The 69476-nt window shown below is 50.4% G+C and overlaps 2 protein-coding genes across 2 annotated transcripts; both read left to right on the top strand.

Moving 5' to 3' along the window:
- The first annotated feature begins 11864 nt into the window (after nucleotides 1-11864).
- On the top strand, nucleotides 11865-29377 carry ARL8B (ADP ribosylation factor like GTPase 8B). Its single transcript, XM_059479780.1, has 7 exons — nucleotides 11865-12165; nucleotides 21095-21175; nucleotides 21738-21811; nucleotides 22232-22325; nucleotides 22925-22992; nucleotides 23223-23293; nucleotides 24650-29377. The coding sequence occupies exons 1-7, from the start codon at nucleotides 12043-12045 to the stop codon at nucleotides 24697-24699; spliced, it is 561 nt and encodes a 186-aa protein (XP_059335763.1). The 5' UTR covers nucleotides 11865-12042; the 3' UTR covers nucleotides 24700-29377.
- A 1860-nt stretch (nucleotides 29378-31237) lies between these two features.
- On the top strand, nucleotides 31238-44435 carry EDEM1 (ER degradation enhancing alpha-mannosidase like protein 1). Its single transcript, XM_059480000.1, has 12 exons — nucleotides 31238-31617; nucleotides 32414-32486; nucleotides 33936-34039; nucleotides 34805-34976; nucleotides 36019-36202; nucleotides 36661-36835; nucleotides 37541-37661; nucleotides 38231-38401; nucleotides 38982-39055; nucleotides 39747-39843; nucleotides 40672-40854; nucleotides 41787-44435. Exons 1-12 carry the CDS (start codon nucleotides 31238-31240, stop codon nucleotides 41874-41876), a joined length of 1824 nt encoding a protein of 607 aa, XP_059335983.1. The 3' UTR covers nucleotides 41877-44435.
- Nucleotides 44436-69476: the final 25041 nt, after the last annotated feature.

Raw genomic sequence — 69476 nt, 5'->3', positions numbered from 1 at the left:
AGCCCCGGGGACCCCCAGCCCAGGTGTGCCCGGAGCTGCTCTGCGCCGGTGCTGGGGGCTCCGCGGTGGTGCCACCCCCAGCCCGGTGCCGGCTGCAGGGCAGCACCCGCTGCCATCCCGCCCGGCCATTCGCCCGTTTTCCCTGCCCTCTGGCTGCCCATCACCTTTTCCGTGGCTGAAATGAGTGTCCAAAGGTCACAGGGAATTCAGGCGCTGCCGGGTGAATAAGGAGTGAGTGAGTGAGTGAGTGAGTGAGTGAGTGAGTGAGTGAGTGAGTGAGTGAGTGAGTGAGTGATGCCTGACTCGCTCCGCTCCCCTCCCGAGGCTGCCTGGCCCCGCTGTGCCCGGCCATGCCAGCCCAGTGCCCGTGTGGTGCCCCCGTGCTGTGCCCGCAGCTCGGGCTGCCCAGGGATGCTCCGGGCAGCGGGCACGGCACAGCCACAGCTGTGTGTGAGCCCTGAGCTGGCAGATCCGGCCGAGATAGCCCCGGGATGTGTCACAAGGGCTGGGAGGGCACCGGGGCAGGGAGGGACGGCAGCTCGGGCACCCTGGTGATCCCAGTGCCACCCGCGGGGCGAAGCTGCTGATTTTTATACATTTATTCCTGTCGGCCCCGCGGTGCTTGTCCCCATAGTAACGGAGCAGGCTGGCACTGCAGCGCTCGGTGACATCCCTGTCCCCAGGGGGAAGCCAAGGACCTGCGTGCTCCGCGTCCCCAACTCCTCGGCGATGTGCAGGGGCTGGGCACAGCTTTGCTGAGCCTGTCACGCTTTCGCTGCATCCCTGCGGCCCTGGGAAAGCGGAGAATTGTCGGCTGGCAGGGCACGTGTGGGGCTGGGCCAGGACGTGGCAGCACCGTGCTGGACTAGGGGCTGGCTTGGTGGCAGGTCCCTGTCCCCGGGGCAGGTTTGGTGGCAGGTCCCTGTCCCTGGCTTGGTGGCAGGTCCCTGTTCCCGGGGCAGGTTTGGTGGCAGGTCCCTGTCCCTGGCTTGGTGGCAGGTCCCTGTTCCCGGGGCAGGTTTGGTGGCAGGTCCCTGTCCCTGGCTTGGTGGCAGGTCCCTGTCCCTGGTTTGGTGGCAGGTCCCTGTTCCCGGGGCAGGTTTGGTGGCAGGTCCCTGTCCCCGGGGCAGGTTTGGTGACTGGTCCCTGTCCCTGGTTTGGTGGCAGGTCCCTGTCCCCGGGGCAGGTTTGGTGGCAGGTCCCTGTCCCTGGTTTGGTGACTGGTCCCTGTCCCAGGTTTGGTGGCAGGTCCCTGTCCCTGGTTTGGTGGCAGGTCCCTGTCCCTGGTTTGATGGCAGGTCCCTGTCCCTGGTTCGGTGGCAGGTCCCTGTCCCCGGGGCAGGTTTGGTGACTGGTCCCTGTCCCTGGTTCGGTGGCAGGTCCCTGTCCCTGGTTCGGTGGCAGGTCCCTGTCCCCGGGGCAGGTTTGGTGACTGGTCCCTGTCCCTGGTTCGGTGGCAGGTCCCTGTCCCCAGTGCCGGCAGCAGTGCCCAGGATGTGCCGCACGTGTGACAAGCAGGGCCCGGCCGGGGTAGGAACCACAGAGGGGTTTCCGGGCTCCAGCGAGCACCTGAGGTCAGGAGACATCTGCAGCGCGAGCTGTTTGAACCCACAGCGAGGCAAAGGTGTTTTGAAGGAGACCGGCAAGACAGAGATCTCTGCTCAGATCCTGGAGGATGAGTCAAAGGATTCCTGAAACAATTAGAGCTGCGAGGTGCAGCAGCAACAGCACATTCACCGTCAGCAGCCCTGCCAGGCGCCCTCGGCCAGCTGTTCGTGCTTTCCCTTTAATAAGGCACATTAGGCAATTTCCCATTTAAAAATGTTTATGGGAATATATAAATATTCGCTAACACAGAGCCCGCCTGGCCCTTGGTGCGCAGAGCCGTGGCGAGAGTGACTTGAATTGTTATAAACCCATCCAGACAGCCTGGGATGGAGCTGTCAGCATGGGCACAGGGATGTCTCAGAGCCCCCTGGGCACTGAGTCCTGCAGGTGCCAGCGTGGGACACCCTGCTCCATGGGACACTGAGTCCCCGTGGGCAGGACAGGCCGCCCCAGGCTGTGCCGCATCCCCTGTGCCAGTCCCAGGCAGCCTGGACAGGGTTTTCCCTCTCTGATTTCCCGATGGCCACAGGAAGAGCTTGCACAGACCTGATCTGGATTTAATCAAAGGAATTTTTTTTCATTTGCTGCCTTATGCGCTGACCACCAAACCACATCCTTCGAGCCTGAGCCCAGCACAGTGAAACAAAAACTAGGCCAGGGCTTTTTGCTATGTTTTTTTTTCTTTTTATTTTTTCCCTTAGTGCATCAGTTGGGTGCAAAGCTGGCACACACCTCTCCTGCAGCCCCTCTGCTCCCACACAGCCCCTTCCCAGGGCAGCCTGGCATTTCCACCCCCTGAGCCAGCACTTGCAGCTCCACGTGAAACCTGGGAACTATCCAGATTATGTGCACTGAGCACAGTGCGGTGGGAAGGGAATACAGAGGAATAATGAGTAATGACGTGCTGGCAGACCACGTCGGGACCTAATAAGGCACAAGGTGGGGACTGTCCTTGGCTCTCACTTGCTTGGTGCAGCCTGGCTGTGGGGTCAGAGCGAGCCGGAGGGGCCCCTGGTGTGGTGGGAGCCATGGCTGTGCTGTGACTGTCCCTGGCAGCATCCCACAGCATCCAGGGGCGAGGTGCCTGCGCAGGGAAGTTCTCACGTTCACAGAACAGAGAGCAGCTTTATTGTTGTATTTTGCAAACCAAAACCAGCCGGGAGTTTCTGAAGCGTCTGCCATCCCCGCAGAGAGCTGTTTAGTCATGCCTGGTGTGTGTGCATGTGAGACAGCGAGGGGAGGGAGGCTCGAGGACTTTGCAAAGATTAAAGATTTATGCTGACCCTTGAATCTGATCCAAGGCTACTAATCTGCCCTGATCCTATCATCTGCTCAGGGTGGATCTATTTCACTTTCCTTTATGGTACTCCTGACTCATTCCACTCCCACTCCAGGCCAGTCCAGTGGGAATGGGAAGCGCTACCACATATTTGTTTGGGTTTGCATTTAAAGCTCTGGACCTGTAGTGGGTGCAGCTCATAAAGGAAACCAGTGTGGATAAGATATGGGCGAGCTGAATGCTTGGAAACCACTCCCAAACGCAAGCTGAAGTGGTTTGAAATCAAGGTGGAGTGATGTACTGAAGGCACAATACTTGGCAGCTACGCCCAGCGTGTGAGAAAGGCATTTAAATCCAAGGTGGTGAGGTAGGCAGGGCACCCCGTGTGCTTCCCACAGGACAGCCCGTGCCTCGCAGGGTGTGCAGTGCCAGGGCGCTGGTACCACCCCTGCCTGCCCCCTGCCCTCCCTGTGCTCTGCACCCCTGTGTGCCCCCCATGGCCTGCAGGAAGCTGTGCCAGGGTTCTGCTCTGCCCTGGCACTGCTCCACCTGGAAAGGGCTGCTCGTGCTCCATCACCCTGCACGGAAATGGCTGCTGGGGCTTCGGTGTGAGGAGCAAGGTGTGGAGGAGAATACAGACCCGATTGTTTGGAGGGCAGAATATATCTCCCCTGCCTTCACAATAAAAAATAGCGTGGCAGAAAGAGAAGTGGGAGCTTTCCACCCCTCAGCTCTGCTCTGCTGCAGCCACACGTGTCTGGAGGGAGGCTGGGGATGCCACAGCAGCCTGGCCTGCGTGCCAGCCGGGCTGGGTGGGTGACAGCACCGGACAGCCCTGGCAGACGGGCAAACAGCATCAGTCACAGGGCCTGGCCGCGGCTGGACCGCCGGGAGATGGAGTGTGCTGTATCCTATTTCAGATCCCCTGGGACATCCTGTTCTCCTGATAACTGATGATATGTAAATATAGCAAATGCAAAGCCAGGCACTTTGCTAGGGTGCCCGGCCCAGGCTGCTTATAGAGCAGGGCTGAGCCCAGCGGCGCTCGGGAGCGCCCATCTGCAACTGCCGCACGGGCAGCGCGCTTTATTTTTAGTTTAACACCAAGTTCCTGTTTGTAAGGCCAGAGGGGTTACAGGAAGAAAAATTATGAAGTGGGATCATTTACTGCTATTTTCTTTTCACGTGTCCTTCCTTCCTTCCTTCCTCCCTCCTGAGAAATGGGATGTAGCACATCGCTATTCCAGGCTGTGATGCTCGCCGGTTCCTGCTCCCTCTGAAGAGGCCCATTAAGCCTCGTGTGACAAAAGGCTCCATCCTCCCAGTCCCCGGTTAGCCCTGGTTTGTGCTGCTGCACTGAGCTCTTATCTCACGGCGCTGACTCGCACCCCCGTTCTCTCTGGGCAGAGCTTGGGCAGGGTGACAGCCAGGGCATGGGGATCCCTCCCGGCCCATCAATCCCTTCCTCCCCCGCCGCTGAGCAGCCCCAGCAGCCACGGGACCGAGGGAAACAATGGGAAGCATTCGGTGGGGTCAGCCAAAGGAGCCTCTTTAATGAGCAGAGCGCTAATTAGTCGGTGCGCAGCCCCTGCCCCACGGCCGTCCCTGCAGGCAGGGTCCCCGTGCCAGGGGAGCCGCAGGGATGAGCCTGGCAGGTGCCCACGTGTTTTTCTCCTTCCCTGCCCTGTTAGGGAAAGGTAATCCCGAGCTGACAGGAGGGAGACTGCGAGCTGCTGACGGGAATTCCCAGCTGAGAGCTTTTGAGAGCGGGGCGAGCTTTGGCGTATGGATTAGGTTGCTTATATACACTGCAGTGTGAAGGAAAGGGGCGGTTTTGCTAATTCCCTTGCACTTTGGTTTAATAAAGCAGGATTTGTCTGCTGGGAAAGCGTAACAGTGGGATTTGAGCTGTGTGAGTCTCATGACTGGTGGGAAGCAGGGAAGCATCCATTGCATTCTGTCTCTCCTGTGTTCTGGTGTTTTTAGACATGATTGGAGTGCCCACAGCTTGGGATGAGCTTTATTTGGGATGAGGTTTATTTAAAAAATCCATATGCAGATGCTTGCACTGAATTCTGTTTTCCAGAACTATGGTGCCCTTGTGAGAACCAGGATTGCTCAGTTTGTCAGTGCCTTGTGACAGAGACTCACCTAAAGTGAGAAAGAGTAAAAAGGGGGTGGCCAGGACACAGGGGGAGAAGGTGTGAGTTAGTATCTGGTACAGCCTCTGTAAGCAAACGAGATCCTTCTGCTTCTGGTTTTAGTGGGAAAGGCCCCAATGGAAATTTAAAATCTGGATCTGCATCAAATCCTCAAAGCTCAGGCAGTTTGGAGCGAGGACTTTGGTCCATTCCATCACTCATCAGAGCTGTCTGCAAAATTCACATCCCAATACTTTTTTCCAATCATAAATTCTGCCAAAGATGTGTGCTTGGATGTGAGATATTTTTCTTCTTTTTCATCCCTTTTGCTAATTTAATTCCCAGATCTAAATCAAGTTTTCCGTGTCAGACTCCCAGGAGCTGGGATGCCCTGTGGGCAGCTGGGGAGCTTTGCTGTGCCCTGTGTGGTGTGGGGGGGCTGGACAGGTTCACCTGCCTGCAGGTGACCAAGGGAAGGGAAGGGAGGCCTCAGGGTCAGGCTGCTTCATTGCCAGAGTTTTGGGATGTGCTAGGGAGCAAGTCATTACAGTGCTCCTGCCCTTCTCCCCCTTATTATCAAGAGGATAAAACCCAAGCCATTTTGGGATATGCACAAATATGCTCCTGATGAGGGCCCTGAGCAAGCAGGCAGATTTTCTGAGCAGCCTTGAAGCAGCAAGGCACAGCAGCCACATGCTGGGCTCTCCCTTATTCTTATTCTTTTCTGTTTTCTTGGGTGTACAATAAGAGCTAATCAAAGTGATGCTCTCCAGCAGGCTTTTGTGTATGGCATTACAGCAAAATCCTAAATTCCCCTTCCTGCTCATGCATACAAAGCAGGAAGAGCTAGGATGGCTGCAGTCTATTTTCAGATGATTTAGCCAAGGAGAAAATAACTGGATGGCTGGGAGAGGAGCATTTGATAGGAAATAACCTTGAAGCCCAGCTCTGGCATGATGGTGTGGGGTGCCTAGTTCCTTGTGATGGCCCCACTCCGTGAAATGCCAGCAGGGAAGGTGACTTGCAGAGGGGATGACAAAGGGCAATACAGACAAGCAGAGCGCCCAAAACCCAGTGCAAGAGGGACTGCAGAGTGGGCTGGGTGCTGCCTTCTGCTCCTGATTTCAGCACTGACATACACGAAGGTCCCCTGCTCACTTCAGGATTGTCACCAGGTGCTGAGGCAGCAGTTGTGTGTTTGGCTGGAGTAAATGAGTTCAGCTCAGCTGGCTGGGATCCTGGGAGCCCCTTTGTACCTGTGGATTGTTCCTTCTTCCCTCACTAAAGGCACCGGCTGGGATTTGCCCTTTCAGAATCTGACACAGGTCGGATGCTCCTTCAGCACAAGGTGAGAGTGTGGTGACACCTGTGACACCTCTGGGGACAGCTCCCCTGAGATGTCAGGGGAGGGTTCACACGGGATTGGCTTTGCTGTTCTGCTGTCCATCTCTCGGGAACGGCTGATGACATCCCTCACCTTGGATTTATCCCGAAAAATGGAGAGGAAGATTTGCTGTGGTGCCCGTGTGCCAGGGAGGGCTGGGTGAGGGTGCTGGCACTGCCAGCCAGGGGCTGTGCTGGGCAGGGAGCCCAGCCAGGGCAGGCAGAGGGTGAGGATGAAGGTGAGGACACAGCCAAACCCTTCGGGGAAGGAGGACGGCTTTGCTGAGGCTGCATCCCCCTCTGCTGGAAAATCCAAGCAAAGGCAGCAGAGCCGCTGGCCAAGGAGAAAACCTGAGAGGAAAAGGGGAAATTAGAGTGCAAGGAACACGAGTGGGACCCGCTGGGACATCGCAGCATCCCTGGGCTCTGCCGGGGTTCATCCCGTGCCCGTCGCAGTGAGAGGGCTCCTGCTGGGGACAGGCTGTTCAGAACTGGGACACATCACCTTTGTGCCAGGCACAACCCCGCTTCCCAGGGTGGGAAGGGATAAGTGAGGCAGGGGCAGCACCCAGGGCCATGGCTCAGGCTGGTCCTGGCGGTGTGGCAGAGTCTCAAACACAGAATCCTGGCCGGAATAAACAGAATTGCACAGGCGGGCTCAGTGCTGTGCTGCTGGGTTCAGGGCTGCTCCAGAGCCCAGGGGTGCCCAGGTGTGCCCAGGGGCCACGGCTGATGGGCATGAGCTGCACAACACCTGGAGGGACTGAAATACACAGGGCAGCCCGGACTGTGGGCACTGGGGTTTGTGGGGAAAGGGGCTGCAGCACTGTTTGGATATTGCCTGGCAGCTGGGAGGGAGCTCTGCCCCAAAGCAGGGGCTGCAGAAATGCCTCCCCTGGCCTGGCACATGTGCATGGTGCCTGGTGGGCAGCCCTTGGCTCAGTCTCACCAAGGAGTCCCTGCTGTGGCATTCCCAAGGCGCTGCTCCCCTGAATCTGCTCATACAGGTGTGTGTGCAGAGCTGGAGCCCAGGGCTCTGTGCCCGCCTTTCGGAGCCTCACTTGGAGGCTGTTTGTGCTCAGGCTGGAAGAATGGGTTTGTTTCCTTGTAGGTTTAAAATTAAATCACAGAAAGGGTGAGATGTGGTGACTGGGCTGGCCAAGGCCCTGAGTGTGCACTAAATCTGCAAGCGTGGGCCTGGTTTTTGTGCAGGGGGCTCTGCAAGTGGCAAGGTCACCGCTAATAAATCTGACTGGAGGACCAGGAGAATTTTATTTAACCTACTGCTAACAGCAGCCTCCTTTTTAACTATCTCTTTTTTTCCCCTGCTCCCTTCTGCTGCTCATGCTCCTGCTCCTTCAGCACTGGGAGATGCCAGCATTCCTAAAGGTCATCACTTGCATGCAGCAGCTCCTGCTGGGGAGTGTTTGCCAGCGCCTACGAAACCGAGATGCTGGAGCGAGTGCCATCATTTATATTGTCCCTGGCAGCGACAGACACTCGCACAGCCTGCCAGCCGCCGAGCCGCCACGTTTCCAGCCTTGCCGCAAGGTGAGGGAGGCGTGTGGAGAGTGAACTGACACCAGGTCACCTCGGCATGAGGATTCTCACCTGCAGACACTCCTGGAGACACCTCGGCGTCTGATCGTGCACCCCTGACTTACACCCCGAGCGTGCTGCAGGGCGGTGATCCCGTGGCTCTGGAAATGGGATCCTGCTGCTCACGTCAGGGCTCACGCCGCAGTCACGCTGCTGCCCTGGCTGCTGGGGAAGCAGGGCTGGGCTGCCCCCCCTGCCTCCTCCCTCCACACCTGGTGCTTTCCTGGGCTGCAGAAACAGGCAGGATTTTGTGGCATGCTGGCAGCGTGCAAACATCTCTGAGGGAAGAAGTTATGGTTTAATTTTCACCGTGTGTCTCGCTCTTCGTGGCAAAGGAATACTTCTGGTTTAACTCAAGCAGTAACAGCACAACTGACACATTTATTTTTCCAGGACAGAAGTGAGGAAGACACAGAGAAGTCCTTCCTTTGCCTCCTCGGGTTATTTAATGACTGTTTATGCTGTGGCAGTACTAAAATGCTGTATAGAATGACAGGAGGACCCTTACAGGCTGTGGCAGTTTTAGGAACCAGCCATTTAATGTCCATCTCTCTAGAGGTGACCACTAACCTTACCCTTTCCCTTAAGAGGCTGTAACATAAGAAGACACATATCTTGTATCTGCTATCATCAGCCTCCGTTTCTTTTGATATTATTTTGAGTGAGCCTTGAAAGAGCAGAGCTGGAAAGAGCCCCCAGCTGCCTGCTGGCACTGCAGAGCGAGGCTCCTGTTTGTCCTCACAGCCCTCAATTCCCCAGATCTGAGAGCTTCTCCCTCCCTCCCTCCCTCCACAGGGGAGGATCCTCACCTGGGAGGCACCCACAGTCTCTAAGACATTTTATAATATTTTCTATATTATTACATTTTGCATTATATAATAATACATAATATCATATATATAATTTATATTATTATTAATAATATAAATTAAGACATTATAATGTAATATAATATATTAAATAATTATAATTCTTAATCTATATTATTAATATTATAATTTTATATAACTACACTTTATAATATCTTTTATATTGTTACATTTTACATAATTTATATTATGAAATTAAAATATTATATATTTTATAATAATTTATATAATATAAATAATTTCTATAATATAGATGTATATAAATATTGATTTTATTAATCTATAAATTATTATATTCATGACATCATTATTGATGTATAAATTATTATAATAATAGGTAACATTTAAATAATATATAATTAATATAGTTTATATTATATAAATAATATAAGAGTATATAATTTAAATATAATTATATAATAAATATAAACATAAATATATAAATATATAAAAATATATAAATATAAATATAAATATAAATATAAATATAAATATAAATATAAATATATTATACATTTAAAATTTATATCATTTTCTATTATAACATTTTATAACCCAGCTGAATCCTGGAAGAAAATCAGCACCCAAACGAGCAGAGGGCACTGCCAGGGCGCGTGTGTTTGCCTCCTTAGAGCACGGAGTGTGAAGGAGCAGGAGAGCAGGAGCTCAGAGCAATATTGTCGCTGTGTTTTGGCTGCAGCTCCTTGCTGGGCAGCAGGGGAGGTGCCACGCAGCAGGCTCTGTAACTCATCAAATCAATTAGCTCCTTTGTCTGCAGGAGGAGGTGTCAGCCAGACACAAATTAAAGGAAGGGCCTGTAAGATATTCTGCTCTGAGAGGAGCTGTCCTATTTTCTCATACTAATGACAGGCTCCGAAATCTGTGCACAACTTAGCTTGTTATTAGAACTAATTGGTGCCAGGCATTCCATCCTCTCTGATAGGGCTAACCATGGGGATGAAATTTTCTGAGTTAATGAAGCAGAGAATGGATTAAGAACTTTCAAAGTGCAGTTCATATCTCAGCTTAATTGGAAGGAGTATATTAGTTGGCTTTTTTTATGGATACAAAGGAAAGCCGTGTTTTGGGGTGGAAAAGCACAGGCACAAATGCCTTCCCTGCCACTGGGAGCAGGGAATTTCTCATTTCAGTGTGGGAGGGCTCTGGCATTTGAAGGCAGTGCCTTCCCCAGCCCTGTGAGCCCAAGGAGGGATGGAAATGGGATTTATTCTCTGCGTGCAGCACTCGCTGCTCCTCCTGTGCAAGGCCCTGTGAGCAGAGACCAATTAGTCCCATCCTGTAGCTTCCTTGTGATTTTTTTCTGCCCCCTCTCCATTTGTTCCTGCCTGGCCTCACAGTGCACAAACCACTGTGTAACTCCCCAGAGAGCTGGGGCCACAACATTTGTGAATTTGGGCTTACTTTGACTGGGAATTGAAATAACCCCAGTTACAGTGACAAGAACCCTGGTAAATCATCCAAAAAGTCCATGCAATGCGTGCTGCTCCTTCAACTCCACTTGGAATTGCTTCCTGCTGGAAACTAAAGTGACCTCAATAAGTTGTGATAAATGCACCTCGTGGAGTGGTTTGGTCAGTGTTACCTATCTAGATACCACTTATCTGCTCATAGTTTATTTGGCTCAAGCAGAAAGTCAGTTTACCAAAGTCCATGCAAAAGGCGGGAACTTCTGGAGAACATCTGGTTATGTGAGGATAACTGGGGATAATGAGGTGAAGTGGGCTGTCCTTTTGGTTTTGGAAGTTCTGTGAGCACACAAAAGGTTTTGTATTTCACTTGATTAAAACATACTTGGGCTAACTGGGAATATTGCAGTTGAAGTTTTTTTAATCCTTATTCCTCTGCGAGCTGGGATTGGATTTGTGGGTGGCCCTGAGAGGCCCTCACAGCACTGCAGGGATGGTGTGTGAGCGGTGAGGGTTGGCACCTTCACCCCATCCCCACCGCGGCAGGCAAGGACGAGAAGACACGGATGGAATCCGTGCCAGGGGATGCTCAGGTTGGACATCAAGAGGAATTTCTTCATGGAAAGGGTGGTCAGGTGCTGGAAGGAGCTGCCCAGGGTGGTGGAGGAGTCTCCATCCCTGGAGGTGTCCAAAGAACCACTGGACATGGTGACAAGGTCTGGGTGACAAGGTGGTGTGGGACTCGATGACCTTGGGGGTCTTCCCCAGCCTAATGGAGCCTGTGATGGAGAAGGCAGGGCATAGCCTGCTCCATGGCAGGGTCAGGTGTTTCACACCCTCCTCACCACACCCAACATGGCGGCTCAGGGGGTGTCACACCCTCCTCACCACACCCAACATGGCGGCTCAGGGGGTGCCACACCCTCCTCACCACACCCAACATGGCGGCTCAGGGGTGTCACACCCTCCTCACCACACCCAACATGGCAGCTCAGGGGGTGTCACACCCTCCTCACCACACCCGACATGGCGGCTCAGGGGTGTCACACCCTCCTCACCACACCCAACATGGCAGCTCAGGTGTGTCACTCCTCACCACACCCAACATGGCGGCTCAGGGGTGTCACACCCTCCTCACCACACCCAACATGGCGGCTCAGGGGTGTCACACCCTCCTCACCACACCCAACATGGCGGCTCAGGGGGTGCCACACCCTCCTCACCACACCCAACATGGCGGCTCAGGGGGTGTCACACCCTCCTCACCACACCCACCATGGCGGGATCAGGGAGGTGTCACTCCTCACCACACCCAACATGGCGGCTCAGGGGTGTCACACCCTCCTCACCACACCCGACATGGCGGCTCAGGGGTGTCACACCCTCCTCACCACACCCACCGTGGCGGAATCAGGGAGGTGTCACTCCTCACCACACCCACCATGGCGGCCCCGCCCCGCCCTCTCCCGCCGCGGGTCTTCCGGCCGCCAGGGGGCGCTGCGGGCCGGGGCGGGGCCGGCGGGGCCGGGTGACCGCGGCGTCACGTGAGGGCGGCGGGGGGAGCCGGGCCCGGACGAGCGCGGCTGTCCCGGAGCGGCCGAGAGCAGCGCCCGGCACGGCCCAGCGCGGCTCGGCACGGCACAGCCCGGCACAGCCCGGCCCGCAGCGTCCCGGCCCGCCGGAGCCATCGCCCGGCCCGACCCGCAGCGCCCCCGGCCCGCCCGCCCGCCGCCACGATGCTGGCGCTGCTGTCCCGGCTGCTCGACTGGTTCCGCTCGCTCTTCTGGAAGGAGGAGATGGAGCTGACCCTGGTGGGGCTGCAGTACTCGGGCAAGACCACCTTCGTCAACGTCATCGCGGTGAGCGGGGCGGGCGGGGACCGAGCTGGGCCCGGGGCCGCGGGCATGGAGCGGGGCCGGGGCCGCGGGGATGGTGCGGGGCCGGGGCCGCGGGGATGGAGCCGGGCCGGGCCGAGCCGGGCCGAGCCGCGGGGATGGAGCCGGGCTGGGGCCGCGGGGATGGAGCGGGGCTGGGCCAGGCCCATCCGGGCCGCGGGGATGGAGCGGGACCGGACCGGGCCGGGCCGGGCCGCGGGGAGCAGGGTGTGAGCCCTCGCTGGGCGGATGGCCGAGCCTCGGGGGCTGCCGTGCCTCCGTAAACCTTTGGGAACCCGTGGAGCCACCGATCCCCCAGCAGGGTCGGCCCCACAGCGGGCTCGGAAGGCGCCTTTCAGTCAGGGTGTCGGTGTGGCGGGGCTCTCTTAGCAGATGTGGAGATAACATTGTGTGTCTTCAGCTGCCGCCTCCCTTTGACTGCTTTTCGGTAGTCCTAAATCACTTAAGTGTTGGCACCTACTCACGGTTCTCCTCTCAAATATTTGCTTATCGATTGCTGGAACCCATATCAAATAATCTTTCTCTTAAGGTGTAACTTACCTGAGAAGTACAGCTCACAAGCCCATCAGCAGCCCATCAGCACTGGGGCCTGCTGATCTGGTGATGTGCCTGGAGCAGGTAAAGGAAGGGTGTGGGAATACTCCTACACGAAGCTTTTCCATTGTTGAACGAGATAAAGAGTGGCTTTGCCTAAATTGCGGGCGTGTTCAGCTTCATCAGTGTCCTGCTCTGCTGATGTATGGGATGGAAAACATTCCAGGAGACAGGCTGGACTGTGGGAGCTCCTGAAATGGGCAGCCAGGGTGTCTTTTGGTTTTTCAGGGAGTGTGAGTGACCTGAGTGCAGTGCACCTGGAAGGAGAAAGCTGATGTCTCCAGCTTTAGAGTGAGCACACCTTCAGCTTGTCTCTTGGTTTTTGAGGCTGTGTCCTTAGCACCATGGAATTCTTGTAAGTTTGTTTTTATTTAAGTGCCACTTGAATGAGTTAGTGGCTGGGAAAAGGACTTTCATTCTCTTGCAGTTGTGCATCACCCTTGCACACTGACAAACATCCTGGCAAACCATAACCAAGCCCTCGTGTAGCTCAGGTGTGAGCACTCAGCGGGCTCCTGATGATCATGGAAAATGGGTTACTTCATGAAAGGTAACTTCTCTGGCTTGTTGTCAGCTAAAAGTTGCTGGAGTGACCCAGGAATGCCAGGAACCTTTTCTTTCACACTCTGCCAATACATCTTGACTCGGATTTGTAGAAATGGAGCTCTGAGAGTGTTGTACAGCCTCGATCTGTGGCTGCTGAGCTGGTACTGGTTGGAGTGTTTCTGCAGCTGGGGGCTCTGGGCAGGCTGTTAATCATCTGGAGTCCTGGTGATGGCCCATAACAAAAAGTGCTTTCCCTCTGTATAGTAGCAGCAGCACGAGTTTGGGGAGTAACCTGTGCAGCTCACTGCAGGTATGTGCAGCAGTCAGAGCTGTAGTAGCTGCACATCAGTTGAGTCCACCTAAGTTGTCTCCAGTGGGAGAAGTTTCCCCAAGTAAAGCTGGAGCTGTTTCCAGCCTCCTCTGCGGGGGTTGGATCTTGCACGGTTTCAGCCACATGTTAGGATCACACCCAGGCATTTATCTGAGTGAGTGCCATTCAGGGAGCCTTGCAAAACCCCGGGCAGGGAGGAAGCTGCTGAGCATGCTGACACAGCCTCCTTAGCTGGTTTAGTTTGGAAGCATCAGGTCACATTTCTGAAGTTTTTAATTAGGAAATCTGGTGAGCCTTTACACAAAAAAGCAGAGGGAAAGGGTTTGCCCAGGTCTGTATTATTGGTTTAAACAAAATAATGGCATAAGCTTCAGCTTCCAGTGCAAAATCACTTTTCAGAACAGTGCAGTTCATGGCATGCAGAGCTGTTTCCTTATTTGCTTCCTTGACTGACTTTAGTTCAGAGTCTGCATCTGGGGATGAGTGCAGGAAAAGAACAACTGCTCTCTGCAGGCCAGTTAGTGGTTTGGGTGGATGAGGCTGTTGGGATTCCTCAAAACTGAAATGAAAGGAATGACACAGCAAGATGTCCTGTAGGACAGCTCTGAAGGCTGGAGTGCTCACCAGGAGCTTGCTGTGGCTCAGGAGGTTGTGTGCTGCCTAACAAAGGGCTGCTGCCAGTCTGCCAACAGTGAGTTTAATCCAATATAAATGTCTAATGTAATCTCTGCCCATCCAATCAGGCATATGGAACTAGAGGGAAAACTCACCCAGTTACACAGGGAAGCTGGTACAGGGCCTGGCTGCTGCTGAAGTGGACAGGCCACAAGAGGCAGACAGTCCAGTTCTAGAATAATCCTCTTCTAGATTGGTGGTGGGTTTTGATCACGTTTATTCCTCCAGTGTAAACAAACACTTGATTTGTAATCAGGCTAAACAAGGGCCTGGAGAGAGGACAAGAGGGAATGGATTTGAACTGCGAGATGGAAAGGTTAGATTAGATATTAGGGATAAATCCTTCCCTGTGGGGGTGGGCAGGCCCTGGCACAGGTTCCCAGAGCAGCTGTGCCTGCCCCTGGACCCCAAGGGCAGCTTGGACAGGGCTTGGAGCAGCCTGGGACAGTGGGAGGTGTCCCTGCTATGGCAGGGGTGGCACTGGATGGGCTTGAATGTCCCTTCCAACCCCAACCCTCCTGTGTTCAGTTTGATTAGGAGGTTTAAAATCCAACGTTAGCAGTGAAATCTCGTTAGAGCTGGATCAGCTAATGCAGCTTCTGCTTTTCTAAGGCTCTGCATTAGTCACTGTCTCTAATTAGATATTAAGCATAAGTTTTCCATGTGTGTGAGTAAACTTGCTCACAAGGGAGGATATCATTTCTTCCTGGTCCTAATTTCCCTAATGTGGATGGCCTGTGGCTCTTATTCAGAGAAACTGCATGTCATCCCCAGGATCGCGTCTGGGATTGTCGGCTCCTGAGCCGAGCCCTGCAAATGCCCATTATTTACAGCCTCTGCAGGACCTGGTGGTGTTTGCAGCTCGTGGCCATTCCCTCAGCCCAGGAACTGGGAATGCTGCTGTGGGGAGCACGAGGGGCTGCTGGGGCCGTGTGAGGCCACTGAAACACAACTCAAGTAAGCTGAGCCTGCCCACGGCCCTGCAGGTGTGCTGCTGGGGGACAGCAGGGCTCCCCTGCAGATGGGGAATGATGGGGCACCCCTGCAGCTGGGGAACAGCGGGGCACCCCTGCAGCCGGGGAACAGCGGGGCACCCCTGCAGCTGGGGAACAGCGGGGCACCCCTGCAGCTGGGAGACAGCAGGGCACCCCTGCAGCTGGAGGACAGCAGGGCACCCCTGCAGCTGGGGAACAGCGGGGCACCCCTGCAGCCAGGGGACAGCGGGGCACCCCTGCAGCTGGGGGACAGCAGGGCACCCCTGCAGCCAGGGGACAGCGGGGCACCCCTGCAGCTGGGGAACAGCGGGGCACCCCTGCAGCCAGGGGACAGCGGGGCACCCCTGCAGCTGGGGAACAGCGGGGCACCCCTGCAGCCAGGGGACAGCGGGGCACCCCTGCAGATGGGGAACAGTGGGGCACCCCTGCAGCTGGGGGACAGCGGGGCACCCCTGCAGCCGGGGAACAGCGGGGCACCCCTGCAGCTGGGGAACAGCGGGGCACCCCTGCAGCCTCCACAGCCTATTGCACGGAATAGTGGCATGCGCTGGGGTTTCTGTAGAAGTATTTCCTGATGCCTGGCAGGTTGATCCTTGATCCAGGTGTTTGGCACTGAAGCTCATTAGCCTGGTAGTCAGTGAGCAGAGATCTGGAGGAGTGGAAGAAGTTGGACTTTTCTGATATGGTTATCAGGTTCAAGAGCTAAACTCAACCTGTTTGTGGTGACAGGGTAAATAAGGTCCCTCTTTAGGATTTGTGTCAGAGCCTGAATTAGTGTGGTTGGATTTTTAACTTTGGAATATCTGGCAAGTGTTGGAATGAGACTGTGGTTTCTAGAGAGAGGCAATTCCTGAAGTGCCTCTCAAGGAAAGATTCGTTTGGCCAGCTGGGAGCTGCAACTTCCTTCTGTTCTCATGGCTGTTAAAAGTAACTTAGGCTTGAAGAAGTCGCACCAGAGAAGTGCAGGAAAATATTGCTCTAAAGAACTGCACTGCTGTTTTAATGCCTCTTGAACACCCAGGCAGGCCATAAATCCCCTGTGTTGTCACTTCATACACACCGTGGCTAAGGGAGAAGGCTGATAAAATTTGAAGTGTTTCTTAATGGCAGAAGTCTCTTGAAATGCATTGCATCACTTCATTTGCTAATAAAGCTCCTAGGAGGTGACTCAGACCCTTTCTTTGAGGTCCTGCTGCCAGTACCCTAGATGGGCTAAAACAGGTGACTGAAATCAGAATCTCCTTTTTCCATCTTGGTACTGAGTTCCTTTAGAGCACTTGGTAAGCAATGGCAGAGCTTTAAGTGGTAACATCTGGACATTTTTCTTGACTATCAGAAACATGAAATATCCTGAGCTCTTACATGACTGCCTTCTAGACAGACATATGCCTTCTTTATGGTCAATATTTGCTAAGCAGTCCATGTCCTGTTAAATATTCAGTTAAACTCAGGGCTGGGGAAATAAAAATGCCTTTTCTTGTCATATACCACTGTTTTGGTTTCTGCAGGAATCATTCCTGGAAGTGCTGTTGGGAAGGATTAAGTTTCTAATCTGGAGTTCAGGCTTCTGATCGTGATCACAAGTGGCTGGAACACTGAAGTATTTCCTGAAGAAGGAAGCTGGACTGTAGAAAGTTGATTTGTCCATTTATGAGGCACTGCTTGGTTGAGGCTATGAGTGTTGCAGAGGAGGCTTAGTGTAGGGGTAGCTTGATATAATGCTAAAATTGCACTGCTTTTAAAATAATTTTTTAAGAAGACATTTTGGATACATGCAGCATTTTTTCTTAGTGCGAAGAGAAAGAAATTTTTAGGGATGAGCAGCAGAGTTTAGTGTAATATTCTGGTTCAGGTGGATTGGGAGTGTCCTGGCAGGATTCCATACTCCAATGGTGTTGTCTCCTAGTTGGTTAAGCTTGTTTGTGATCTCATCTAGCTGGATGAAAGGTATTATGATTAAAGATAAAGCAATCTTTCCTGTGTGATAGCAGAGTCCCTATGAAGAAATGGGTCCTGTAACAGTAGTGAATCATGTCAGCTTTATGAGATGCAAACTAAAGGCTGCCCTGACCTTCTCTGATGATACAAACAATGTATTGTGCAGGCTGTGCAATCAGAATCAAGCTGCTTAGGGGGCTGACAGCCCCTAGAGCTGTCCAAGGCCAGGCTGGACAGGGCTTGGAGCAGTCTGGGGTAGTGCAAGGTGCCCCTGCCCATGGCAGGGGGGAACTGGATGGGCTTTGAGGTTCCTCCCAGTTGAAACCACTCTACTGCTCCATAACTCCCTGGAATTTGAGTTTCTAGCTCAAATGATGAAGAAACCCAAATGTGTTTTGTTTGGTTTATGGTTTGACTCGAGACAACTGGAAATGGTAGGTTCAATAAGGTTGTTGTAATATTAATTAAATTATAAAAGAGACTAAACTTGCATCCTTTATACACTTCTGGAATGTCAGGGGATGACAAGTTGTCACTTGTCCAAAGTTTTCCTCTGGGAAATGAGTTGTACCTGTAGCTGGCTTGTTCAGAAATGCTGCAGTCTGTGCTCTAGTGCTGCCACTGACACTGGGTGAGCTGAACCCAAACTGATTCATGGAATAAAGTCCCTTAGTTCAGTCTGGATGCAGTTTTGCTGCTCTGAGTAATAAGTACTCATCTGGATAAGTGGGTTCATGCTGCACTAAAATCTCTTGTTTGGGTTCTTCAGGAGCTTTGAAGGGAGCATCTTGCAAACCAGGAGGCTGAAGGATTAGTCCTGGGGGATCTTGGTGGCCTCTGAAATGGCTCTGTTTAGTCTCCCCGTCCCTTATCTCCCACAGGCTTGGAGTTAACTTTGTTTGGTGACCTTCGGTTTGTGCTGGTGCTGTGTCTGTGTGACCTCGGGGCTGAGGCTTGCAGCAGAATCGCTGCTGGGACAGCTCCTGCCCTTCTCGGAGCCCTGCTGGGGTGGGCTGCAGTGCTGGAAACAAGGCTGCTGTCCTTGATGAGTGTTTGAGCAGTGCTGCTGTGTGTGACAGCAGCCAAAGGCTTTCCCATCGGGAATTGACAATATTGCTGTGCATATCAAACTTGTTTTAAAGCTGGTGTTTCAGCAGAAAGCATCTTATTGTGAGCACACAGTGATAGAACTGAGCACTCTGCTCTGGGAGGGAAGGCTGATTCAAACCAAGTGACTACTAGTAAAAGTATGTTCCTTTTGTGCTGCTCTTCGAGTAGCTTTTGCGTATGAATAGACCAAGTTGAAGCTGAATTCCTGGCTTTTTTCCTCTGAGGAGGTAGTAAACAAAAGCCCTCTAAATTCTGAGTGTAGAGAACAGTTTCTGGGCCAAGGCAGTTGAATGTGGTAGCAGAATCCATCAAAGGAGATCACTGTCTGCTGCTAAAATCCTTTACAATTGTTTTAACCAATTTTTGACCTGTCTTAAAAGAGAAGGGGACTTCCAATAGCTTCCTCTGGGTCCAGTGAGCAGAGGAACACCCACACTCATGTCAGGGGAAGGTCTTTCAAATGAAGACCTGAGCTGACCCGTGTGTTCATGTCAGCTCTGGATCGTCCCTCTGCAAAGCAGAGAACAGCTGAAACTCAACTGGGTGACTGCAGGTTTAAGGGTTTGAGGTTTTAAGCAAGTCAAAACAAGTTAGGGGATGTGCAGCGTGGGTAGTGAGCACTTGGGAAGGAGTCAGATGCAGCAGCTTTCCTGAAGATTCTGTAAAAGTTTCCCTGTGGTGGGTCACAGTAATTTCAACATTAAAGATGTGGCAAATGAAATGCTGCTCCAATCTGCAGGAATCTGTGTCCTGAAAGAGCAGTGGGAAAACATGAAATGGGTGCTGCAATTTGTGGGATGACTGGCACAGGGAGTGCTGCAAGGGAGGGCTGTAAACTCCTCACAGGGATGGGCAGGGAGTGTTTGGGCAGCCTAGAGCTTGATGAGGATCACGATAAGGTGGTTTATGGGTAGGAATTAGGCCAACAAGGCAGATATCCCAGTGGGAGTCTCCTCTAGACCACCCAGCTCAGGATGAAGAGGCACCAAAATCCTCCTCAAGCTGCTGGGAGCAGTCTCACTGTGGCTAGGCCTTGTTCTCATAGGACACCTCAGCGTCCCACGTGTCTGCTGGAAATAAATGCAGCAGGGAGTGATGAGTCCTGCAGGTTCCTGGAATGTGTGTTCCTATTGATAAGAACAGCTCTCGAGAGAAGGATCTGGAAGGATCTGAGTGGGAATAGTTGGCAGCATCTGGGGTAAGGCTCAGCAGCAGAGATGGAGGCTCAGGAAGTGCTTGGGAGACACTGGGATAGGAGCTGTGGGTGTGGGGTGTGACTGGAGGCAGGAATGTGGAGGCAGGAATGCTGTGGTGCTTGAGCAACTGGCAAGTGACCCTTCAGAGGCAAGGTTGGTTTGAGGAGCTGAGCTGAGCTGGCCCAGACGTGGCAGCACAGCTGGCCATGGGCTCTGGGCTGTGCTGGTCACTCTGGCTGCAATGGGCAGCTCAGGCCCTGGCATTTGGGGCAGGAATGGGCAGCTCCTGGGCTGGCATTCCCATTGGGCACCCACCCTGCCACGTTAGAAGGGGTAGAGTGGCTTCTGTAGCAGTGCTGCAGGTCTGACCCAAGCTCCTCGTGCAGCCCTGGTCCTGCTGCCCACGCTGTTCCTGATACAAGCCAGGAGCTGCTGTCCTTCATGGCCACCTGGTCTGGCTCAGTTGCTCCTTGCAGCCAGTGGGCAGTCAGGCCCTAACTCTGGGCTGGTGTGCCTGCTTCAGAGATCCCAAAAGGCTCTGAGCCCCAGGTAGCTTCTCTGGCCGGTGTCAGGGGACAGATGCAGACGTTGCTGCTGTGATACCAAACCCTAATTAAACAACTGAGTGCTTTGGGATCAACCCTAATTTTTCCAAGTGTGCTTGACTGTCTGGTTCTATTACACATAATGGATGTAGTGAGCTTCATAATGGCCACTGTGGCTGATTCACCTTCTGCCAAACAGCCAAGGGAGAAATCTGTAGTAGTGTTGAAAACTCTTGTTGTGGCTGCAGGAGCTAGTTGGGAACTTGGCTCTCGAGCTGCTGCAGATGGAAGTGTCACAGACAGTAAAACATCTGCTGCTGGAGAAGCTCTCCAGTGCAGTGCTGCTTGCAGCAGCTCTGTCCCAGCTGGGTGTGATGCTGGAAACAAGCTCACATCCTCTGGAGCTGCGTTTGCCACTGCTGCACATGTTGGACACTGGCCCTGCAGGAAGCTGACCTGGCAGGTCCTTCCACTTTGCAGCCTCTCACACTCCTCAGGGAGTCACCCCATACCTGTGGGCTGGAGGCTTCCTCCACAGGAGTGATTTATTGCTGCAAAGGCTGGCCAGAGAGCAGCTTGCATCACAGGGAGCCCTTCTGGATATTTCTAGCTCCCAGGTACCTGGGAGATCCCCACAGGCAGGCCTTGGCTCCAGCAGGTGAATGGCTCCTTCCTCCCTTGCCCTGGCTGTCCATCTGCTGAGCTGTGCAAAGCTCTTCCCCAGGTGACTTTGCTCCTCTGGCTGCCTCAAGGCTTGAAAAACGATTGCAGTGCTTGTAAGAAATGCGTTGTCTGACTGCACACAAGCTCCAGTACACATGGATTTAACATCCACGACTTCTTGGCCGTAAAACCTTCAGTTGGAAGGTGAACGGTTAGAAAAAGCCTGTGATATTTTACTGTGTAAACCAGTTGTGTCAGATAAGCACTAAATTTAACTTTCTCTGTTTTTCTTTTTTCCAGTCAGGTCAATTCAGTGAAGATATGATTCCTACTGTGGGCTTCAACATGAGGAAGGTTACAAAGGGTAATGTTACAATAAAGGTATGTTGCCATTGTTGACTGTTTTCTTTAGGTTCTAGTTTGAAACTTACATGTTTGCTCTGTTTTGCTTCCAGCCTTGAGGCAAATGTAGAACACTGAAGAGGCTCAGCTAAATCTGTCAGTAGCTTAAGAAGACATTTATGTTTATTTATGGGGTTTCTGAAATGAGAATCTGTGTGTGATTCCCAGGTTCATGGACTAGCTAAAGCATTGTTGTGATGATGCTGTCTGGTTTAGATCTGAGTGTTTGAGGCCCAGAGATGCTGCTTTCCTGCTCATCAGTTTGCTTAGGGGAAGGATTTTGAAGTGAATACATTGTGTTTTCTTGTGTAGCTCAGTGTGTAACCTTCATACACAGGATGCTGTTACATCAGTTTGCACCTCCTGCTGCTGGCCCTAAGCTCTGAGCAGCTGTGCAGGGGATTATTCCTGTTTTAGCATGGGAGGGGTCAAGCAGCTGCTTAAGGAGAAAGGAAAAACTGTAGTGATTTCTTGTCTTATCTTTGCCTGACATGTTTGAACACAGTGCATGGCTAAATTGTCTTTCTCCCCTTGCCTTAAGATTTGGGATATAGGAGGGCAGCCCCGATTCCGGAGCATGTGGGAGCGATATTGCAGAGGAGTTAATGCTATTGTGTAAGTGTCCTTCCTTCAGCTCTGCTTCCTTCACACGGGCTTCCTTCTCTGGGAGCCTCCCTAACACTGCATGCCTCACTCTGTAGTTCTCCTTGTGGTTCTGAACCTGCCCTGCAACCACACTGACCTTGTTCACCCTTCAGTTCAGGGCTCAGATGGGGTGTGTTATCAGTGTCTGATCTGGAGTACTAACTCCTCCCTGTCTGAACTGGGTGGCAGTGCTGACTCAAAGCATCTTCCTTCTGCTCTGGTCTTGGAGAATTTTTTTTTTAAAGAACTAAATTCTTTGCTCAGAAGGCCTAGCTTTGTTGAAAGCCTTGTTGAATGTGCCCAAACCTGGCAGTGTAAAGGAAAAAAAAAAAAAGTGATGTTTCTGCAGGAGCTCAGTGTCGCTGACCTAACCTGAAATTCTCTTTAAAGCTACATGGTAGATGCTGCAGATCGTGACAAAATAGAAGCCTCTCGGAATGAGCTGCACAATCTTCTAGATAAGCCCCAGCTACAAGGAATCCCTGTAAGTAACATCACCTTAGACACCATTAAATGTCTCTGAGGAATGTGCACTCTTGAGCAACTCTGAAGTCTGCCTTGAACTCTGAATTATAAGGCCCAACCTTACTGGTCAGTATAGGCATGGACAGTGCCTGCCCCCAGTGCCTCAAACCAATTATTGACCTTCAGTGGTCTTATTTCACTCAGTGCTCCCAAAACATAATAAATACAATTAAGGCAGAAGTTTAGAGGATTCCACAGTATGAGTTTGTGCTGTTGACTAAAGGTTAACCACAGTGTAGTACAGAACTGTAGAGTAAGTTTGGGGAATCTCAATGAGTGTGCTGCAAACGTTTTCAGATTTATCAGCTGACATATTCTCTTGCTTGCTCTTTGCACAGAACAGTTTATTTGTACCCCCTGTTTCCCTGTGACTAGGTCAGTCTTCTTTATTGATCTGGTTTAACTGTGAATATCTTATTCCATTAGATTTAACAGACAGATCCACACTGCTCATGAGACTCCCTTGAAGTTTGTTGGTTTTCTGGTTTTGATTGGGGTTTTTGTCTGTTTAGGGTTTTCTAAAGCAAAGCTACAATCATTTCCTTCTCTGGATTTCAGGTTCTAGTACTTGGAAATAAGAGAGACCTTCCTAATGCTTTGGATGAGAAACAGCTAATTGAAAAGATGTAAGTCTAACCCTTGCTAAGAAACATTTCTCTTCCTCAATAAATTAGTGTACATAGGGTTGTTATTAGATCAGGAAGCTCACATTTATGAGTGGAAAACCCAGCAACAGCAGGTAACTGAATATTGTACAGAACAAGTTGTGTGGGGAAGGGGAGGAGGAGCAGCTCAGACTGTCAGTAAGAGTCCTTGTGTCAGTGAAATGTGTGCTGACCTGTTCTCTCTTTCCTAGGAATCTTGCTGCTATTCAGGACAGAGAAATATGCTGCTACTCAATTTCTTGCAAAGAGAAAGATAATATAGGTAACTATTAACCCAAACCACTGAGAATTATGAAGTGCTGTCAGAGGGTGGACTGGGGGGATTTTAAGTTCTTAAACTTCTTGTCTTCAGGAAACCAGGAACAAATCAAAGACCAGTTAAATTCAGTATGACTCCTGATGGCAGTGAGGAAGCCTGACTGGAGTTAAAGTTTTAGGGGCTGTAGTTACCAAAAATGCCAGTCCCTGTAAAATCTGCTCCTTTCTTCACTCAGCTTGCAGGAAAGAGCTGACTAGTCCATTGGCTTGGCCTGAATGATTTTATACTTCTGTCAGGTGCTCTCACCTCTGCCTCACTTGGTCAGGATGCCAAGTCCTCACAGCAAGTTTTTCCTCAAGTTTATTCCCCAAGATTATTTCCCTTGAAATAATCACCTTCCCTTGCTGTGTTATCAGAGCAGTTTGTGTTGTGGCACCTGCCAGTCCCCTGCAGCCAAACAGTGCCTTTTTCTGGCACAGACATCATATTATGCTTCAGAACTTGAGGAGTTCAAACAGAAACCATGTCCTGTAATCTCTGGTATTTGCCATAAGCTTTGTGAGTAAACTGAGTCATCTCAGCTGAGTGAAAACAGAATTTAACAACACTTTCCACCCTTTTCCTGGTGCCTTCCATGGCTGCCATGGGATTAACACTGGTGCATTGCCAGGGTAACAGGAGTTTGCTGATGAGGAAACTTAAGGGTGATGCTCTCAGGAGAAGCTCTAAAGGATACCAGGATGGCTTTATAGGGGAAAAAGCTTCTTTCTAGGAAAATGGAATAGTCTGTGGAGCAGTTGTGGCTTCCAAGAAGCCCCTGTCACCTTAGCATCAGTTAAATGTTCAGACATGCTGGATGGAAGCAGAGGCTCCTTTCTGTGGCGATCCACACAAGGCTTAACACAAGGTAAAAGGCAGGGCCTTTCCCTTCCTTAGGAGAGCCTCTTCCAGGCAGGGAGGAGCACAATGCCTTGTACCACAGGCTAAACCAGCTCTGTGCTCAGCAGGGCACGAGCTGCAGGCTGGCTGAACAGAGCACTGCTGATCTAAAACTAATTATTGGAGCCACAGTGAAGTGTCCCATGAAGGAATATCTTATTCCTAGCAATGGGCTGGACTGAGGAACCAGGATGTGTGGGGCAGTGCCTGTCATTGTTACCTAAAGGATGCTGAGCAGTTACAGGATCAAAGCAAGGACAGCAAACATCCAGAAAATCATTGTGTTCATGTGCCCTGGCCATCCTCTAGAGAAGGGCTGGGATATTCCTGTCCTGTGTTGGGGACACTGGAATACCAAAGCCTTATCACTTATACCAATATAGACACTTGAATGTGGAACTTCTCTTCTCTCTCCTGTAGATATCACGCTTCAGTGGCTTATTCAGCATTCAAAATCTAGAAGAAGCTGAAGTCTTCCTGGAATCTCCAGTACCAGTTGGCCATAATCTCAATTGTCCACTTCCCTCCATAATGAGATACTACCCCAAAATCCTGTATGAAGAATCTGCCTTTTCACGGTTCATTTCTCATGTGCACTGCTGAAGACTTGTATTCCTATTCTGTCACAAAACAACTAGAGTTGTCATGATAAAGTCAGCACAAATATTTATTTTACAACCATCTGTGGTGGGAGGGTTGTGGGGGGGCTTTTTAAAGAAATATCTCTACCATGTTAACTACGATGGTACACTCTGTTCTGGTTTTTCAGGGCCAGGTTTTTATATGATTTTCAGCAAGTGTTTTATTTCTAGTGTTTAGTGGCTTGAAGATGCTGATGCTTGACAGCATTAAGATTCTATAAGATGCCACATACAGTAGTTAGAAAACATTTAAGCGTGAATTGTGGGATACTGATTGATCTCACAGATGCATGTGATGTGTGTATGTAAGCAGAGAAATGGAAACTGTTTGCAGAGGGGAGCACAAGGCATAGATCAGCATCACTAATCTACAGCTGAGATCCTGTCACTTGAAAAAGAAAACTCTCGTGATGAATTAGGAAAGTCATCTGTTTAAAATCATTCTGTTGCTTCTGTTTAACATTTACGTGGGGGATGGGAATGGACTGTTCTGTCAAACTTTCAAAAATTGGAGTATTCCAGCATGAAAACAAATCGCTAGGAACATCAGGCTGTGTTCAAATACATTTTTCTATCTCCAGATTCTCGTGGTCTCTCTCTGAAACCAGAACATGCATTCTGAGCAGCTGCATGACACCCAAATTACTGATGCTCTTGTATCGAGGCAGTTGTTGACCTTTAGCACAATCTGTGTGTAATTGTCAGTGTCTCTCCTGCTCCTGGAATGGCTGGGCACAGTTTCACCTGGTGCTATGGAATACCTGGGCTATTGTGACAACTCTAGACCCGCCTGCTTTCTCGATGTAACCATGTGCAAAGCCTGTCACATGCAATGAAATGTTTTGCTGTGTCAAAGCACAAGAGAGCCAATGAATCGATCCTGTCTCTTGACTAGCTCCTGCAGCTTAGGGAAGTGTGTATAAACTCAAGACTGTAACGTTTCTGTAGCTTTACTTTCTCAGTGACTTCAGCATATTTAAAGGGACAGCCTTGTTGAGACTGGTTTGTTCATCAGCAGTGTCAGTGTGGCTCCTGGTGTGTGCAGATCCATGTGCAGCTGCTTGTGTTGCCTCACACTGTGTGTGACTCCTCACCTCACGCGGTTTGCAGCCCTGGGAGCAGCCCTGTCCCCTCTGTTCTGAGAGCCAGTGTTACCGCAGCCTGCCATGGCCTTACTGTCCTGTCCCAGCTCTGGCACTGCTGCACAGACACTACACGCTGCCTGCCTTCAGTCTGAAGTTACATTTGTACTTTCTGTCCCCTTTCAGTTCTCTGAAGCATGGTTTCAATTAATCCATACTCTGGTGCTGTAGAGGAGAGGGTGTATTAACTTGCTACTGTAGTCCCGAGTTCTCCAGAACTGCTACAGTTACTTTTATTTAGCAAACTTGCTTGTGCCTATCATGAGGAAACTAAACTAGAATGTGTGAATCTTTGTGGGGGACCAGGTCACTGTTTAGTTAACTGGCCTATAGCTAAACTTGATGTGTTTGGTGTTTATCTACTTCACTGCTTTTAGCGTTTATGGCATCCAAACACTACCAATTGTTAACCTGTGCATTACTCTCTGCATGTGAACAACTTATACAATTACTGAACTTTGTAAATATGTGATTTTTTTTTTTTATTTAGGTGGATGCATATGTTGGTTTACTGCTCTTCAGCTTTATTCAATAAACTTATGTTTTGAGGGTTGTATTGACACTTAACTGCCTGACTTGAGTTGGTGTGGCTGAAATCATGGAAAAACACAATGGGATGTTTGTCTCCTCTGCCAAAGATTCCAGTGGGGGAAGGATTGGTAAATACCTGAGCTGATTTATATTCTGTGGTTCAGCTATTCCAGTGAAATGCTCACAAAACTACCTTTGAGGCCTGGGGCTTGCTCACCTTACCTGAGCAAGCTCGGATAGTCAGTCTGAGCAGATTGCAGGGCTTTTTTATGTGTGTGAAAAGCACTGGTCAGCTGCAGGGTCTGAAGCAGGGGCAGCCTTCTGGAGCTCAGTTTTCAGGAGAGATAGAAATGCATGTGTCTGCAAGCTTTGGTTCTTGTGTTGAGCCTAGAGTAAAACCTTTGTTTTTCTACACAAGTGTCAGATCTTGCAGTGCCTGATCATTCACTGCCAATTAAAGCAGAAGGATTCTTATCTCAGTGGAAGTGAGGCTCTTGTTGACTGAGGTCTTGAACAAAATTTTTGCTGTGATTTTAATCTGAAGTTTCACTGACTGTTATTCCCAAAGGTTTTTGTTGTATTAATTTCTCTTAGGACACTGATTAATTAATAGGAGTGTCTGTCAGCATCTTCCAATTAATGGTAAGAAATGGGATGTCTTGTTTCAGGCTTGTCTCCATGTAAGCTTTCAGACTTACTGGGCTGTGTCAGGTCAGTTTTTAGTCCTGAGTGCTGGTCTTGGAGCATCCTTCATGTGTAACTCAGCTGGGCAAAGGACTAGTGACCTGTTAAAGATGCTGTGCATATGTCTTTCGAAGTTTCCTGCATGCAAAACAAGCTCCCTGCAGGTCATGGTCAAAGTAAAAGGTCTCTAGACACGAATGTGAACACAGTGTTAGTGCACTAAGGCTTGTCAGCCTGGTTGGTGTGATAGCAGCACCAGTCATTCAGTAAATCAACTGTGCTATGAGCTGCCCCACAGCTCTTGGCTTGATGTGCTGTCTCAGTACCAGTTTCTAGGTGTAAATAGCAGGGAGAGGCACAGGAACCCCCATGATGTGTGTGCTCTAAAAGGTCCATTTGCAACACCCCAAATGCCCAGCTGGGTTTCACAGTGTGGTGGCTCTGCTCTGCCAGCTGCCCTTGGCTACTGCTGGGGCAGGAAGGAGCCCTCAGAGGGGCTGCATTGTTCTGGTTCTGGCCTTCAGTAACTTGCAAGGTACCTTTTCTTGGAAAAGAGGAGGAATTGTTTCCTTCTCAACACCTTCCAGCCTTGGACTGAAAACAACATTCATTTGGCACTTTATGTCCAAGGTTAAATCTTTTCTGGCCTAATAAAGGTGTGGAGCCCAGCACAGGCATTAGCAGTGGTGTTTGCTGAACTTGGGTGCTGCAGCTGTGTTCTAGAAATGTAATCTCACCAGGATTACTTGTCTCAGGCTCTGTAGGGAGCATGGACAGTAAAAAGAGGCTGATTCAATTTCCCATTCTCTTTACAAGGGTTGCTTTTGGGAATGCGTTTTAGTTTATTGCATTTGACATCAATATAGCCATACTTATGTCACACAGTCCTGAAACTCCCCAGATGCAGGTGTTGACTGTTGGCATGTTGAGAAAAGCAGCTCTTGTGAAAAGGCAGACGCTGTGTGGTGGTGAACAGCTGGGAGCTGCACAGCAGTCCTGCCTCTGTGGGGTGTGGGCACTGTGTGCTGTCCTGGGTTTAGCTCAGCTCTCAGCCCTTGGTGGTGGCTCTGTTCAGTGCAGGTGCTCCTGGAGCAGCAGAGATGGATGAGGAAGGGTTGTGCTTGCCCCCACAGCTCTGCAGGAGAGTTCCCTTGGAGTGTCCCTGTCCTCCAGCTGCAGTGTGGGTGGTGGTTCCATAGATGCAGTTGCAGAGCAGGGGAGCTCCCATCACCCAGGACAGCTGAGGGCTGGGCAGCTGCACAGAGCAGCTCCTTCCCCCCACTTGGCAACAGGAGAGGTGCACAAATGTGCAGCTGTTCCATCATCTGTGGAACCAATAATCCAGTTCCTCAATGATTTATGTTTTCCCTTTGCATCTTGATGGAAACAGGTTAGAAAGATTTTGGGTGCTGACAAATCAAACTGCATAATCTTCACTTTCTGGTAGAAGTAAAGGCCAAAGAAAATGCCTTAAAGTCTGTCTTGAATCTAGGAGTGTTGTGCAGGGATCTGTAATAACCTGAGGCATGGCTTAGCAGGATTATCAAGCTTTGAACTCCCTGAGGTTTCCCTTGTCGTTTGTGGCTGTGCAGTGGCACGTCCTGGTTTGCTTTGTGCAGGAACTGTGCTCTCCCCGCATGCCCACACCGCTCCCCTGCCTTGTTCCTGCACTGACCTGACAGTGTGGATCCCAAAAAGGGCTGCAGAACAGATCTAGCTGTGTTTCTGAGGTGACACGGACAGGGAATCGTGTTAAAGGAGAAATCACGTGTGTGAGTGCCTGAGCTTCAGGGCTTCAGTTGCCAAAAGGTGAGTGCAGCACGTGTCTCACCAGAGCATGACCCTGAGAGGGCTCTGCTGCTCAGGGCTGCAGCTGCTGCTGCTCAGCACGTCTTGGTGAAACAGGGGCTCTGTGTGCCACTCCAATGGCAAACTCAGAATGGCACTCACAGGGGCTTTGCACATACTCTGTAAAAGGAGAAGTGAAATACTTGATGTTTTTATTTCCCTCCAGTGGAAGGTGGGTAAGTAGACCTTTGTGCCAGGATTAGTGCCTTTTAATTATGACATGACAGGTTTTATTCTGTTAAAGGCAACATGTATCATTGTGATAATTTTGAAGTGCTTCAATAAAGTGTTGTTGAAAACCACTTTTTTGCATATTCATCTGTAATAGGATAGCTGATTTATTATTGTTAGACATAGCTAAGAACCCTTATTACCTAATTTAACTACATAACTTCATCTGGAGAATGACTGGAAACCTTGTGCTCAGTGGGGGCAACTTTGAAAGGCCAGGCTGTGAAATTCCCATTCCTGATTATGTTCTGGTGCTGGAAGCATTGGTTGGTCTCATTGGTGTTTCTCTGAACAGACCCATTGGGTTGAACTATATTATTCAACAAACACAGCAAATTTGTCAGTAGAGGAAGAAAAAATTGTGGTGTGTGAAATTTAAAGCTGAACTTGGTTTTCTCAAGAGTCTGAAGAGTAAGTAAACTGTTAAGGTGCTTTTGTGTAATTGTGTTAATTTGGGGTGTGGATACTTCAGTCTTTGCAGCAAGATGGAATTTTCCTCTTCTTAGAATCAATAATGAAGTTCCTTCTTGGTTTGGATAACATTTAAAAGATCCATGAATTCTGCAGACTGAGTAAGGGAACTGAAAGATTGTCCAGACCTAGAGGATTTTATCCAAAGTCAGCATCCAGAAGTTTGGATGGACCACTGAGTTGTGATACTTGGTTTGGATTTATTCATTCTAGTGTTCCTGTTGCAATAACTGGAAAACAAAGACCTGACTCCTGAACTACTCTCCAATACAGGCTGAAGACAGATCATTATTGTCTGCTTGTCTGTCTGTGCATAACAAGCCCTTTATTTTTTTTCCTGTGCAGGCATTTTTCTCATTTCCTTGTAACCAACCAGGCACTTTGGTAAAAGGATGCAGCACCAGCGTGGAAGGACAGCTCAGCTCGGTGACAAGTGACCAGTTCACAGCCAGTGACCTGGATGCTGCTGAGGGTGCTGGGGTACCTCAGAGCTGGGTTTCCTCTTTATCTCTCCCCTGGCTGTGGTTTCTTTCTGTTCTTTTGTTTATCTTCAAGAGGTTTTACCAGTACTGCCGGAGTGCGTTCACTCGTATCCACATCCACACCTGGCACTTGTCAGCTCTTCTCTTTCTGCAGCTCTCGGGACCCGCAGCTGCCCCGGGGCTGTCCCTGAGCAGTGCCCGGGTCACCAGTGCTGCGGTCACAGCTGGTGTGAGCTCTGCTCACCACGCACTGCACTGTCCCGTCACCGCTGGCACTGCGGGGTGGCAGTCGCTGTGTCCGTGTCCTCCAGGATCCCGGCCCGGGAGGTGCCTTGGCTCCCTCCCACCGCAGCTCCCGGAACGCGGCTCCTGCCCCGCTCTGTGCTCCGGGCCGGCTGCAGGAGCCGCAATCACTGAGGCTGGCACAGCCCGCCCGGCCCAGGCGGTGCCAGCTGTGCCCGATGCTCACCCTGTCCCCGGCCCAGAGCCCCGAGTGCCACCTCCAGGTGACACCTCCAGGGATGGGCACCGCAGAGCTCCCCGGGCAGTGCCAAGGCCTGAGCACCCTTTCCATGGAGGAATTCCTGCTGCTGCCCGGCGCTGTCACCGGCACCCCGGGGCGTTTGTGGGAGCGCTGTGGCAGTGCCCGCCGGGCAGGGCAGGGCCCAGCGCTGGGCAGGGCTCCCGGCCCGGGCCTGTCCGGGGAGGCCGCGCCGCTGCCGGCCCCGCCCTGACCCTGCGCCTGCCGTGCCACGACAGCCCCGCGCCGCTCCGCCCCTTTAACGCCGCAGGGCGGTGCCTTTGAGTGACACACCGCGCGCCCAATGGCCGGAGGCCACTCCCTCCTCCGCGCCATCTCCACCAATAGCAGCGCAGAGTGGGCGGGCGTTGCGCCCCTCTCAACGCTTGTTTCCCTTCCGCTCTTAAAGGGGCCGCGGCGCGGCGCGGGCGGCGCCGCTGCGCTATGCGCGGGCGGCCATGCGATGGCGGTCGGTGGTGCTGGGGCTACTGCTGCTGCGGCTCGGGCTGCAGGCGCTGCTGGCGCTGCTGCCCGCGCTGGCCCGCGGGCTCTGCCTGCACCCGCGCCTGCCCTGCCCCGGCCCGCGGCCGCCAGCCCTGCCCGGCCCGCCCGCGGGCGCTGCGGGCCGCGGGGCCCGGCTGTGGGGCGCGGCGGCGGGCGGCGATGAGTACGAGCGGCGCTACAGCGGCGCCTTCCCGCCGCAGCTGCGGGCGCGGCTGCGGGACGCGGCCCGGGGCATGTTCGTGTTCGGCTACGACAGCTACATGGAGCACGCCTTCCCCCGCGACGAGCTCGACCCGCTGCACTGCCGCGGCCGCGGGCCCGACCGCCGCGACCCGTGAGTGCTGCCGGCAGCGGGGAAGGGCCGGGGGGGAACGGCTGTGGGGAACGGCTGTGGGGGGACGGCCGGGGTGGAACGGCTGTTAGGGTCCGGCTCTGGGGCACGGACCTGTGGGGAACGGCTGTAGGGGACCGGCTGTGGGGCACCGACCGGTGGGGAGCGGCTGCTGGGGCCCTGCGGTGTGGGCACGGCCCCGGGCTGGCATCGCTCCGTGTGTGCCTCCCTGGGGGTGAGGGTGGGCCCAGCCACGGCACAGCTGGTAATGGCCATATTCTAAAATACGGCAAGTTTCACCTCTGTATGAATCGTGGAATGGTTTGGGTGGGAAGGGACCCTAAAGCCCACCCAGTGCCAGCCCTGCCATGGTAGGGACCCCTCCCACTGTCCCAGGTGCTCCAGCCCCAGTGTCCAGCCCAGCCTTGGGCACTGCCAGGGATCCAGGGGCAGCCACAGCTGCTCTGGGCACCTGTGCCAGGGCTGCCCACCCTGCCAGGGAACAATTTCCTGTTAATATCCGGTATAAACCTATTCCCTTTAAGTTGGAAGCCATTTCCTCTTGTCCTGTCACTGCAGTCCCTCTCTGTATTTGTTGCAGCCTCCCTTCAGGTACTGGAATGAACTTTGCATATTGGGGCAGAGCTGTGGAACAGCTGCCCCGAGAGTCATGGAGCTTCCCCTTTTGGAGACATTCCAAACCTACCTAGATAGCTCCTGTGTCACCTGCTCCAGGTGACCCTGCCTGCACAGGTCTCTTCCAGCCTTAACAAACAATTCTGTGATTCTGCTCTTCCAGCTCCAACCTGAACATCAATGATGTGCTGGGGAATTACTCCCTGACGCTGATCGACGCGCTGGACACGCTGGCGGTGAGTCCTTGGTGTGGGACACTGCCCTGGCCACCCTGGGACTGCCCTGGCCACCCTGGGACCTGCCCTGGCTGGGGCAGCTCCCCAAGGCTTGCTCAGGGAGTGAGCTGGATCACGAGCTAACAGCTGGATCATGAGCTGACAGCTGGATCAGAAACCAGCAGTGTCACATGGGGTAACAGAATGAGAGTAGTTGGAGGTGGCAGCAGAGATTTCCTGAAGAGACAGAGGAAATTTTGGAGCTCCTCCCCAAGGTTCAGACGAGATCTCTTTGAGATTTGCCCGGGGTGGGTGGATTTGAGCTGGAGCTGCTGTGAGTTGCTGAGAGGTCCAGTAGGATGAGGGTTCATTGTGTGCACAGTGGCTGGAAGAGCTCTGGTTGTTTCACTTGGCAGAGAGGGCCTGACTTACACACAGATCTGTGTGAAGTGGTGAAAGGAAGGAGGGGAAAACCTGTACAGCTGCTTCTCTGCTGCATTTCTGCCAGAACTGGGAGATAATATGAGGAGCAGCTCATTTCTGTGTTAGTGCCAGGGCATGGGGTCATGAGCAGGAGCATTTTCAGAGACCCCAGCAGTTTCACTGTTCTCATCTGTGCAGCCAGGGCAGGCTGTGTGCCTTCTGGAGTGTCAGGGCTCACTGATGTGCAGGAACCACAGGGATGTGTATCTCCTCTGGCTCTTTGGCATATAAACCCTTCCCACTCCACCCTGGGCTGCAGCAGTGGTGAGGAGCTGCTGGAGCAGAACTGAAAGCAGAAGTGAGGGAGATGTTGGGTTTTACTGACAGAGAAGTTTGGGATCTGTGCTACGTGCCTGATAACAGTGCTTTCCTGTCCTCATCACCACTGGGGCTGTGCTTAACTTCTTTTCTCACATGTAAAGGTTCTGGTTGCTAAATCTCCCGTGTTTCAGAAGCTGCTGCATGGGGCAAGCCTGTTCTGCTCCCCATTGCTCAGACCAACACATGATGTTTCCCCACTGGGTCTGGGTACTGGGGACAGCTGGCACCTGGTGCTTTTGTTAAAAATGTAGGTATGTTCCAGCCTTTTCATGAGCTCAGGCAAGCAGGAACGTGTGTTTTCCTTCCACATTCCTGCTCCCCAAAGCTCAGGCTGAATTTACATCTGTCTCTGGATGCAGTGGAAATCAGTTCCTAGGTTAGACCTGTGGGAGGCAGGCACAAGGGAACTGCTGGGTGTGCAGTGCTGGGTCAGGAACCTGAAAGGTTGGACTGGCCTTTGGTCAGATAAACATTCAATCAAACTTCATTGTTCTGCAAGTTGTGTTATGTTTTAAGCTGAATTTAACTCTTGAACTGAGTTCAGGCAGTTTGAATACTCAGTGTGCTAAATCTGACTGCTGGGCTAAGATGTGAACTTGCCATTCTCTTCCCCAAGCCTCTTCTGAAGCAACAATTGTACAAACTAGCTTTGTTTTTCTGTAACAGGTAATGGGAAACTCCTCAGAATTCCAGAAGGCAGTGAAGTTGGTGATTGACACAGTTTCATTTGACAAAGACTCAACAGTCCAAGTTTTTGAGGCAACAATCAGGTATGTGGTGCTGAGTTTCTGTCTTTAAAGGTTAAGGATTTGGTGTGTGTAACTCACAGTGAAATCATTGATTAGGAGGTCTTTGGCAGGCTTTATTCCCTAAATGGTTCCTCAAGTAAGCTGTTTCTTAATCTCCTATGAAAATATTCCATCCTTTCATATAGGAAACAATTTTAATCAGTCCTGTGTGACCTGGAGCAGTGAGGCAGTGGTTGGCTCTGTGCTTGCAGCAGAGACTCAGATCTGTGCCCTGATCAGCAAACAGCCCTGGGACAGCTTTTCCCTGCTCTGTTTTTGGTTCATGGACTTCTGCTCACTTTCATTTTCATTTTAGATGAAAAAGACTCTTCTTTGTTGGAAATGGGTTTAGATACTGTCTGATTTTAAAGGGTTTTGTTTTCTGAGTGCCTCAAGCAGTGTTTATTCCTGCTTGACATGGCTAGGCTTTCTTTTTTCTGAGTACTGAGTTTATGCAACACCCTTTCTGCCATTTGCAGGGACAAGGAGGTCTTCACTCCTAAACAGATTTGTTCCAAGAACTCCTGGGTTAGGTAAATTTTGCAGAACCATGTTTTGGAACAGTGGCTGACAACAGCATGAGTTCTACATGTGTTCACTACTGCTGGGGAAAAGCCAGGTCATTTTGTGTAGTGCCTGTAAGGAGCACAAAGTCATAATTCTGTCAGACATGACAGCAGTAAGGTGTTCAGGTGAGGAATGAGCTTCAGGTGAGGAATGAAAACCTGAATTTTCCTTTTCCCACAGGGTTTTGGGAAGCCTGCTGTCTGCCCACATCATCATTACAGACACCAAGCAGCCCTTTGGTGACATGACCATCAAGGATTATGACAATGAGCTGCTGCACCTGGCTCATGACCTGGCAGTGAGGCTGCTGCCAGCCTTTGAGAACACCAAAACTGGCATTCCCTACCCTCGGGTGAGTGACAGCAGCCCTGGGGAAGCAGGCTCAAAGCAGTTTCACCTGTGCTGCACCTTCAGTTTGGTGCCCTTTTATGTGCACTTGGGGTATTGAGCCTGCCCTAAGTTATTCTGAAGTGACACAGGGGAAACTGCCCTGAGTTGTGGTGGTGTGTATAGTACAGTTTGCTGCTTCTGTCTAGTGAATGTTTTCCCTGGGCTGATTTTCACTGTGTTTATTGTTCCCTGTGGGTCAGGAGTCATTTGTTCCCTCGCTGGTTGGTGGAGCATTCCCTGCCCTGTGTCACACAGCAGCAAACAATGCAGTCAGTAACAAGGAGTACTGTAAAGGCAAAGAGGAGGAAAGTGACTCTATTGGTGACTTGCTACTAAAACAATTACATTAGAATAAAACTCTTCTGAAATATTTATCATACTGGGCTTGCAATTTATAATTTCCTGAAGACTGCTCAGCGTGTCTCAGTACTCTGGGATTGCTGGATGCTGCAGCCTCTTGTTTTAAGCAGATGCAGTTGGCAAGGAGGAGGATGTCACTACTACTGGAACAATCCTAAACTGCAAAACTATAATTAGCACTTGCCTGGCTGCTCTTAATTTCTGGAGACAGCAGCACTGCTTTTCCCCTTGTAGAAATGTGAATTTTCACTTCTGTTCAGAGCCTGGTAAAGCAGCTGAGGGTGCTGTAACTTCCCTTCAGCACCCTGTCCCATGGGGAAGGGGAGGAGCATCCACTGAGGAAGCTCTTGGTTTCACCAGCACAAACTGAGGGCAGCAAAGAAGGAAAAGCCTGAATGTTTAGTGGAAGGCATGAGAAAGTGAAGTTTGCAAGGGTTAGCAAGTATAAGAGAAAATGAGGCTTGCCCACTTTAGGCATGGTGTTGTAATGCTGGAAGAAGAATGTCAGGAATTCTACAGGAAAGCTTTCCAAGTGTGCTGGTTTTGTGTCTCTGCACATTCCATGCTGCACGTTGAAAGGCTTGTGCTAAAGGGAGGGTGCAGCTGTGAGCACAGCTGGGAGTGCAGCCTGTCCCTGCCCACAGGTGAACCTGAAGAAGGGGGTTCCCCCAGACAGCCACAACGAGACCTGCACAGCAGGAGCTGGGTCCTTGCTGGTGGAGTTTGGGATCCTCAGCAGGCTGCTTGGAGACTCCACCTTCGAGTGGGTGGCCAGGAGAGCTGTGAAGGCCCTGTGGAGCCTCAGGAGCAATAACACTGGACTGCTGGGTAAAGTCTGAGTGCCTCTGTGTCCTCATGTGTCCTCACCTTTGTCCTTCTGCTCTCTCTGTAGCTGTTCAGTCACGTTCTCCTTGTGTACCCAGGGCTTGTGTTGAACTAACGGCACTTTGGGGCTTTCCAAGAAAAATGGAGTCTCTGAAAGACTCCTCAGGGCACAGGTTTTCAACTCAAATTTTCCACAAAACTGGGGAATGGAACTGAAGGCCCTGATTTGTGTCCCCATTAATATAAATCAGATTGGCAGATGACTCAAAGTACTTTAAATAACTGCATGTGTGTGGGTGTTCCTCAGACGAATCCACCACTGTAGCACTTCATCTGATGTTAATCTTTGATTCTTCCTCCTTGGGAATTTCTGAACCTGTGATATTGCCAAGTCTTGACTGGATTGTTTCTCTCTGATATACTCAGCAATCTCAGACTAAACTTGTTGTTTGTTCTGAAAGGAAATGTTGTGAATATCCAGACTGGTCACTGGGTTGGAAAGCAGAGTGGACTGGGAGCAGGGTCAGATTCGTTCTATGAGTACCTGCTGAAGTCCTACATCCTCTTTGGGGAAAAGGAAGACCTGGACATGTTCAACTCTGCTTATCAGAACATTCAGAACCACTTGAGGAGAGGGTATGTGATTCATGTCAGCATCAATTCCTTGAGCAGTGAATCTTCCAGCAGGATCTGAAACACATCTGTTTGTGGTGCTTTGTGTCAGGCTCTAGAAAATCTGTTCTTAAATCTCCTTTCCATGGTAGTCTCCTCATTCCTCAGCAACTGATGGGGTGCAGAGAAGCCAAACTGCTTACTGTCCCATTTATAAATGTTGAGAAAAGTCTGGCACTGCAAAAGAAATGTATTAAATTGGCTGCTTTGTTCTGAAAGCCTCATCTTGCCTAGCATGACTTTTGGTAGAAATTCTGCTGGCAGAGCTCTAAGATATGATCCCTGTATGAATTAACATCCCTATATGAATTAACTCCTCTGAGGGCATGACAGTGTTTGGGTTCCCTTCACAAGGAGCCCAGCAGAGCAGAGCAGTGCCTGCCTGAGCTGTGGCAGTGTGCTGTGTGCTGCCCAGGCAGAGGCACTGCCCTGCATTGTCCCTGCATTGTTCCCTGCATTGTTCCTGCATTGTTCCTGCATTGTTCCTGCATTGTCCCTGCATTGTCCCTGCATTGTCCCTGCATCGTCCCTGCATCGTCCCTGCATCGTCCCTGCATCGTCCCTGCATCGTCCCTGCATCGTCCCTGCATTGTTCCCTGCATTGTTCCCTGCATTGTCCCTGCATTGTCCCTGCATTGTCCCTGCATTGTCCCTGCATTGTCCCTGCAGCAGGGAGGCCTGCAATGAAGGAGAAGGGGACCCTCCCCTCTACGTCAACGTCAACATGTACACGGGCCAGCTGATGAACACCTGGATTGACTCTCTGCAGGCCTTCTTCCCTGGGCTGCAGGTGAGCTTTCCTGCTGGGAAAGGCCATGTGGGAAGGCCCATCCTAGTCCTGGCCTGGGAGTGAGCCTGAGTCTGGCCTGGGAGTGAGCCTGAGTCTGGGCTGGGAGTGAGCCTGAGTCCTGGCCTGGGAGTGAGCCTGAGTCCTGGGCTGGGAGTGAGCCTGAGTCCTGGGCTGGGAGTGAGCCTGAGTCTGGCCTGGGAGTGAGTTTTCCTGCTGGGAAAGGCCCATCCCAGTCCTGGGCTGGGGGTGAGCCTGAGTCCTGAGCTGAGCTCCCACCTGTGGCTTTGCAGAGTTCAGTTCAGCCCTGCATTAACGCAGCCATGTGGGGAGCCTTGGCCTGCTCTCTGCTAGATCTGAGATTTTCAACTTCCCTCTTTTAGCCTCAGCATTTGTGTTCTGTGCTGTGAGGCTCTGCTAGAGCTTTTACTGCAAAGAGCGAATACATTAGTACTTTTGGGGGGTTGTTTTCTGTGTGTTTTATGGGGGAAGAGTTGTTTTAGGTGCCACACTCTCATCTTTGCTGGCCTGCAGCACTAAGTGCGTGTATCTCTGGCTGCTCTGGTGCCCAGGTGTTGATAGGAGATGTGGAAGATGCCATTTGCCTCCATGCCTTCTATTATGCCATCTGGAAACGCTATGGGGCTCTCCCAGAGAGGTACAACTGGCAGCTGCAGGCCCCAGATGTTCCCTTCTATCCCCTGAGGCCAGAGCTGGTGGAGTCCACATATCTTCTGTACCAGGTATCTGCCTTCCCTGAGCTGCATGTCCTGGCTGGGCCAAAAAGCTTTTGTTCAGAAAGTCACTTTATCCCCCTGACCTCTGGCCAGCTGAATTTTGGCAGCCCTGGAGCTGCCTCTTGTCCTGTGGAGTCTGTGGGCAGGCACTGCAGTGTTGTGCAATGTTGTTGCTCTGCTGTTTGCTTCAAAAACAGCCTTTTTTAAAAGGCAGGCAAAAACAACACAAACCCACCTTTTCTAAAAGCTGCTGGCAGATTTTTACAAGGCAGAGACCTGTGACTGCTCAACCAAAATTGCTGAAGTAAATGTAAGAGCTTTCCTTGCAATGCTGCCCAGGCACAGATACAATAAACTAAAGTAACTGTCCCTACAAGGAGGGGATCAGAGAGTTTGGATTTACTGCAGGTTTTCTAGGATTTGCTCTAAAGCAAATGTGAGAAGCTTGCACTGGCTAATCCAAGTCATGCTCCCATAGAGATAAGTTTGCTGATACAAGACTCTGGTACCAATAGGCCTTTGTTGTGTTATTTTTACAGGATTTCAAAATTGCTGACTCTAACTCTTGTCTGTCTTCCTTATTTAGGCCACAAAGAACCCGTTTTACCTTCATGTGGGAATGGATATTCTGCAGAGTTTGGAAAAATATACAAAAGCAAAGTCAGTCTTCAATGTTCTTTTCTTCTCTCAGTGCTATATATCTATATTTTATTCTACAAATATTGTATAGAATCCAGTCTGCCACATGTAGGTAAACCAGAAAACCCAGTCCTCCTTGAAAGCCACAAGTGATGATTTATTTATTGAGCACTTCTTTCTTTCCCATCTGAAAATGAAATTACAGTCCAGTGGATAACTTTATGCATTTGGAATTTTATCACTGCCTTTCAAAATGCACTGCTGATGATCAGCTGCTAAAAACTGCTGAAAACAGTGGTTGGGATTTTTCCTAGGGATCCTGCAAGATTATTTCTCCCCTCCTGGTGTTTAGCTGAACTGAGGGATGGCCCCTAAGGCAGATGCTGCTGGGTGTCAGCTTCCAGTTCAAGACAGCAGCAGTGAATCCTTTAATACTGAGTAGCTGAACTTCTTGCAAGGCTCAGGGGGAAGACAGCGAATTTTTATTCCTTTTTATTAATTGACTAATTTTCTAGACAAATGTGTGATGGCTGGCCAGGTCAGGCATTGCTGCTGAGTGGGGTTCAGGCGATCACAAACCAGTACCCAGTGAGTGCTGCACAACACAGCTGTTCCATTTGAGCTTCCCCTGGCAGCTGGAATGCTCTGAGGTGAGGGGGTGTGTGAGAGCAGGAGGGCTGGAGCTGATCCCAAACCCTGTCCAATGCTGCAGGTGTGGCTATGCCACGTTGCACCACGTGGTGGACAAGACCAAGGAGGACCGGATGGAGAGCTTTTTCCTCAGTGAAACCTGTAAATATTTGTACCTGGTAAGTGTGTGCTCCTCACTGCAAGGCACTGCACAAAAAGGGCACAGGAGGGGGCAGGAGGTTACTAATTATTAATTAGAAACTGGGTTGGGGATGGGGCATCATTAATGACAACCTGCTGGGCTCTGGGGTTTGTGTATGGGGGTGGTTCAGGCTGAGCTCCTCTTGTTTGACCTCACCCCACTCTCTGAGCTAAAGCAGCTGCCCAGGTGTGGTTCCTGCACCTGGAGGGCTGCACATCTTTGGGAGGAGGCTGGGAAGGAGAGGGAGCTGGACTGGAGGGAGCTGCTGCTCAGCTCTGAGCTGAGTACTGCTTGCAGCCCTCCTGCCTGGGGCACAGCCTCTGCTTTCTCCCTGCTGGGCTTTGGCACTCACAGGAGAAAGCATTTGTGCTGGCATTGCCTAAGCCCCTGTTCTCAATCTCCTTTAGTGCAGAAAACCAAATAAATCTGTGACTGAGTGGATGCCAGCCTAGAAATGCCTCACAGAGCAGCTTAGAAAAATAAGGGCACTTTCAGTTGTGTGAGAAGTTTTTCTTCTGCTCTCCTCTTCTAACTGCTCAGATCAATCCCTTGCATTAAGACTATTTATTTCCATTTGCTCCAGTATTATTTAGCACTAAAAGGTATTTTTGTGTGATCCTTCAAAGTGTGAGTACCTGTTCCCAGCTGATTGTTACTGGGAGGTGAAGGATGAGGCACAACCTGCAATGGCTGTCTCTGCCATCTCTCCTTCAGCTGTTTGATGAAGAGAACCCAGTGCAGAAATCTGGAATAATTTCATGTTTAGTACTGATGTAGTGCAATGTCTGTCCCATCTCTCCTTCAGCTGTTTGATGAAGAGAACCCAGTGCACAGGTCTGGCAATAAGTTCATGTTCACCACTGAGGGCCACGTGGTGTCTGTGGACGAGCGGTTCCGGAGCTCGCTGTGGGAGGACATCCTGCCTGCAGGGGAGCACAGCCTCAAAGCCAAACCCTCCGAGCCCAAGGCAGCCAACTTCAGCTCCAATGTAAGCAACACACTGCCTGGGGCTGGGGAGGGGCAGCCAGGACACACTGAGCCTCTGGGAGGGCTGCTGCTGGGAGTTCCCTTTAGAAATGGCAAACACCCAAAGAGCTCCTCTACTGCTGTAGAGAGTTCCCTTTAGAAATGTCAAACACCTGAGGAGCTCCCCTGAGCAGCACTTGCAGCAGCAGCATAAATGGCATCATGTGTGGGATGCTGGTGAAGGTGAAACCTGTCCCCTTTGAAGTGTTTTGCAGCAATTGTTTTGCTCTTTGTTAATTTACTTCCAATTATTTTTCCCTTCCCTTTTTCTTTACCCTTAAAACTCTCCAGTGTTGCTGTCAGGGGCAAAGGGAGAAGCAGAGGGTCATCCAAACTCAGCTTTGTCTTCCTCAGTGGGGTTTTGGGGGATGTAAAAGGGGACCTCTCTCAGCAAGGCCTCAGCTGGCCCCAGAGCTGTGGCTCCAGTGCCCATCACCAACCAAAACAGATCTGGTTTAATCACAGAATGTTGGAGTTGAAAGGACCTTAAAGATTGCCTCATTCCACCCCTAGTGGGACACCTGCCACTAGAGCAGTTAAGGACAATTTAAAAAATATCTCCTGGTAGGTTCTGGTGTGGCTCCTTCCTCCTCCCCACAGAGCTCCAGGAAAAGAGCATTATTTTAAACATTCACAGTTGTCATAGTGAAGGAAATCTCAGTTGCACAACAAGCTGTGCTGTGTGTTTGGAAGCTGCAGCCTGCACTGAGGAAACACTTGCTGCTCATTTGTGGGATTTGTGCTGCAAGTCTGCACAGAACAAGGGAAAGTTGGGGGAAAAAGTGTTATTTGGTACAGTTTTCTGTACTGGGAGGATCTGAGGGGATTGCAGAGGGGATGGGCTTGCTTGGGTTTGGATCTGAGTCTTTAAAAAGATGTAAATTTTCTCAACAGTGTAACAGAGTCCCTGATGAGAGGAGGTACCTGCTGCCCCTGAAGAGCAACTACATGAGACAGATCGACAGAATGGTGGGGCTGATCTGAGGGACTCTGCAGGGGAACTTGGGGGAGCTTGGCATCCTCTGCAGACATTCCTCCCCTTCAGCTGCTCCCTGCAAGGCTGGGTCCCCCAGGTGTCCCCCAGGTGTCCCCCAGTGTCCCCAGTGGACACCTAGGAGATGGAGCTCATTCCTCTGAGCTGGGGTAACCTCCCGTGCCACCTGAACAAACAGCTCTTGTTTCAAGACTTCTATGAGAAATGTTGTTGCAAATGAAGGCTGAATCTATTTTAAAAGAAAAAGAAGGCAAATTGGCCTGTGCCACTTAGCTACCTCCTTGTAGCTGTGTTACAAATGTCCCTCTAGAGCAGGGTCTGCTGTTTAATCTGAAATGATCTCGGGGCTTGGGGAAGGAGTGGGGAAGTGCAATTTTTTACACCAAGTTGAACTATTGAATTTTTCTGACTAGCAATACACAACCTAAAGGTCTACTCAGGTAGGAACCCACTGGGTTTGCTGAAACAAAACTGCTCTGTGTACTCTTGGAGAGATCACTGCTGCTGGTGTGAGAGCTGCTGGCAGAGTGTGACATCCCTCCCAGCCCCAGCTGATAGAAGCTGCAGGGCTGTGGGAGCCTGTGGCTGCAGAAACCAGTGATCAAACCAATCCAGGTGCCTTTTTGGAAGGGGGAATTGCAGAGCCACTCAGGCAGAAGTTCCCAAAGTTTCCTTGTTTGCCAAGTTTTCAGTGCCTTTTCAGGAGAGATGCTGCTAAGAACTGGTGTCACAGTACATGAAGAACAAACTATTTCACATTCCTGACAGGATTCATGTGTTAGTGCCTTAAGTTCTCTTCACTACCAGGGAAATCTGAGCTTCCTTGGGAAGATGGAAAAGTATTTCTGATGAGTGGGTTGCAAAATACAGTGGAACCCAAAGTCACTTAAAAAGAGGTGTTTGGAGTTTTTTTGAAGATACTGGAAAAATATCTGTGAACTTTCAGGAAGAAGGCAGTTAAGGGCTTGAGGGATGACAACAAACTGAGGCCAAAACAACTATTTTAAATATACCAAGTTGGGGTTTTTTTTCTGGTCGTTGCTTATATACTTCTAACTTTTGACTACAGTTGAAGTAGTAGAATTTCATTTTTGGGTTAATGACTTTTAAATTGAGGCATAAATATGAGGGCAACTTGATCTGCTGTATTTTCACCTTCTTACAACCACATTGGTTTTCATAAACCACGTGTTGCAACTCAAAACATTTCTAATAAATATGAAGTTTGTGCTGGAGAGGTTATTGTTGGAATCTTTTAATGTACAGATGCATCTCAGGGACTTTGTTGTAGAATCTTCTATTCCATGATAGTTGAATCTTGTATTCAGGCAAAACAAAATAATCATCAAGTCTTCTTAGTGTTATTATGTGTGTTTGAGGGGATGAAGGGTTGGAGGGGGGACAGGGAAATAGGTTAAAATTTCCCAAAATATTGCAATAGAATGGGTTGCCTCGGTGTTTGAGTCAGCTGGTGATTCAGCTCCTGTGGCATTGGCTTTGCCAAAGGTTTTTCTGCAGTGTCTGAGTTTGTGTTTCAGGGAAGAGCAGGATTGGAGGTGCTGTGGTGCAGGGAGGGTCAGGCAGTGCTGAGTGCAGGGTGAGGAGGGCAGGAGGGTGGCAGGGGCACTGCTGCCCTCTCAGAGCTCTGGGCTCTCAGAGCAGAGTGAGGGAGCCCAGCCCAGCACCCACACGGGCTGGGGCAGCTCCCAGGGTGGGCAGAGTGTGGGGATGGCCAGGATAACCAGGACAGAGCCACCCTGAGGGTTCTGGTGGCTCCTCCTGCTCCAGTTCGTCCCTGGCTCCCAGTTCAGCTCCCTGGCTGTGACTTGGCCACTCTCCCTGTGATGGTGATTGTGATTGTGATTGTGACTGTGCTGTCTGAACTCCTGAACCCAGGGAGGCTCCCAGCCCAGCACCTGCACAGAATCCATTCCAGAGACAATTCCAGGACTGGGAGGAAGTTGCACAAGTGCTTTGCCATTGTGTTTTCCTTGTGATTGCCAGGAGTAGTGAAAGGTGGTGAGAATGAGAGCAGCCCAGACAGGAATTGCAGCCTTCCAGGCAAACAGGGTCAGCTTCCCTTGGGAATTGCTGTGGAATTTCTGCTGCCAGGTGATGTGGCAGTCATCTTTCCATAGGAATGCTTTTATCCTCCCACAAGCTGCTGGTAAAAGACTCTGTGTTCCTTCAGGAGCCAACTTTTCTCTCTCTTTGTTCTAAAACTGCTTGGATACGTTTTTACTCTGTAAGGACAGGGCACCCATTGTGCACTAAAATGAGCTTTTGTATAAGTCAATGGCATCAAAATGGAGCTGATAACAGTGCTGGAATAGTTTGCTGAAATAGACTCTTGTATTTCTTGGTATCATGTGCAATATCAAGTTTTCTGAACTGAAAGTGCCATGTATGCTTAATTATTATTTATCCATGAAGTATTTAACTGAGGAAACCTGGAAGAGGACCAAATGTGCTTTCATGAAATGTCCTGAATTTTCAACACTTGCCTTGCCTTTTGCAAATCTTCATTAAAAAATAGCGTGTTTGACTACTCTGATGTGTGTTTGTCCTGTAGGGGGGATCTCTCTGCACCTTGTGTACACTGGGATTTCATCTGGTTAGAGCTGGGACAGTTCCATTTATCCTTCCTGCAGGAGAATAAACCCACTCCAAAACAACAGGGCTCTTCTCCCTCTGTTCCTTTCTCTCCTGGAGAGTTTGGGGGCAGCTGAGAGCAGGGCTTGGTGTGGGATAAGTGAAATGGACTCATGAGCAGGTCCTGACCTCCCTGCTGGGATTCCCAGTCCTTTGTCCAGTCCATGAAAAACCTGGAATTGTGCACCAAGAGCCTTGCTGAGCTCTCTCCAGCCCATGGAGAACCAGCCTGGGAAACAGCTGGTGCTGGGTTTGAGAGCAGGAATGTGGAAATGAGCTGTCTGACCATCACTGTGATTTATTGGCTCTCCTTTGCTGCCTTTCCCTCCTGGGTTTGTTTTCTGTCGGATTGGCATTATCTCTGTGCTGTTTCCTGGTTTGCAGCGCTGGTGCAGGGGCTGCTGGGGCTGGCAGGACATTTGCTGTGTCTGGATCAAGCTCCACGTTCCTGGCAAATGTCTGTGGAACACTGGGGATGGGGATTTTGCAGTGGTTCTAAAGTTCCTCTGGGTTTTTGGGTAATGAGATCTTTGCCTTGCTTTACTTTTGCTGCATTCAGACTTCTAAGAGTCAATTCCAAAGTGGGTGTAAAGGAGCTGAAATGCTGATTTTGGGGCAAGCACCCCAGCTCTGATGGTTTTCTCCCTGTGGCTGCACATTTAGCAGTGGAATCTCTATTTGCTGTCATTGCTTAGCTTGTCACCTGCCTCATCTGCTCCCAGAGGGTTGAGCAGCTCTGAGTGCTTTACTTGCAGCTTTTCCAGCCCACATTTCAGAAATTATCTCCAAAAAGGCCACTCTGCCATTGTTGCTTTCCTGGGAGACTGGAGTGGAGTAAGATCGCCGGTGATGCAGGATTTAAAATCCAAAGACGAGATTGAAAACTGGCATTTTTGGGGTGAATTGCTTGGGAGCAGCCGGGTTTCAGAGCCGGCCAGAGGAGTGCGATGCTGTAGCTCCGGCTGCCTCCAGCAGAGCCCTCCCTTGTGCCACAGTTCGAGGCTTTGGCTGAGCACCGAAACCCCGCTGGCCCCAGCGCCGGGAAAAGCAGATTTACACCTGGGAAAAGCAGATTTACACCTGGGAAAATGCGGGATCAGCAGCGCCCAAGCATCTCCGAGAGGGAAAGGACATGACACTTCTCATTCCTGCAGATGTTCACCTTTATCCGGGCTTGGAACTGCTTTTTGGGAGGGATTTTGTGCCCCTGATCACCTCTGTGTGGTTTATCCACATGAAAGCACCAATAAATGTTCCCTGGAGCTGCCGTGTACCCTTCAGCCTCCTTTGTGCCCACACTGATGAGAGCCCACTGCTTTGGAACCATTTTACTGAAAAGCACTTTTTTTCCCCCAAAGGTTTTGTTGCCTGGCATTTTGCAGGGATGGGGAGGAGCAGAGCCCAGGAGCAGCCCCAGCCCTGCTTGGTGATCACGGCTGGATTTACTGGGGCCAGGGAGGAGTTCCAGTCCCCATGGGGAGCAGCTGGTGAGACTGGGAGCACTGGGGACAGTGGAGATCATGGGAGAGCTCCCTGGAATTGGGATATTGTGGGGAGAACTCGCTGGAATTGGGATATTGTGGATTTGGAATATCGTGGATTTGGGATATTGTGGAATTGGGATATTGTGGGGAGAACTCGCTGGAATTGGGATATTGTGGGGAGAACTCGCTGGAATTGGGATATTGTGGAATTGGGATATTGTGGATTTAGGATATTGTGGAATTGGGATGTTGTGGAATTGGGATGTTGTAGATCTCCCTGGATTTGGGAGATCATGCGTACAACTCTCTTGGTTTTGGACATTGTGGGGAGCAATCCCTGGAGTTTAGAGATTTTGGGGAACACTCTTTGAAATCTGGAGGTTATGGGGAGATCTCCCTGGAATCTGGAGATTGTGGGGAGAATTCCCTTGGCATTGCAAGATCACAGGGAGAACTCCCTTGGCTTTTCCCCACTCGAGGCAGCTGCTCTAAAATACAAAAAATCCAGACAAATTAAGTGAGGGGGGGGAAAAAGGAATATTTCAGTTTATTAATACTTTTGAATAATTGAAATTACTTGCTGAGTAAGGCCCGGGGGCTTTCCAATAATGGCAATCTGCATACTGTTAATTATTTATAATGTTCACAGGGATTAAGTCATTGCTGACATGAATGGCTCTTGGAAAGCTCCATGGATCACCATCCTGGGCTGTGACAGCAGCGTGGCTCTGCCACAGAACTTGGTGTGGAATCCAAACCTCTGGCCTGAACAAACACTGCTGTTCCCCCTGCTGTGTTCCAGAGGACATGGAGCTTTTGCAGCAGCTTCAGGAGGAAAAATTAACTCTAGAAGGAGTATTTAAAGAAGCATTTTAATAGATCAAATATCCCCGTGCTCGCAGACGCTGCTTAATGAAAAAACAAATTATGTGGGAGCTACAGATTCTCTTTTTTTAATATTTATGTGCAAATGATTCCTCTCCTTTCCTTTTGCTTCTCTGCCTGCAGCTGAGTGCACCACGGCAGAGCTGGGACCTGGGGGAGCTGGAGGAGAGCAGGCAGGATGTTTATCCATCATTGGTGGCAGAAAATCAGATTCAACACAACTGGGGTTGTTTGGGGGTTTTTACCTTTTTTTTCTTTTTTCTTTCTCTTTATTTTCCTTCTTTTTCCTCCCTTCTTTTCTTCCCTTCCTTACCCTTCCTTTTTCCATCTTTTTTCCCCTTTCATTATTTTTTCCCCTTATTTTCCTGGCTGGGAATGTGTGATAAGGAGAAGAGCAGGAGGTCTGATGTCACATCTGGGATTCCCTGGAGTTCAGGCTGTTTGTGGGAGCTCACAGATGTTGGCATCATGCCCTGTGGTTCAGTCCTGGTTCATCACTCCCTGCTTGGCCTGGGGATGAGGAGATGGAGCACGGGGCAGAGCAAGGATGGTCCCTGGAAGGGGTTAGAAAGTACATTTAACACCTCAGAAATGCCATTAAAAATGGGTCTAACTCATAATTTTACATTTATTCCTGCACTTTGTCAGCTGGACTGGCCATGATAACCAAAATCCCAAAGCCATGCTCAGCCCATCTTTCCCCTCTCTTTTCTCTCTTTTCTCTTTCTCTCCAGATTCACCCTGGGATGATTTATCCTCAGTGCAGAGGAATGCTTCAGCTCAGTGATTAATTAGTATTGCTATTAATGCAAGATGCAATTCCATTGGACTAATCTATCTTATTGGTCAGGCTTTAATTAATTAGGTAATAAAAGCAACCCTAAAAAAACCCCTTTGAACGCTGGTTAATGAAACCCATGGATCTACTTATTAAGAATTAAAACCTTTCTCTCTTTGATACTTCTCTGCTTTATTAAACTCTGCTCCACTGCTTTGTGTGGTTTGTCCCATCAATAACGAGGCTCTTTCTTCTGAATTGCTTGGTGTGAGCCAAGAAATCTCATATTATCTAATTAGGGCCAGCTCTGCCTGCATAATGAATACAGCAAAACCCATTCGTTCTGGGCATTTTGTGGTGGTTTTATCATTAAAAACTCCTGTCTCACACTCCCTACACCTGTTTAAATATAAAACCAGCTCTGTAAATAAACTGGTTGCACCCCTGGGGCAGCTCCAGTGGGACACAGCCTCAGCCTGCCTGAACCCCAGAGGGGCTGGAGGAAAACCCCCTGTCAGGGATTGAGGTTTTGGGTTTTTGTTGTTGTTGTTTGGTGGTTTTGTTTGTTAGGTTGGTTTTTCTGTGTTTTTTTTTTTTTTTTTAATTTTCTTTTTTCCTTTCCTTTCCCTTTCCCTTTCCCTTTCCCTTTTCCTTTTCCTTTTCCTTTTTCCCTTTCTTTTTTCCCCCCTTTTTTTCCCAGCTGGGAATGTGTGATAAGAAGCAAGGAGGGCAGAGGGATTTCTCTGGGATTCCCTGTGAGGAAAGTTCAGGGAATTCTCTGCAGGAGCAGCTCGGAGGTTTATTTAGGAAGAATCCAGAGGTTCTCCTTTTGAGTTTCACCCTCTGTGCCAGAACATTTCTGGCCGCAGCACGGCAGGAGCTGTAGTTCCCTGGTCTGTGGCTGTGTCCTGAGGGATTCCCTCCTGCAGCCTTTCCAGCCTGGAAATCCCTGGTTTGCTTGGCCACGCTCTGCCATGGGCACAGACGGCAACGGGGAGTGCAGGAGAGCTTCTTTCAAGAAACAACAAATTCAGAGAAAGCCAAGGAGGCGCAAAGTGATTGTCAAGATGTAATTATTGCAGGGAATGAGAGGCAGGCAGGCTGCTTGAACCTGCCTGCTCGGGGCTGGATTCATGTGGAGCATTTAATCATTAGGGAGACGGAATTAGTTCACCCAGACTGATCTCCAAGCTGAACTGGAGAGTTGGACACAATAATAACTCCATAAACTTCCTCAGAATAATAATTCTCCTGGACAGTCCTGCTGAAGGACGTCACCTTGTGGGGCTCTGGTTTCCAGGTGTGCCTCACCTGGGAGGGAAGGTGGAAAATGGAGCTGCTGCTTTGAGAGGAAGGAGTGAGAATGTTTTGTCTCCCACGCTCATGCCTGGGGGAAAGGTTTCCTGGATTTTCAATGTTTCTGCTTTATTGATTTTATTGAAGGCTTGCTTGGGGAATATTTAAGGGAAGTGTCTTTATTCTCCCAGTTTTTAATTTCCAAGCAGGAACTGTGATTTCAGCAGCTCCTCTTCAGTTTCCAATCCCAAGTGTAGTTGGGTTCAACTGCCAGAATTTGTCTGAAGGATGGAAAAAAATGGGAAAATAATTGAAGAAAATGGTTGGGAATTGTTACAATGAAATAATGAGAACCAGGGGAATGTAATTAGCAGGTAATTATCAGAGGGGTTTTGCAGCGGGTTAGGACCTGCCCTTCCAGCTTCTCCTGGCTTTGAGGGACGTTTCATAAAGCCTTTTTGGGGTGAAATGTTGGAAAACTGTCCGTCATCACTGCTGCTTGTTCCCATCCCTCTATACAGGTAACTTGGCTGGACTCTGCTTTTCCCACCTAAAATTTGGGACCATTGCTCTGAGCATGGCAGATTTCAGAGCCTTTCACTGGCCTGGGTGCTTGGAATGTGGGGAGGAGGTGCTGGGAATGGTTTGGGAAGGTGGGCATTGGTCAAAGGCTGTGCCGGTGGCCTTGGGAGTGTTTTCCCAGCTCGGTGAAATGAGAAGTGAGATGAGAAATGAGGAATCCATCAGCCAAACTGGGGCTGTGATCCAGGGAGCAGAGCCTCCCTGGCGAGGACAGGGCCTGGGATTCAGAGCTGTGGGCTCTGTGCATCAGGAGAGCACTCCCAGTCTGAACTGGGAGCCTCCCAGTTTGCCAGTGACCCGTCAGGAGCGCAGCCTGTTGCTCGGCTGAATTATCAAAGTGTTTCTCAAACTCCTCTAATGCACAGATGTTCTGTTTGTCCTTGAAGTTTACTATAACAACAAAAAAAGTCATTTATAACCTACAAATGAGTGCAAGTTTTAAAAAATGAATGCAGGAGAACGCAGAGCTGGGGAACGGGGGCTCTGCTTGCTGGGATCCCCAGGACGGAGCAGCTGTGCAGCCACAGCAGCAGCAGCTGGAAGGGACCCCAAGGATGCTCTGCCACAGCTCCGCTGCCACAGCGAGCGAGATCAGGGCAAAAGGGAACATTTCACAGCCCGAGGAGCCGCCAGGCACCTGGGCAGGGCAGCAGCCCCGCAGTGCTCCAGGGGATGCTCTCATGTGCAGCTTTGTGCTGCAAACAAAGCCAGTCTGTAGCTGCCTATTGCCAGATGACTCAGAATAATGACACTGCGAGCAGTAAACAGTTTTAATTTATACAGGTGACATTTAAAATGCAAATCAGACCTTAAGATAATTGCTGGAAAGAAGGGAGCCTCTGTTGGTTTGGGGAATGTTTCCAGTTTCTATGGAAATTGTTTGCAATGCGGTGAGAGGAGGAAGGAGCTGGAGCTGCTCCTGCCTGGGCACAGGAGCTGGGCCAGGGGAGTTCTGGGGCAAAAAGTTCTCAAAGCTGTTGGAAAAAGAGCATTTTCCTTTCCTCTCGACATTGCAAATGCAGGTGGGCTGAGACGAGGTGGTGTCCCCATAAATGTGCGTGCCTGAACCTGCTGGGCTGGGCAGGGTTAGCTGGGGTCTGGGAGGGATCCTGCCCTGGGAGAGAGCCCTGAGCTGTTTCTGCTGCTCAGTGGATTTTGGGAACTCTGCCCTGACCTCCTCCAAAGCCATCATCTCCTCTTCGTCCCCTCAGAGGGGACCTCAGCATCTTTATTTATCTGGTTTAGAGCAGATTTGTGCTTTGTACAACCCCAATCCTGTTTGCTGCTCTGATCCCATCTTCCTCTCCTGGAGCTGGACTTGCAGTAGAGGCTTTGGGGATTTTTTGATGGGAATTACCTGAGCGCCTTTTTCCCGATTAACCTCTCACAAACACTTTAAGTGACCTGCCATTAATCCCCTTTGTGCTCAGCTGTTCCCTGCTCACCCAGCTGCCTGCAGATGCAATCTCCTCCTCCCCATGGCTGGGAACGTGGAACAGCAGCTCCCACCTTGCCCTGGAACTGCAGGAGGTTCTCGATGCATTTTTCATTTTAATGTTTCATTTTAATTCTTTGGATCCCCTACCCTGGAATAGAGCAACAGGCTGTTCTGTCTGCTCTGTCTTTAATTGGGCCTCCTTAGCAGGTTTAAAGAGGTTTTCATACTCAGGTTAATAACCTGCACTTGCACTTCACTCGAATGTTTTTATTCAGTGATCAGCTGTTGGTGCAGGTTTGAGGACTCAGCAAATCCCCGAGTTATTTATAATAAATCCTGAAACCACCTGATAGCTATTACAGACTCTTTAAAATTAATGCCACCCTCATTTGCTGCTGTTTGTAACAGCCCCAGTTCCTTAAGCACTGGTAAGTAATGCATAAAAAGCAGAGTAAGGAGCAGATTGGTGTCTTCACCCACCTTGCCTGTCTGAATTGCAGGAGTGGCCCTGGCACAGGTGAGCAGGGCTGGGACAAACCGAGCCCCAGCAGGAGCTATCAGGGCCCTGACGCCTCCTCTGTCCCGTCTGAGCGCACACACTGCACAAGGGATTGGATTCAGGCGTGGCAATTAAGGGAACAATTATCTCCCGTGTCCCGGGCTGATCTCTGGGTCATCCGAGCATTATCCCTTTTGATCTCATTATGAATTTAAAATATGTATTAAATCGGCTCCTGATTCGGTGGGAAAGGTCAGGCTTGCTTTCTGCAGGAGACAAGGGTGGCTTTAATGGGAAGATCTGGAGGACAAGGGAACATTTGCTCCGGAGGGAGGGAGCGAGCAGAGCTGAGCAGGAGCTGCGCAGGTGCAGGTGCGGGACCCTTCCAGGGCCACTCCTGCCCCAGGGCATCCCAGGGGGTGACACCTGGCCCGGGGGCAGCCGAGGGCTGGGGACCCATCAGAAACTCCTTTTGGGGATCCGGGGTTGGGGAGGCCTGGCTGGATCCAAGAGGGGCACCTGAGGAACCCCAGCTCTTCGTTCCCTCTGGGGCAGGTGGGGAACAGCTCAGTGTGTGGCCATGGCAGGTGCAGGACACCCGCTGCACCCAGCCGAGCTTTGCTACCCACGTTAAATCCTGATTCGTGTTGGTTTTGTTTGGTGCTTTTTTAATGCATTTATACAGTTACGTCATAATCGAAGCATCCACTCAAAAAAGTGGATTTATTGCTCAGTGTAAGCAATAAATAACTTTGTTTTCCTGTCTCGGATGTGTCACTGCAGCAGAGCTGCAGGGCTGGCAGCAGTGTGGGGCTCCGGCATCCCCACCTGGCAGGGGCAGCTCTGGGGTGCCCCAGGTGGGACAGGCCTGGTTCTCACCTGGGGGTGCAGAGCGAGGCTGGGGCTGCCCCTGGGTCCCTGGCAGTGCCCAGGGCCAGGCTGGACGGGGCTGGGACAGCCTGGGATGGTGGAAGGTGTCCCTGGAACAGGATCATCCTTGCGGTCCCTCCCGACCCACAGCACCCACCGCCGGTTCAGTTCAGTCACGGGCCCCTCTGGGTCTGTTCTGGGCTGTCTGTGGAGTGTCACCCTGTGGGGAATGGCAAAGGGAAGAGGATTTGCAGGGAGCTGTAAAAGCAGGCTTTAGGAGCAGAAAGAACAAAATACTCAGAGTTAGCTGCAGCTGCAAAGTCTGAATGTAGAGAAAGTTACAATGGTGTGGTAAGCAAGGATATAAAACAATAGCTTGAGTTTTAGGCTTGGTTAGGATAGACCTTAAGACTGTAGGAAAATTTGTTTAGTAAGTAGAAGGCTTTACCTTACTAATGGTGCATTGTGTGTTGTTAATAGAATGAGGACAAGCCTTTTCCACCTGGCTTTGCTGACACACAGGGTGGAAACCATCTCATCTCTGGTACCAATCCAATTCTTAATGCCTAACCCCAGCTCCCCTCCATTGTCTGTCCCGGTGCAGCACCTGCCCTGGATTAATTAAAACAACTTGTGCTGCAATTTGGCAGAGCAGCCTCGATGGGCACCTGTTCAGTGAGGAGCTGCAGCGTTTTATCAACGTTAATGAGTGATGGGAGACTGCTGGTGCCCTTTTCACCCAGGTCCTGCTCAAATCACCGCCTGATCAGCCTTAATTACAGCAGTTAATTGGCTGTTCCCTGCCTGGCAGCTGTTCAGGCAAACATTCCATGGCTCAGGGATGCTGAGGAGCCCCTGCAGCTGGGCAGGGACAGGGCTGATGAAAGGTTCTGCAGGGCCCCACCTGCCAAATCCAGCAGTGATCACCCCCAGCTCTGTCATGGTCATGTGGGATTTAATATTAATAACATCAACAATATTATTAATATTATTAATAACATTATTAATATTATATAATAATAATAATAATAATAATAATAATAATAATAATAATAATAATAATAATAATATCCTAGCCCCATGGTTGAAAGAGTCAGAGCTCTTCATTTCTCGGTCTCAAGGTTGCCTATTGTTCCTTATCTATAAAATTCTTTCTCCTGTCCAGCCGAGGTCTGCTCAGCAGGACACACATTTATTTCCACTCTGCCCACCCTTGGGGCAGTGTTATCTTTTTATTCTAAAAACTACATGTACAATATTCACAATTACTTCCCAATACCTATCACCTGTGTTAGACACTCAGCTTCTCCTCTAGACCAATCTCAAAGTGCCACCATCAGAGCAGAAGATGGAGGCCAAGAAGAAGAAGAAGGAGAAAGGCTGGACATGCCCAGATTCCTCCATCTTTCCCCCTGAACCCCCATTCTAAAACCCCAAAAATCAATTTTTCACCCTGTGATAAATTCACTATCATTCTACTTAAACTGTTGTGGCTTGCAGATCCTCATATAAGGTTGGTGATTTGCTCCATGGGTCATATCCAAACCACAGGGGCATCTTGGGCTCTGTGCCAGGGTCTCTGAGCCCCTGGCAGGGTCCTGGCACTCCAGAGGGATGTCCTGAATTCCAAAGGTCTGGTTTTGGCTGTGCTGGGAGAATTGCTCAGCAACCCCGACGGAAAACCCACCCCTGGCACCGTCAGTGCTGCCCTGCCCTGGCAGCACCGTGCACAGGCAGCTCAGGTTTATCCCAGGGCAATAATTCACATTTATTTCCACTTGCCATTCGGTGTTTGCAGGCCCCAAGGGATCTCTGCCCCGAATTAACTGGCACGAGTGCAGAGGTGTTGCTGCAGGCCCAGGGCTTTGGCTTGGAGGGATTTTCCCCAGCCCCGGGTGCCAGGCAGGCAGAGGGGTGCAAAGGCGAGGGCACAGCCACAACTGGCACAATCACTGCTTCTCCTTTTCCCTGTTCTGGCAAGGAGTCCTCTACATCTTGTAACCATTCCCAGGGGAGAGCATGAATGCTGCAGCCAGATTAAGTCAGCATGAGCAGAATCACATTTTCTGGGGGGTTTGGGAGGCTGTAGCTCATTATAATTATCCAGAGGATGCAGCCAAATTGTTTAAACACCCTGTGAGTGTCAGAAAATGAGCTGAAACCCAAAAAATGAAGACATAAATAGTGATAACAGGCTATTCCAGACTTGTTTTCAGAAATGGGTGCCTGGATTTTGGAAAGGAGTTTTATAAGGGCTTCATAAGCCTTATTTAAAAGTGATTTTTGAGAATCCTTTTGAACAGTTGCTGAGACTCATCCACTGATAATTACGTTTGTGAAAAATGAGAATCAGGAGGAACCTGCTGGAGTTCTGCAGTGCTCTGGAAGGGTGGGAGGGGGTGAAGGGATGCTGGAGCCTGGTTGGAACCCACAGGTGTGAGCAAGGTGAGAGCAGAACCAGAGGGAAGGGGCTGCAGGCTGGGCTGCTCTCCTCTCATCCCCTGCCTTTCACGGGGAGCACAGAGAGAGCGGTCAGCAAGGGCACAGGCTTCACTGAATCCCAATTATCCCTTGATTAAGCCCGCAGCAGGGAGGAAGTTTTCAAAAGTGCCGTTTCTGCAGCGATTCCAGGGATTTTGGCTCCGTGGTTCTGCAGTTCCGTCCCCAGCCACGGGGCCGGGCTCGGGGCTCAGAGATGTCTGAAAAAACAGATGGTGCCAAAATCTGCTCCCGTTCCCAAAATCTGCTCCCATTCCCCCAAAATCTGCTCCTACCCCCAAAATCTGCTCCCATTCCTGCCATTCCCAAAATCTCCTCCCATTCCTGCCTCTCCCAAAATCTGCTCCCATTGCTCCATTCCCAAAATCTGCTTCTATTCCCCAAAATCTGCTCCCATTCCCAAAACCTGCTCCCATTCCCAAAACCTGCTCCCATTCCTAAAATCTCCTCCCATTCCTGCCATTCCCAAAATCTGCTCCCATCCCCAAAATCTGCTCCCATTCCTGCCATTCCCAAAACCTGCTCCCCTCCTGGAGCTGGAGGAAAGCTTTTTCACCTCCCTTTTCTTCCCTGCCCCAGGCAGGAAACCTGTTCAGCTCAGATGGCGTCAATAATCCTGTTTATTTAGTCTGGGATTTAAAACTCCTCATGATTTCTGCTTCTCCTTTTTCCCCCTTTTTCTTTGTTCCTTAATCCTCCTTTCTTGAGCACTGAGGAATCCCCAGAGCCGTTCAGAACAAACCCCAGCCCTTCTGCCCGAGGATGGAGCTCTGAACTCCCGTTCCCTTTCTGCAGGTACTGCAATTCCCTGGGAATGCACCTCTGTAAAAGGGATGTTGGATGGGTCTGGCTGCAGTTTGCTCTGTTCCAGGTGCCCCAAGAGCTCTGAGCTCACAGGGTTTTAGGAGGGATGAGAGGTTTGCTGTGCTGGGACAGCCCAGCAGGGATGGAATTCCCTGGGCTCTCCCTGCTGGAGGTTTTTGGGTTGGTGCTGCCCATTCCCGATGCCCAGGCACCCAGCCATCCTCTGCCATCCCTTCAGAGAACAGCTCCGGGCACACCAAACCTCTGTCTGCATTGGAGAGAGCAGTGGGTGACGGGGATCTGATTCCCCAGGCTGACTCTGAGACAAAGTGCATCCTCCAGTGCCCACAGCCCTCTCTGCCTGGCTCTGGGAAGCAGCCCCCCATAAAAATAATGGCATTTGCATGTTCTTCTAGCAGGAATTGCCCAGAGTGGTGCTTTGGGCAGGCTCCAGGAGCTCTGTTCCCCCTCTCCACTGATTCCTGCTTTGTTAGGCACTGTGATTCCATGGGATTCTTGAGGCAGGAGTGAGATCCTGCCTAGGCTGGCAGCACCAGCCCCAGCACTAACGGAGCAGTGCAGGGCTCTTAATGAGCTCGGGTTTATTTACAGCTGGGGAAGATGGAAACAAACTGAAAAACCTCCTGGCACTCTTCTCACAGAGTTAAATAAATAAATTGGCCGCACACTTAAATGCAATAAACACGTACAAATACAGTTAGCACACGGAATAAATACAAATTATCTCTGGCCACTGACTCCTCTGATGCCCAGGGAGTGCAGCCAGCCACTCAAGGAGCATCAATGCAAATAGTACAAGAATGGTAATTATTAGAGCAAATAATTACAAGGGCAGTGAGAGGACAAGGGGGAATGGTCTCACACCGACCGAGGGCAGGGTGGGATGGGATATCAGGGGCTGGATGAAAGAGCAGCAGCAGTGCCAGCTCCTGGGCTGCCTGGAGAGGGAGGCACAGCCTCAGGAACGGCAGAGCCTGCAGGCAGAGCCCAGCCCTTCCCAAATCCCGGGATGAGTGAGCTCTGTGTGCCTGCAGTGGGCCCTGTGTGTGCCCTCCCTCCCTGCCATCCCTCCCTGCCATCCCTCCCTGCCATCCCCAGGCTCCACACCAACCACCCAGCCTGGTCCTGCCCCTTCCCCAGCCGGCTCAGCCAGCTGCAGAACTGCAGCAATTGCAGCAATTGCAGGAATTGCCCCTTTTCTCCACCAGTTCTGGCCAGTTGGGCCATTCCAAGGCTGCTCTCCAGAGCTGTGTGAGCAGAGCTGAGTAAGGAACATCCTCACCCCAGCTTTGCCTCTCCTGCTCACGGATGCAGCCGGATGGGATGGGATGGGATGGGATGGGATGGGATGGGATGGGATGGGACGGGATGGGATTTGTGGGCAGCAAGGTGAGGTTTGTGAGGGCAGCTAAATGGCAAAAGTAATCAGTGCTCCGTGTGCGGTCCTTTGGTAATAAAAGGATAAAGCAGAGATGTTACATGGGGAAGGAAAAGGACTGGAAAGTGGGTTTGAACAGTAAAGATGGCTTTTTAAAATTAAGAAAAAAAGAAGTTGAGATCAAAATATTTTTGCTCAGTAATTAGGGATTTCATTTTTCCTGTAGCTAATGGTGTTTGCGAGGCATTGCCTTGCTGGGTAATTTTTAATTAGAGGCTGGGACATGGATTCAAGCTCCAAAACTATCTTCTGCTTATGCTCATCCATTTTCTCCACTCTTTCTGGAGATAATGAGTCCTGCCTCCCTTCCTCACTGTCAAATTTCAGTTCGACCTTTTTGCTTGTAAATAGATTAGAAAAAATTAATCCCAGGCTGTAATAAGGTCTTTCGTTATGCTGTGGTTAAGGTTATTTATGCTTTTAAGGCTTGTTCCAACCTAATAGGTGTGAAAGGAAGAGCACTTAAGCTCTCCAGTGCTGACAAGGATGTTGGATCTGAGAAATGGAAGTCACAGTGGGTTCATCCCGCTGCTGCTCTTTAAGATGAATATCAGCACCACATGCATGAACTGGAAGATAAATCTTGAGAGAGGAAGGAAGTGCGTTTTGCACCATTCCAGATGGAATTACAGCTGCACGTGGCTGAGGGTGAGCAGAGGTGGGGAGTTGGGAGAGGAGCTTCCTTCCAGCTGGGGGCTGGCAGCGATGGAAGCAGCTGCGGGTGCTGCATGCAGTGTTCTCAGCCTCTTGGGCCATTTCCCCAAAATGTGTGAGGGGATCTCTGCAATGTCAGCTGAGCAGGGTGACCAAGGGGAGAGGTGCTGGTGGGTGCTGCATGCAGTGTTCTCAGCCGCTTGGGCCATTACCCAGTGCTGCACCTGGCACTACAGGACATGAAATAATATGATGAGGACACGTAGCTTTCTTAAGGTAAAAAGAGAAATTTTAATTTCTGATTCCAGCATTTACAGATTTCCGAGAGTGGCAGTGGGTTGGAGGGTGACGGTGCCGCCTCTCCAATGACACTGGACAAACCAACAGCCCATCAAACTTCTCTTCTTCCGTGAAAGAATGCAAACCAATGAGTTATTTACATAAAGTGTGCGAGAAAGTTCCTTACAAGAATGTCAACATCAGAAGGCTCAAAAAAACTTAAAAAAGCAGGGGGACACAGCACTGACCTCTGGCTCTGCAGCTCAAACCTGGCTGGGGCTGGCACATCTGCTCCTGTCACCTGGCCAAAGCATTTGACACAGGTCCCTAAACCCAAGAGGTGCCCCAGGGCAGGGGAAGCCGAGAGGAGCAGAGGAATTAATGACAGATGAGAACAAAGCCTGGCCTGGCTGAGCCTGGCTTGGGTTGCTCATTGCACCTTCCACCAGGGCTCTTTGTTTCCTCCACAGGTGCTCTTTTAAAGAAGACATTTGTCCTACACTGTCCGCCAGAAGGTGGAGGGAAAGGTGGCTCTGAGAGCGATCTCATCACGAGTAAGCCCCAAATCCTCAGTGAAAGCCATCAGTGGCCACTCACTGCCCTTTTAACCCTTTTTGCTGGGATCTGTCTGGGTGAAGCTCCACAATGCCTTTGGAAAGGTGAAACCCCTGAAGCCTCAGGTTACTCGAGGTGTTTGCAATTGCTGTGAGACGGTGCCTCTGCTGCTGGGGCTGAGCCTGGGGTGCTCTGCTGGGCATTGATAACACCACTGAATGCCCAGGCAGAGCAAAAACAGGCACTGCTTTGTCTGGGGTAAGAAATGTATTTACATCCTAACTGAGTTGTTTAAGTGTTGCTTAAATGATAATGAGTAAATTGAGGGTGCTTTGTTAATATAATTGATGTCACCAACTGGAATTTATAGTTACTGGAGCAGTAACAAAAAGTAACTTATAATAACCAGATAATACTACACAATCTTTGAGATTACATTGGATAGGCATTAATGTCCCTTCCAACACATTCCATGGTTCTGAAGCCTGTAAATATTTGCTGACAGCCTGTGGGCATCCCACCCTGGGGATAAGTGAGGGATGGGCACTCCATGTTCAGGAATGAGCCCTGCGCAGTCAGAGCTGTGGGACAGGCTGGCCGCTGGCGCTGGATTTTGGCTCCGGCTGTGCCCAGGGTATTGCTGCTTTACCAAGAACACCATCCCCGGTAGGGTTTTACCCCAGGGCAAAGCCTGAGGGTGGCTGAGCCCAGACCTGAGCCCAGCTGGGCTGCACCCAATGCCCAGCCCGTCCCCTGCTCCTGCTCTCCTCTCTCCTGGGCTCTATTTATACCCACACTGCTTGATTCATTACCAAATCTCTTCCCTGGCAGGGCAGGCATCCGTCATTAAATCAAAATCTGTCTGGAAACAGAGCAGAGGCTCCAACTTCAAAGCCGCCACTGCTTTCCGAGGAGCTCTCCTCGCTGCTTGCCTGGGAGCTTGTTTGAAACCGGGCGGGGAGAAATGAGCTCCACACTCCCCGTAATGATGCCCTGGGGTGGGTGAGCCCAGGAAACACTTGGGGTGCAGCAGGGACAGGGAGAGACACAGCTCCATCCCTGCACCAGAGAGAACCAGATCCCCCAGAGAGCCCAAACCCCAGGGATGCTCCAAACCAAACCCTCTCAGTCTGCAGACTACCCTTGTTTTTGTTACCAAATCGTCTCCCTCTGACTGGAGAAGGCTGGAGGTACAAAGATAATAAAACTCTGTCTGCTCTTTCCAGCCCTCCGCCAAAAACATCCTTGCTTTGTTACCGCAGCCTGCAAATCTCAGCCATGCTGGGCTTAAAAAGTGTCATTAAAAGGCCATTTTGCCTTGAAACATTTCCGCTTTTACAGCCTTAAGCACCCAGGTCTGTGTGTTCCAGCTGGTGTAAGCAGAGCAGGGCAATGGGAGGTGATTCAGTGTCGGACGGAGTTTGCAGTGCCTGGGAGGATTCAGTGCTGGGCAAACAGAGCTCACACTCCATCAGCTGGGGGTCAGGAGGGTTAATTCTGAACAGGTTTTAAGGGCTCATTAATTCACCCAGCGATCCAAAATGTATTTTTTAATGTACACAAGCCTCCATGTGTATTGTGACTGCCTGGTACAGCTGTGTGTGCAGGTTTGATTTGGTTTCCACGGGGTATCTGAGCCCAGGATCGGGTCACAGGGGCCAGGGAAGCACTTCCATGGTTTTGCTGGGGCTTTGTGTGCTGATAAACACTGGGCAGACTGTGGCTAAACATGGAATGGCTCTATCATGTTTTGAGAGACTAACAGCAGCCAGACACTCTGATCTCATTAATGTCTGCTTAATTAGGCTCAAGTGGATGGTTTCAGAGCAGGAAGCCCAGCGGAGGTGGAGTTGATAACAGGGTTATTCAGGAAATGCAGAGTCCAGGTTTGCCTGCTCCATCTCACAGCGCAGCTCCATGGCAGGGAGCAGGAGAGCCCGGACCTTCAAACGATCCCTGCTGATTCATGAGCGCTCCTCAGCTCACACCACAGGTATAAGATATTTATTCACTCCTGGCTACTTGGGCTGTCCCCACAGTTCACCTTGGGGGATTGTGCTCTCACTGAGGGTTTCGATAAAAAATTGAAATGCCCTTTTTGTTGTCCTGCAAGTCATTATGTTCACCTGATAAAAATGATTTCACACCTAACTCCACCCATTAATCAAAAAGGTCAGTACAATAAATAGTTTTTATCTTTCCTGCCAGAAACCTTCCTTCCCCGTGCTCTTAGGAGCTGAGTGCAGGAGGAGATGTAGACAAAAGAACAGGATCTCAAAGCCTGGCTGATCAATGCCATGCAGAGACATGAATTATTGTTGAGAACTTCGGGCAGAAATGGAGTGCTCTGATGCCAGGGAGAGGCAATATTGCCTGAGTTTCCATCCTCCAGGCACTAAAGGGGAATGAAGTAGCTTCATTCATCTTAATAAATTCATGTCCAGCGTCTGCTTCTGAATGAGATGGATTTTCCTTTTCAGGAGATCTATAAGTGTGAGAATATATGGATATAAAATATGTATATATCCCCCACACCACTGCTCTCAAACCTGGCACTCCTGACTGTTCCAGTGCGTCTGCCTGCAAAGTTTGGAGCTGGAGTTTTGCTCCTGGGCTTTGCATTGATTGTCCTGAAATCCCCCAGCCCCAGAGCTCCTGCTTTGCAGGGCTGGGCAGGGATGTGCTCCTGGGCCAGCTGTGGAAATGTGGATTGGCTTTCCTGGGAATCTGCACCTCCTCCTCGTTCCACGGGCTCTGTCCTGAGCTCCACTGATGTTTGCCCATCTGCAGGGACCCCCATGTCCACCCCTGCAGTTCCTGGAAGGCTGCAGCAGTGTGGACATGCAGAATGTCCAGCCAGGGCTGCTCCTGCAAATGTCACGGGAAATAAATCCCTGGAGTGGCATTTGCCTTTGTGATTATTATTGTGATTGCCTTTGTGATTATTATTGTGATTACCTTTGTGATTATTATTGTGATTACCTTTGTGATTATTATTGTGATTGCCTTTGTGATTATTGCCTCCCATCCTGGCACGGCGTGCACGCTTCCATTCCAGCATCCTGGGTGACGAGGAGGAGCTGGATTTGCACTGTAAATGGATTTTTAGATGTCCTCACATCCTCCCCGGGCCTCTCCAGGCTCGGCTGTGCCCTCCTGGAAGGGGAGCAGCACCTGCAGCCTCTCCCCTCTGCCCGCCTGCCCCCCTAAACATTGCTGCTCTGCGCCCCGAATCTGCAAGAATGGCAGCAAAAGGACACCCACGGATGGGGGCAGATCTGTTCATCACCCAGATGGGTTTGTTCCATTTCATCCCCCAGACCCAGCACGGGGCTCAGGGCTGGCTCCAACACGGAGTAACTTACTCAGAGCAGGGAAATCGGGGTCTGTGCAGGTGTCCTGGTGGGCACAGTGCTCAGGGCTGGCTCCAACACGGAGTAACTTACTCAGAGCAGGGAAATCGGGGTCTGTGCAGGTGTCTTGATGGACACAGTGCTCAGGGTTGCACCCAGGTTAACTGAGAGGGCTCAGGGCTGGCTCCAACCCAGAGTAACTTACTCAGAGCAGGGAGCTCAGGCTCTGTGCAGGTGCTCTGGTGGGCACAGCACTGCTGGGGTGCCCCCAGCTCACCTGAGAGCAGCCTGGCAATGAGCCACCAGCCTGCACCCAGCTCCTGGGGAGCAGATGGGTGTTTGCCCGTGTGATGCAGCCCAGCAGACAGATTTGATTGAGGGCACCATGCCTGTCTGATGATAAACCTGCATTAACAGGGTCTCAGCAAGGCAGGCTCCACAGAAAGCCCTCAGCGAGCAGAGCACCGGGCAGGAGGTTACAGAGCTCTGAAAATTATCAATTAATTCTCCTTTCATCCAGAGGGGCAGATGGGGATGAATATTTATTTACTTTGACAGCTTTTATTAGAGGGGGAAAAGGTCTTCATTACGTGTTTTGATTTCACAGCACAACCAAGGAAATTAGTACAATGCACCGAGCAGCAATTAAGGCTGCTAGGTGCGTGAGCTCACCCTGCCAAGGCACACCTTCCCCTGCTGCAGGGCTCCTGGCTGCGTCCAGGCACTGAGGTCATTGTGCAGCGTCAGCCCATCTCTCTTTCGGGTGGATTGTGTGGTTTCCCCACTCACAGCTGTCTCTGGGCGCCCTGGCCCTGCCAGCCTGGGGAAAGGCTCCAGCTGTGCCCCAGTTACCTGGGCTGGAGCTCTGCCTGCCCCGATGGCCAACGCACAGGTGTGTGCCTGGGCTCCTGCGTGGGGGCTGGCCCTGCTGGGCTGACATAAACGGAGGGGATGACCCTGCCTTGGCCCAGGTGTTCATTTATTGGGGTTTGGGGCTCCCTGTGGTTCCCGGGCTCGTTTCACAGACATGATGTGAGAAATTCCTGTGTGGCTCCACAGGCACTGCTCAAAGGGCTCCACACCCTGCTGAATATGTGGTAAATACATTAAGATAGACAGTATTTATTAATTAGCTTATATAAAAATGTATTTATTAATTAGATAGCTTGCTAGCAGGAAAAATGGTGTTTTAGCAATAATCCGGAATCAGACAAAATAGGGAATGATCACTGCAAGAAAGAGAGAGTTGAGATCAGATCCTTGGCTGTTCTGGGCAGTGTCGCTGTGGGAAGGCACCATATGTGGTTTTCAGTGTTGCAGTGAAGTGGGAGAGAGAGGAAGAGTGGGCTGCCCTCGGTTTGGCAATCACAGGGCACCAGCCTGACCTGTTTTCACAGCTGAGAACCTTCGGCCCGCAAAGTTCTTGTTTAAAGACTTTATCTCACTGACCAGATGGTGCAATTTGTCTGCCACGGACATTTGGGAATATCTGCTGAATTTTGCATAAGGACAAGTGTTTTAATCACGCAGTGTCTTGCTGTGCTAATCTCATTTGTGTGCAGTGACCAGCCCTGCTCTCATCCCTGCAACCCTGCAGCCGTTCTGGGGGGGCTTTAGTGCAGCCACCTCCCCATCCCTGGATTTTCACTGTCCCTCGGGAATTTCCTGGGGTTTAACTCCTCCTGTTGGGGTGCAAAGAAGCACTATGGAAAATAAAGCGGATGTGTAGGAGCTGGGATATTTAAAACCTCTCTGCCAAGTGAATCCTTTCATCAGAATGAATTCTCTCAGAGATGGAGGCAGCATTAGGGCAGAGGAGGAGCTGTGGAGCTCCTGGATGCAGAGGGCATGGGTGCTGGTGCATGCCCAGTGCCCCTGCTCAGGAAGGATGCAGGGAATTCCAGAATTTGAAGAAGTGTTAAAACAAGAACCATGAGAGATGAAAGTCATTGACTTTCCATGCATTATCTGAAGGAAAAAACCTCTTCCTGCTCTCCCTGGTGCTCTCCCAGCTGTGGGATGAGCTGCAGGGATGGAGGGGCTGCAGCTGGAGCATCCCCACAGCTGGGTGACACTGCCAGTGCTGTGCCAGCTGTGACCCCAGCCCGGTGTGCCCGGGGATAAAGGAGCAGCAGGTCTGTCCCACAGCCCCTGTGCTGCCCATGGTACCCACCTTGTTTTGGGATGCACATTCCAAATTGATTTTCTATTTTTAGCTTTATTTAGGAGGTTCAGGATGGGGTTTGAGCCTCCTTCCAGTGTAATTGCTGGGGTTGCCTGGAGCAATTCCTCTGCACTGATAGAGCACAGGAAAGTGGCACCCTCAGAGCAAACCTATCTGCCCTTGATTGCAGTGGGAAGGTTTACTGTTTATTATTTATTATTTATTATTTATTATTTATTATTTATTATTTATTATTTATTATTTATTATTTATTATTCATGATTTAGGCTGTGTTTTTGGTCATGCAAGGCAGGGAATCCCGCAGCTCCTCCCACATCCCAGGGCAGCTCTGTGCTCACCTGTGAGGGACACAGACCATGGGCTGTGCTGGTGAGGGTCTCAGAGCAGCTCCCTGTGTGCCACGGCCATGGAACTCCATGGCTGAGGATGTGTTAAATGTGCTGTTACCCCTGGAAACTGTGATGGATTGTGTGCAGCAACTCTGGAGCACAACCGAGCAAGCAGGCAGTTAATTACTGCAATGGTAACACGTTATGGGAGGGAGCTGCACTCGTGGCCGTTCATTATGACGATGAATTTCCCACAGCTCCTCGCTGGTCATCGGCAGCACTTGCGTGACAAATGGCCAGGGTGCCTGCAGAGGGAAATCCCTCCCTCCCTGCCCTGCCCATCCAAGGAGGAGGTGTTGTTGGTGTGACAGTGCAGAGTGGCTCCAAGTTCAATATTTATATCCATTTGTACACATCGCTGACATCAGAGCGTGCTGGGACACTCTGCAGAGCTGGCTTTCAGAGAGGAATTCATTCTGGGCTTCCTCTGGCCAGGCAAATGCATTGCACTGCTCTGACACCCTTGGAGGGCCGGGGCAGGGACAGGATTTGGGAAATGGTGTGGAGCAGTGGCTGCGAATGGGAGCAGTGCTTGGGGCAAGGTCCTTGACTCTTGCTGGGGATTTGCCAGCACCAAACAGCTGGCACGGTCTGTTACAGGGGGTGATGGTGCCCGTTCCCAGCTGCTGGAGGCAGGATGGCATTAATGCAGGGAAGGTGGCCCAGGAGCAGGGCTGGAGCCTCTGGCTGCCTGTGCAGGACTGCAGCAGCAATTCTGTGTGTGCCTGTGGGCACCCAGAGAGCAGAGGCACCCCCAAAGCTGTGCTCGAAGGGAAGAGATTGAGCTTTTCCCAATAAGGACCCTGATCACAGTATCAGAATGCCTCATTAATTAGAGCCAGCCTGTAATCAATAGCTCAGCTTCCTGCTGCACTGAGGTCCTGGTGCTCGAAAAGAAACAGTCTGCAGTGATGTGATGTGCAAACCTAAAGGGATAAATATTTTAGAGAGGATATCGAGCTCTGTGGTTGGAAAAACCAAGGTGAGACCTCCTCAAGTGCTTGGCTGACCCGCTGCCCTCCTCATCCTTTGGGATCCTGCTCCTCTCTCCGCGTGCTGGAGGCTGCCAGGGGCAGCTGCTGGGCCAGGGCTGGGTCTGGGCTGGCTGCTCGTGTTCCCCTTCTCCTGCAGGGTGTGCAGGGTGTGCAGCTCATCCCCTGAGTGTGCCCAGTGTGCAGAATGTGCAGGGTGTGCAGCTCATCCCCTGAGTGTGCCCAGTGTGCAGGGTGTGCAGGGTGTGCAGCTCATCCCCTGAGTGTGCCCAGTGTGCCCAGTGTGCAGAGTGTGCAGCTCATCCCCTGAGTGTGCCCAGTGTGCAGGGTGTGCAGGGTGTGCAGCTCATCCCCTCACAGCAGCCCCTTCTCACAATCATTTATTTTTGGCAGCCAGCGTGCAGAAATTCTGAACCCAAATGATATTAGCTCAAAAATGCCCCTAACGTGACTATTCATATGATATTAGCTCAAAAACACCCCCAATGTGAATATTCCAATGATATTAGCTCAAAAACGCCCCTAATGTGAATATTTGAATGATATTAGCTCCAAAACGCCCCTAATGTTAATATTCCAATGATATTAGCTCAAAAACACCCCTAATGTGAATGTTCATATGATATTAGCTCAAAACTGCCCCTAATGTGAATATTCCAATGATATTAGCTCCAAAACGCCCCTAATGTGAATATTTGAATGATATTAGCTCCAAAACGCCCCTAATGTTAATATTCCAATGATATTAGCTCAAAAACACCCCTAATGTGAATGTTCATATGATATTAGCTCAAAACTGCCCCTAATGTGAATATTCAGCAATGGAAAATTTTCTCTCTTCTCCTCCAAGCTGAGGAACGTTAAAAGTCCCTGGATTTTGTCACTCCTGCACCCAGCCCCAGGTCTGTCCTCATTTCTGAAGGTCAGCACCTCCAGCCCCGGGCAGGTTATTATCCCAGGGATGTTTTATTCATGCTAATGCTGCCACATGGAAATGATCTTTTTCATGTTAATGAGGAGTAATTTGAGAAATCAGAAAAATCAGCATTTCCCTCAGAAAGGCTGGGGGAGGCACTGGCTGGAGAAGGAGCAGTGGGTGACACCTCAGTGGGTCACACCTGGCTGGGGGAGCTCACCTGGGGAGGAGAAGCTGCAGGGAGAGCCCAGAGCCCTTCCAGGACCCAAAGGGGCTCCAGGAGAGCTGCAGAGGGACTGGGGACAGGGATGGAGGGACAGGACACGGGGAATGGCTGTAAAAGCTGAAAAAGCAGGTTAACATTGGTGTCACGGTGGAATTCTTTACTCAGCAGCTGTGGCTGCCCCTGGGTCCCTGGCAGTGCCAAGGCCAGGCTGGACATTGGGACAGTGGGAAGTGTCCCTGCCATGCCAGGGGTGGCACTGGGGGGGATTTGGGGTCCCTTCCCACCCAAACCATTCTGGGATTCTGTGATCTCAGAAGTTTTGCTGGTTCCAGGTGAATACAGAGTGTTTTTCAGTGTTTTCCAGATTTTTCAGAAATCTGACCTTTCAGGATCCATCCAAAGAAATGTTCTGTCTTTGATGTCTCCTTGTCCAGAGCAAGAGGGAATTTCTGCAGCTTTTAATGCGTTTTATTCCTCATGTTTATAAAGGAAAAAAAAAGCCTTTTTGAACTCCTTGTTTGATGAGTGAGGCTCATTTAAAAAATGACGGAGATTAAAACAGAGACCAAAGCACGGTGGGCATCGTTTTGAGCCTGTTGCAGAGTGGGAGGATTAAAAACCTCTGTGGGTGTTGGGTGTGGCACTTGGGGACACGGGCCAGTGGTGGCCTTGGCGTGCTGGGTTTGACCTTAGAGCTCTTCTCCAGCCTCAGCAATTCAATGCTGTGATTTTGTGACCTGTCAAAAGGAAGGGACTCAGAATCTCAGAATCCCAGAAATCCTGCAGAGCTGTTTCCATCACTCCTCTCAACCCAGGCTCCCTGCTCCTGCCTCCATCAGCACCTCCTTGCGCAGGAATTTGGGTAATTTCTGGAAGCTTTTTGTCTTCCCCGAGCCTCGTCTTAGACAATAAACAAAGCCAGACAAACGCTTTTTTCAGTCTGGAAAGGCACAAATAAGCAACCTGTACTTGTTAAATTAGGCACTATAAAAATGCCGAGCTTTAAATCGTTGTCCCAGTAATTATTGCTGTCATTGTGGTTATTAGATGACATAAGATTTTATTGCTGATAATTTGGAGGCTTTGATACATTTATTTGAACTGACTGCTCCTTTGGCTAAGAATAATTGCTTAAATTTCTCTCTTGGGTTTTTGCTTCTATAAAAGGATTGTTGACCTCGAAGCTTTTGCTTTATTTTGGATTCTTCTTCAAATCTAATGCAAATACTGAGAAAATACCTAGAGAAAAAAATGTGACTTTTCCCAAGCAGAAAATGGAATTTGGAGAGCTTGGACAGAGCAGCCAGGTTTTGGGTTGTCAGAGACCCCCAAGCTTCACTCTTACTCCCTTTTTAATATTATTTTAAGAGTAGAAAGTAAGGTTTGCTTTTCCCTAAGCAGCTGTTGATGTGTTTGAGTGCTCTGGCTGCTGAGGGTTTGCTCTGGGGGTGGATGGAGGTGGTGGATCCTGTGTGGAGCTGCAGGTTCCATGGCCAGGAGCCTGCCCAGGACCTGCTCTGTTTGGGGGATGGATGCTCCCGTTCCGCTGTGGGGAGAACCAAGAGTTAGGAAATAAATTAAAGAGAAAGAAAGAGCTGGGTAACAGCAAGAAACGGTGCCAGGCAGGGTGACAGACTCTGGAGAGCTCTGAAATGTCATGGTTTCATGCAGTGTGCAAATAGGGATGAAATTGAAAATCGGCTCTTTTAGGAGAGGTAACTCTTAATTTGCATGAAATAATAATCAAATCATTATCAGGCCACCTTAAGCAGCCCCACTGAAGGTCACTTAGCTGCACAGGCAGCACCCAACAAGCTCTGTCTGGCATCACTTGGGAAGGAGGAGGATAATTACCCGTGGGATCTGTTAATTTGTGTGTCCATTAATCAGGTGTGTGTTCCCAGCTAATAACTGCCTCCAGTCTGCAAACTCTGACAATGTTTGACTCTCAGATGGTTTTCCAGGAATGAACAGGTCTTAGCCTGAAGTGGGAGAAACTGAGGCAAAGCATGAACGGGACACAAAGTTCATCAATAATTCAAAGCTCCTCAATAATCCTGAATCGGGTGAGCGAGATTAGAGATTGCAGTGCTGAGGAGCCTCCTTGTGGACAACAGGCAGACGAGTCAAAAACCTTCCATCCATCAATAAAAACACCTTTTTTTTTTTTTTTTTTTCTTTGTGGGAAAAGGAAGAGGGCATTTAAAACCACCCTTTTTCTGTGGGAAAGGGAGGAGGGCATTTAAAACCACCCTTTTTCTGTGGGAAAGGGAGGAGGGCCCCTTTGCTGCAGAGAGCCGAGGTGTTGGAGCTGAGCAGAGACATCCCAGGGCCACTCTCAGAGCTGTCACCGGTGACATCCTCACCGAGCCCGTGGCCAGGAAAAGGCGGCGATCTTGGCAGCACAAAGGAATAATCATGTCTGGTCAAGTGTGGCACAAAGGAGTTGAACTCCAGCGGAGGGGAGAGCCACCCGTTTCTGGATGATTTATGGCCATGGCGGGAGAGGGTCGGGCTCAGCTCCAGAATCAGAGCTGGAGTAAGCACTGAGCAAATGTTTTCTGTTTGTACTCGCTGATTTCAACCGCACAGCCTCTGTTGGGCTCAGACAGAAATGTGGGAGTTATCCCAGCAATGTGGTCTAAGCTGTACATTTTCATTGTTATTCCTCCTATTCGTGCCTCAGACGGTTTTTCTATTGGGTTAATGGCAAACACTCTTAAGTAATGACAGGGGTGCAGGTTAATTACTCAGTAAGTGCAGTTAAAGACAGCAGAGTTTCCTCTCCTGTTACA

This window comes from Ammospiza nelsoni, chromosome 11 (genome assembly GCF_027579445.1).
Source record: "Ammospiza nelsoni isolate bAmmNel1 chromosome 11, bAmmNel1.pri, whole genome shotgun sequence".
In the NCBI taxonomy this organism is placed as follows: Eukaryota; Metazoa; Chordata; class Aves; order Passeriformes; family Passerellidae; genus Ammospiza; species Ammospiza nelsoni.
The sequence above is the reverse complement of the archived record's forward strand: the minus strand, read 5'-3'. Positions and strand labels throughout refer to the sequence as shown.

Excerpts from the sequence above, each read along its gene's own strand:
- ARL8B (XM_059479780.1), top strand. The coding sequence starts at position 12,043 with ATGCTGGCGCTGCTGTCCCGGCTGCTCGACTGGTTCCGCTCGCTCTTC. Across the intron at positions 21,812-22,231 it reads AGAGGAGTTAATGCTATTGT|CTACATGGTAGATGCTGCAG; the intron begins GTAAGTGTCCTT and ends TTCTCTTTAAAG. Across the intron at positions 22,326-22,924 it reads CCCAGCTACAAGGAATCCCT|GTTCTAGTACTTGGAAATAA; the intron begins GTAAGTAACATC and ends TCTGGATTTCAG.
- EDEM1 (XM_059480000.1), top strand. The coding sequence starts at position 31,238 with ATGCGATGGCGGTCGGTGGTGCTGGGGCTACTGCTGCTGCGGCTCGGG. Across the intron at positions 32,487-33,935 it reads ACGCGCTGGACACGCTGGCG|GTAATGGGAAACTCCTCAGA; the intron begins GTGAGTCCTTGG and ends TTTCTGTAACAG. Across the intron at positions 39,056-39,746 it reads GAAAAATATACAAAAGCAAA|GTGTGGCTATGCCACGTTGC; the intron begins GTCAGTCTTCAA and ends CCAATGCTGCAG.